The sequence below is a fragment of the Dromiciops gliroides genome, chromosome 6 (assembly GCF_019393635.1).
Source record: "Dromiciops gliroides isolate mDroGli1 chromosome 6, mDroGli1.pri, whole genome shotgun sequence".
Lineage (NCBI taxonomy): Eukaryota > Metazoa > Chordata > Mammalia > Microbiotheria > Microbiotheriidae > Dromiciops > Dromiciops gliroides.
In genome coordinates, this window is record NC_057866.1 from 11,812,871 (window position 1) to 11,884,959 (window position 72,089).

The 72,089-nt window shown below is 40.4% G+C and overlaps 1 protein-coding gene across 1 annotated transcript; it reads right to left on the reverse strand.

Annotated features, from left to right (window-relative positions):
* Nucleotides 1-7,942: 7,942 nt before the first annotated feature.
* Nucleotides 7,943-45,786, reverse strand: LOC122731798 (steroid transmembrane transporter SLC22A24-like). Its single transcript, XM_043972072.1, has 9 exons — nt 45,385-45,786; nt 44,471-44,574; nt 37,272-37,426; nt 37,007-37,175; nt 22,865-22,982; nt 20,111-20,226; nt 15,917-16,131; nt 12,970-13,072; nt 7,943-8,153 (listed from the first exon to the last, which is right to left on the reverse strand). Exons 1-9 carry the CDS (start codon nt 45,784-45,786, stop codon nt 7,943-7,945), a joined length of 1,593 nt encoding a protein of 530 aa, XP_043828007.1.
* Nucleotides 45,787-72,089: the final 26,303 nt, after the last annotated feature.

Below are 72,089 nucleotides of genomic sequence, written 5' to 3' on the forward strand. Positions count from 1 at the left end.
TTTCTCTTCACCTTCCCCCCACTCCCTTGTGTTGAAGCTGTATTCCATGGCTATCTTTGACAGTTTTTTTCATATGCTTTCTCAGTTTTTCTCGGTGCTATTTTAATTATTTATCAATACAAACATAAAACAAATGCATACTCTAATCAACTGTAAAAATGATTACCATGTACTAATAATAAGAGAAAGACAGATATCCTTATCTCTATCAGATCCAACTAAACTCTGGCTTGCTCAACTCTTGCCCCAGACCACTTAGAAACCAGTACAGACTTCTTGACTGCTCACATGGATTGGAAATTGGGAAAGGCTTCCTGTGTGATGAAAGATTTTAGCTAGGACTAGAAGGCACAGATAGGAGAAGGAGAACATTGGTAAAACAATAAAAACCACATCTCCTTGAACTCCCCAAACCCTAAATCTAAGAGTTAGAAACAAAGCTTGGCAGCTTCCAGTTAAGGCCCTTGGGTAAAGGGGTGCCCTTAGAATGTCCTCACTTAGTCATCATGGAACCTCTGTCTGACTTGGAAGAATCATGACTCAGTTTCATTTCAGTGTCCTTATCTTCCAAAGTGAGAGGTAGAAGGGGACATCTGAGCAGCCCAGAAAGGCCACAACCAAGCCAGCTTTAAGGATGGGCAAGGAGCTTCTCCTCAAAGATGACAACAATAATAAGAACAACAAAAATAATAATAATAAAGTTGATATTTAAATAGAGCCTACCATGTGCCAGGCACTGGGCTAAGCACATTACAAATATTACCTAACAAAAACCCTTGAGGTAGGTTCTATTATTATACCCATTTTACAGATGAGGAATTGGAGCCAGGTAGAGTTTAGGTGACCTGACCAGAGTCACCCAGGTGGGAAGTATCTGAGGCTGGACTTGAACTCAAGTCATCCTGACTCCAGGCTCAGCACTCTATCATTGGGCTACCTAGCTGCCTCTTCTCTATCTCTTAGGCTAAGTGGTTGCTTCTGATCCTATGCTACCCCTACTTTCCCTTTTCCCCTTGCCTCAAAGCCTACTCTCTTACCTTCAGGCAGAAATGCACTGGGAAGTATGAAGAATCCAGCAAAGGAGCTTAACAGCCTCTTCTCCACAAACAAATCAGGTTTTATTTAATGGAAATAAAATACATAGCAAATGTGAAATCAATGAAGTCAAGGACAAGGGAATAGGGAAAAAGGAAAATGGATAATCTCCCTGGCTCTAGCAAGGGCTGTCTCAAACCCAAACTTGCTTTCAGTTCAGCTAATTCAAAGGGCTGGATTTAACTCACCACCAGGGGTCCATAATTTCTATGGGAGTCAGCAGCCAGTCTCTAGGCCACTCCAAATGCTCTGAGAGAGGGGTGGGGAGAGGGGGGGAGAGAGAGGGAGAGGGAGAGAGAGGGAGAGGGAGAGGGAGAGAGAGAGAGAGAGAGAGAGGGAGGGAGAGAGAGAGAGGGAGAGAGAGAAAGGGAGAGAGAGAGGGAGAAAGAGAGAGAGAGAGAGAGAGAGAGAGAGAGAGAGAGAGAGAGAGAGAGAGAGAGAGAGAGAGAGAGTGCGAGAGTGCTACTTCCTGTTGGGGTCCCTTTTTCTGCCTTTTTCTCCCTCACCCAAAGGGGAGGTCCTTCAAATAGTGTGGCTGAGACTGGTTCCCTGTTGATGATGCAGTCCACTGCCTATGAGGACACACCTTCTCAGGGCTGGCCAAGTTTAAACTAGGTGGCTAACAGGGCAGGCCAGGTGTGGCTAAAATCTAATCACCTTTATGTGTGTACTTAGTTGTTTCTCATTCATACCCAGTTCAAACACTACTGAGTCGGGGGCAGCTAGATGGCGCAGTGGATAGAGCACCAGCCCTGGAGTCAGGAGTACCTGAGTTCAAATCTGGCTTCAGACACTTAACACTTACTAGCTGTGTGACCCTGGGCAAGTCACTTAGCCCCAATTGCCTCACTAAAAAAACAAAAAAACAAAAAACAAAAACAAACACTACTGAGTCAATCAAGTCAGACCCCTGGGCATCTGCCAAATTTCATTATTTTACCACAACATAAAATTACAAAACAAACCCCATTATTGTTATTACTGTATACAATGGTCTCTTGGTCCTGCTCATTTGACTCTTCCTTATGTTTTCCCCAAACCCTCTTAATTCTGATGGCATACTTCTTCTTCCCTGTATGTAGCTTGTTTGTATATATTTGTTTACATGTTGACTCTCCCCTTAGATTGTGAGCTCCTTAAAGTCAATGACTGTCTTTTGCCTCTTTTTGTATTCTTAGTATTTAACACCATAGCCTTGGAACATAGTAGGTGCTCAGAAGTATTTATTGACTTACTGACTAAAAAGAAAATTTTCAAACTTCCAAAAAGTAGAAAAGAAAAAAAGAACATTTCCACCAACATCGAAAGACAGAACAGAAAATTGAATCTCTATTATGTATAAAGCTTGCTTTTCTTTCTAAGCATTTAATACATCCAGCATGCAACTTTCAAGGGTGTCCTGTTTGTCTGATGCAGTCTGGCTTTCTTTCATTCTTGTCTCATTTTGGGAGGAGGAGGAGGAATTTGGAAATATTATCCCTAATCTCTCTGTACCTCACTGAACCTCTCCCCTCCATTGAAATAAAAAAGAAAGCAAACTCTAGTAACAGTTAGTTGAGCACAAAAGATTCCCCCATTGGCCATGTCCAAATATGTTGGATTTATTGGGTACCTTGAAAGGGTCACCTCTCCATCAGCAGGTGTTTCATCATGAGTTCTCTGGAACCATGTTTGATCATTACCCTGATCAGAGTACTTACGTCTTTCACAGTTGTTTATCCTGACAATGTCCCTGTTATTTTAAAAACTGTTTTTTAAAAATTGTTTCCCAGCTTTCTGCATACCTTCTAATTTTGGATGCATTGCTTCTGTTTGTACAAAACCTTTTTAATTTAATGTAATCAAAACCATCCATTTTGCATTTCATAATATTCTCTATCTCTTCTTTGGTCATAAACTGTTTTCCTTTCCAAAGATCTGAAAGTAGACTATTCCTTCCTCTCCTAATTTACCTATGGTATCACCTCTTATGTCTAAATCATGTACCCATTTTGACCTTATTTTAGTATAAGGTGTAAGATGTTGGTCTATGCCTAATTTCTGCCATACTATCTTTCAGTTTTCCCAGCAGTTTTTGTCAAATAATGATTTCCTATCCCAGAAGCTGGAGTCTTTGGGTTTATCAAACATTACATTACTAATGTCATTTACTACTGTGTCTCCTGTTCCTAACTTATTCCATTGATCCTCCACTCTATTTCTTAGCCAGTACCAGATAATTTTGATGACTGCTGCTTTATAATAAAGCTCCAGATTTGGTACAGCTAACCCACCTTCCTGTGTATTTCTTTTTCATTATTTCCCTTGATATTCTTGACTTTTTGTTTTTCCAGATGAATTTTGTTATTATTTTTTCTAGCTCTATAAAATAAATTTTAGGTAGTCTGATTGGTATGGTACTGAATAAGTAAATTAGTTTAGGTAGAATTGTCATTTTTACTATATTAGCTCTGCCTATCCATGAGCAATTGATATCTTTCCAATTATTTAGATCTTATTTGATTTGTGTGAAAAGTGTTTGGTAATTGTGTTCATAGAGTTCCTGGGTTTGTCTTGGCAAGTAGACTCCCAAGTATTTTATATTATCTACAGTTACTTTAAATGGAATTTCTCTTTCTCTCTCTTGCTGCTGAACTTTGTTGGTCATGTATAGAAATGCTGATGATTTATGTGGATTTATTTTATATCCTGCTACTTTGCTAAAGTTGTTAATTGTTTCAAGTAATTTTTGAGTTGATTCTCTAGGATTCTCTAAGTATACCATCATATCATCTGCAAAGAGTGATTGTTTTGTTTCCTTCTCGCCTATTCTAATTCCTTTAATACCCTTTTCTTCTCTGATTGCTAATGCTAACATTTCTAATACAATATTAAATAATAGAGGTGATAATGGACATCCCTGTTTCACCCCTGATCTTATTGGGAAGGCCTCTAACTTATCTCCATTGCATATAATGCTTGCTGATGGTTTTAGGTAAATACTGCTTATTATTTTAAGGAAAGCTCTACCTATTCCTAAGATCTCTAGTGGTTTTATTAGGAATGGGTTCTGTGTCTTGTCAAAAGCTTTCTCTGCATCTATTGAGATAATCATATGATTTTGGTTAGTTTTCTTATTGATGTGGTTGATTATGTTAATAGTTTTCCTAATGTTGAACCAGCCCTGCATTCCTGGTATAAATCCCACCTGGTCATAGTGTATTATCCTGGTGATCCCTTGCTGTAATCTCCTTGCTAATATCTTATTTAAGATTTTAGCATCAATATTCATTAGGGAAATTGGTCTATAATTTTCTTTCTCTGTTTTTGCTCTACCTGGTTTTGGTATCACCACCATATTTGTGTCATAAAACGAATTTGGTAGAACTCCTTCTTCACCTATTTTTCCAAATAACTTGTATAATATTGGAATTAATTGTTCTTTAAATGTTTGGTAGAATTCTCCTGGAAACCCATCTGACCCTGGGGATTTTTTCTTAGGGAGTTCATTCATGGCTTGTTCAACTTTTTTCTAATATGGGCTTATTTAAGGATTAAGCTATCTATTCCCATATGAAAAAATGCTCTAAATCACTATTGATTAGAGAAATGCAAATTAAAACAACTCTCAGGAACCACCTGACACCTGTCAGATTGGCTAATATGACAAAAAAGAAAAATAATAAATGTTGGAGAAGCTGTGGAAAAATTGGAACGCTAATGCATTGTTGGTGGAGCTGTGAACTGATTCCACCATTCTGGAGAGCAATTTGGAATTATGCCCAAAGGGCTATAAAGCTGTGTATACCCTTTGACCCAGAAATACCACTGTTGGGTCTTTTTCCCAAGGAGATCATAGAAAAGGGGAAAGGACCCACATGTTCAAAAATGTTTATAGCTGCTCTTTTTGTGGTGGCAAGGAATTGGAAATTGAGAAGTTGCCCATCAGTTGGGGAATGGCTGAACAAGTTGTGGTATATGAATGTAATGGAATTCTATTGTGCTGAGAGAAACAATGAGCAGGAGAAGTTCAGAGAAACCTGGAAGGACTTGCATGAACTGATGATTTGTGAGATGAGCAGAACCAGAAGAACATTATATACAGTATCATCAACACTGCATGTTGATCAACTGTGATGGACTGGATTCTTCTCACCAATACAATGGTACAGGAGAGTTCTGGGGGACTCATAATGGAAAGGGCTCTCCAAATCCATAGAAAAAAAAAGAATTATGGAATATGAATGCTGATTGAACCATACTATTTCTTTTGTTTTTGGTGTTGTTGTTTTTCTATTTTGAGGCTTTTCCTTATTGCTCTGATTCTTCTCTTGTAGCATGACTGATTCAGAAATATGTTTAATGTTGTTATGTATGTGTATGTATGTATATATACATACATACATACATATACATCTATACACACACACACACACACACACACATAACCTATATTGGATTGCCTGGTGTCTGGGGGAGGAGGGGAGGGAGAACAATTTGAAATTGGAAATCTTATGTAAACAAATGCTTATAGCTATCTCTACATGTAATTGGAAAAAGATAAAATACTTTTATTTTTAAAAAACTCCCTATTCATATTTTTGCCATTTATCAATTGAGAATGAGCCACCTGGCTTTCTCCTTTCTTGTTCCCAGATAATTCTATTATAAGTAATGAGTTTCATCGTAAGTAATGAGTCCTATACATGGAGATTTTATTTTATTTATTTGTTTTTTAAAAGTAATAGACATTTTTATTTATAGAATTTGGTTCCAATTTTTATCCCTCCTCCCCTCCCTCCCCTCTCCCAACCCTGAGGTGGTAAGCAATCAGATATAGGTTATACTCATATGATTATGTACCATATTACATAAATGACCATATTAGTCTAAATGGAGATTTTAAGTGAATTTAGTGATGTTTTCATAGTGAATTCCACCTGATTCTAAGTGGACTGCAATGTTTGATGATCTCTCATCAAGTTGATTTTTAGTAATTCAGTTTTAGTAATTCAGTTTGATTCAATTCAACAAATATTTCTTAACCACCTACTGGACCAAGCACCATTCTGGGTGATGAGGACACAGAGGGGAAAAAAAGAAAAAGACTAATCCCAGCCTTCCAGGAGTTTACATTCAATAGTGTGAATGGCAGATATAGTACATACAGAGGAATAAATATAGAAGGTAATTTGAGTAAGGAAAGATCACTGAAATTAGGTGAGTGAGGAATATTTTCCATTAGATTTGGTACTTAAGCATTGCTGGTAGGGCTATGAGGGTTAAGTGACTTGCCCAAGGTCACACAACTAGTGTCAAGTGTCTGAGGCCAGATTTGAACTCAGGTCCTCCTGAATCTAAGGCTGGTGCTCTATGCACTGTGCCACCTACCTGCCCTGGTACCTAACCATTGTCACAGGGAAAGATAAGTTGGGAAAACAACCCAGGCATGTGGCACAGCCTGGGCAAAGGCATGGAAGTGGGAGGTTGGAAGACAAGTTTGGTTAGAAGAGAGGTGTGATGAGGGGAATAATGAGAATGAATTTTGGTTAGTGCCAATTTGTGGAGGGCTTGAAATGCCTGGCAGAAGAGTTTGTCTTTGATCCAAAATGTAAGAGGAAACATTGGAGAGTTTTGAGGAAGCTAAGAAGGTAGAAACCAGAAATCATTGTTGAGTCCCCTGTCCAGACTGGAGGTGCTGAAACAGGGGCAGCTAAATTCCCTTGGAAATACAGATTCTGTTTAGGGCAGAACCTTTTGGGGCAGGTTCTGTCAAAGGCCACTGACTTCTGCATGGGCATACTCCTTGGACTAAGGGTTGTGTCAAGTACACAGAAACAGATTCTCTGGGGAGTATTGTCTGGGACTCTTTATTTTAAAGATATTGGATTTCTTTATCTGTGTTTGGGTGGTCTCCCCAGGTATAAGATAATCTCTTAGACAGCAAAGCTTGTTGAGTTTTCGTCATTGTATCTCCTAACACTCAGTAAGTATTTAACTAATGCTTCTTGACTGCTTCACACTACTGAACGTTCCAGGGATCCTGGATTCTAAGCAGGACCACTGGTGCTATAAATGCTGGATGCATTGCTTCCCCAACATGAGAAGAGAAAAGCCAGGTTGGACTGCAGTCATTTTCTTCTCAGTCAGATTGCTATAGCCATCCTAAAAGTGGCTTATTTTCACCAGGGTGTCACGTGGATAACTTGGTCTTGCTTCTTCTCTTGAATGTCTTCCCATTAATGAATGGAAAGAAAAGAAACAAATGTGAGCATGTGTAATAGAGGGAAGGGAAAGGGGATAGACATTTATGAAGCACCCACTGTGTGCCAGGCACCACCCTAAGTGCTTTTACAAATATTACCTCATGTGATTGATTGGGAGGAAACTTATCTGAGATGGGGGGCCCGGACAACCTTGATGGCTATTTGATGGGTCTCAAAGCCTTAGGTGCCCCCTGGTGGCAATCCCTACAACAACTTCCCCTCACCTCTGGAAGGGTAGCTCTGGAAAGGTACTGAAAGCCATATTGGCCTTGTTTCTGGGCAGATTTTGCCAGTTGCTTCCCCTGTGGATCCATTCACCCTCCCTGTGACTTTCCAGACCAAAACATTCCTCTAAGCCCATGATTCTCTAAGGCATGTTCTCTTTGCCTGGCAGAATGTAAGCTCCTTCAGGGGAAGGATATTTTGCTTATAAATTTGTTTTCCAAGTGCTTAGAACAAAGATGTATAAAGCACACAGTAAGTGTTAAATAAATCCCTGCTTGCATGTTTTCATTCATCCAATCCAATTTCCTCTTTTTACATATGAGGAAGATGAAGCTCCAATAAGTTAAGTGACTTTCCCAAGATGCCACAGGTGATACTCACCCACATTCTAGATCTTGGATGATGTCAGGCATTGGCTTGTTCCTGGTTTCAGGGAGGAAGAGGAAGACCACTAGGCTGGCAGTGATGGCAATGATTGCAAAGATGATCTGTGGCATGGCTCTAATGTATTGTTTGAGTATATTCATCAAAGGGGCCAGCACTGCCCCAATCCGATCTATTGTGACAATGAATCCTATGGACATGCCCCTGTCAGGACAAAGAAGATCTGATTGTCCTAGATACAACACCTGTTAATATTCCCTTCCTATAATCCCCTGTTAGTAAAGTCTACAGTGTGTACTCACGGAGTACTGAAATTCTTAAAAACTACAGGAAACTCAGGGGCTCCTAAGATTTATAGATTTGAGGAGAAAGAAACTGCTGCTGCTCATTTCCTAGATGATTTTTCAGCAAGAAATCAGATATGTTCATTTAAACTTGCTGAATTAGTTTTATTTTTCTTAGTTCCCTTTTGAATGTACAGTTGTATGGGTAAAGGATCAACTTCCTTCATCTCTAGTAAGGATGAAACTCCTCCATTGGTAGAACCTGAGAAGGGTGAAATCCTTTCCTCATATCTCTATTCCTAGAAGAGTAAGCTCCTTCAGGGTAGGGCCTGTCAACTAGAAAAACTAGTAAAAACTATGCACAATGAAGACAATAAAACAAATGGAAAGAATGATGCAAAGTAGAGTTATGAAAAGACATGCTCTCTCTCCAACTCCTTTGTGTTGAGATTTGAAAGATAAACAGGCATAAAATACTCTAGATTTTTTCTAGGCATCACTCAGTTTTACAGTTTTTTCTCTCCTTCCCCCCCCCCCTTTTTTGAGGGGCAATGGGGGTTAAGTGACCTGCCCAGGGTCACACAGCTAGTAAGTGTCAAGTGTCTGAGGCTGGATTTGAACTCAGGTCCTCCTGACTCCAGGGCCGGAGCTTTATCCACTGTGCCACCTAGTGGCCCCACTCTTTTTCTTTTAACAATGTTCTGTTATATGGGATGATTCTCCAGGAGGAGGAAAGGGCAAAAAATAAGGGGCGGGATTTAGCTGATATGAAAACAAAGTATATCACTACCTTTAAAAATGGACTAAGCTGGGGCAGCTAGGTGGCACAGTGTATAGAGCACTGGCCCTGGATTCAGGAGGACCTGAGTTCAAATCCAGCCTCAGACACTTAACAATTACTTTCTGTGTGACCCTGGGCAAGTCACTTAACCCCAATTGCCTCACAAAAAATAAAAACAAACAAAAATGGACTAAGCTTATCTTCATTTTCAGAGATCATAATGAAATCCTTTCTTCTTTTCTTCCTTCCCTTCTCTCTTCATTCCCATTGTGCTCACTCTCACTTGTCTCTTTCCCTCCATCCATTTCTTTCTCATTCCTTCCTTCTTTTTCTACGGGCAGCCTAACATAGGAGATAGTTTATTGGTTCTGGAGTCAGAAAGACTTGGCTTTGAATCCATGAACCCTGGCATGGACTTGTATAGACTAAGAGTTGATTAAAACCTCAGTGGCCATCTAATCCAACTCATGCATGCAGGAATCCCTGACATCTAGCATCTGTTGGAAGGCTTCCAAGAAGAAAGACCTCACCACCTCTTGAGGCAGCCCATCAGCAACCCAGGTGGGGAACATATGATGCTGGGAAGTATTTCCTGACATCAAGACTAAATGGGGGGGGGGGAGCTAGATGGCACAATGGATAAAGCACTGGCCTTGGATTCAGAAGGACCTGAGTTCAAATCCGGCTTCAGACACTTGACACTTACTAGCTGTGTGACCCTGGGCAAGTCACTTAACCCTCATTGCCCTGCCAAAAAAACAAAACACAAAAAACAACAAAAAACAAAAACACAAAGACTAAATGGGCATGGGTGGAGCCAAGATGGTAGAGGAAAGGCAGTGATTTGCCTGACCTCTCCCCAAGACCCCTCCAAATATCTTCAAATAATACCATCAGACAATTCCTGGAGCAGCAGAACCCACAAAAGGACAGGGAGAAATCATTTTTCAGCCAAAGACAACTTAAAAGGTTGGCAAGAAAGGTCTGTTGTACCAGGATGAGAGTGGAGTGCAGCCCAGCACAGGCCACACCAGCACAGCCTCAGCCCTAGCAAACCAGGAGCAGGCCTTGGGAGCCTCTGAATCAGTGGTAGAACTCAGCCCACATGTGGTAAGGGGGTCAAACAATTGACCAGAAGGACATTACAGGGGTCTCTTTGCTAGCACTGAGGCAGGACTCTGTTGCTTTGCCCATATTCATATCCAGTGGTGGTCCCAGATCGGGGAGGAGCACAAGTACCCTGGAGCCTCTGGCCACACTGGAGTGGGATACTGTTCATAGTTCCAAGACAGAAAAGCAGCACAAGAGCAGAGGCCAGGAGAGTAGTAATGCATCACAGCTGGAGCTGTGAACTAATCCAACCATTCTGGAGAGAAATTTGGAATTATGCCCAAAGGGCTATAAAGCTGTGCATACCCTTTGACCCAGCACTACCGCTTTTGGGTCTTTTCCCCAAAGAGATCATAAAAAAGGGAAAAGAACTGACATGAACAAAAATATTTATAGCTGCTCTTTTTGTGGTGGCAAGGAATTGGAAATTGAGTGGTTGCCCATCAATTGGGGAATGGCTGAACAAGATGTGGTATATGAATGTAATGGAATTCTATTGTGCTGTAAGAAACAATGAGCAGGAGGAGCTAAGAGACTAGATTCTTCTCACCAATACAACAGTACAAGAAAGTTCCAAAGGACAAATGATGGAAAAGGTTCTCCAAATCCATAAAAAAAAGGAACTGTGGAATATGGAAGCTTATTGCATCATACTATTTCTCTTGGTTTGGGTGCTGTTGTTTTTCTTTTTTGAGGTTTTTCCTTTTTTGTTTGATTCTTCTCGTATAACATGACTAATGCAGAAATGTGTTTGATGTTATTGTATATATATATATATATATATATATATATATATATATATATATATATATATAAAACCTATATCAGATCACCTGCTGTCTAGGGGAGGGGGGGGTGAGAAGGAGAGGGAGGGAGAAAAATTTGAAATTTGAAATCTTATATAAACAAACATTGAAAACTATCTCTACATGTAACTGGAAAATAATAAAATACTTTTATTTAAAAAAAACAACAACAACAACAACAGACTGAGCCAAATGGTAAAAGAGATACAAAAAGCTAAGAGGAAAAGAATGCCTTGAAAGGTCGATTTAGAGAATTGGAAAAGGAGGTACCAAAGCCTTCTGAAGAAAATAATTCCTAAAAACTTAGGATTGAACAAATGGAAGCTAATGATTTTATGAGAAATCAAGAAAAAATAAAGCAAAAACAAAAGAATGAAAAATAGAAGGCAATGTGAGATATCTCACATTGGGAAAACAACTGACTTGGAAAATATATTCAGGAGAGATCATTTGAAAATTATTTGACTACCTGAAAGCCATGATTAAAAAAAAAAAACCTAGAAATCATCTTCCAAGAAATTGTTAGGGAGAATTGTTCTGTTATCTTAGAACCAGAAGGTTAAATAGAAATTGAAAGAATCCACTGATCACCTTCTGAAAGAGCTCTCAAAATGTAAACATCCTGGAATATTATAGCCAAATTCCAGAGCTCTCAGGTTGAGGAGAAAATATTGCAAGCAGCCAGAAAGAAACAATTCAAGTATTGTGGAGTCACAGTCAGGGTAACACAAGATCTATCACCTTCTACATTAAAAGATCCAAGGGCTTAGAATATGATATTCTGGATGGCAAAGGAACTGGGATTATAACCCAGAATCACCTACCCAGCAAAACTCAGTATAATCCATCAGGGGGAAATGGGAATTCATTGAAAGAGAGGAGTTTCAGGCATTCTTGATGAAAAGACCTGAGCTCAATAGAAAATTTGACTTTCAATACAAGACCATAGAGAAGCATAAAAAGGTAAACAGGAGAAAGAAATCTTAAGGCATATTAAAAACTTATACTGTCCACATTCCTATGTGGGAAGTGGCACTTCTAACTCCTAAGAACTTTGTCATTATTAGGGAAGCCAGATGGAGTACAGTTGGACAGAGGAAACAGGTGTGAGTTGACTATGAAGGGATGATATCTTTAAAAAATAAAATTATGGGGTGAGAGCAATGCACTGGGAGAAAGGGAAAGGAGAGGTGGAATAAGGTAAAGTATCTCACATAAAAGAATCCAAAAAAAGCTTATACAGTGGAGGGGAAGATAGGAGAGGTGCTGGGGAGGGAGTGAATTGGCTCATCAGAATTGGCTGAAAGAGGTTACAACATATACATTCAATTGTGTATAATAATTTATCTTACCCTGCAGAAAATTAGGAGTGGAACGGGATAAGGTGGGGCGGGGGGGGGGGAGGGGAGGTTGTTAGAAGGGAAGGCAGATTGGGGGAGGAGGTAGTCAGAAGCAAAACAGTTTTGAGGAGGGACAGGTTGAAAGGAGATAGAAAATAGAATAAATGTCATGGCAAGGGAATAGGATGGAGAGAAATACAGTTATCAATAGGAACTGTGAAAAAAATTTGAAGCAAGTTTGTCCAACAGGCCTCATTTCTCAAACACATAGAGAACTGAGTCAAATTTATTAAAATAAGAGCCATTCCCCAATTGATAAATTTTCAAAAGACATGAAGTTTTCAAATGAAATAATCAAAGCTATCTATAGCCATATTAAAAAATGCTGCAACTCACTATTGATTGGAGAGATTCAGGTGAAAACAATTCTGGGGTATTACCTCATATTTATTGGATTGGATAATAGGACAGCAGAGAAAAATGACAAATGTAGGGGATGTGGGGAAAATGGGACATTAACACACTCTTGGTGAAGTGGATAACTGCTTCAAACATTCTGTAGAGCAATTTGGAACTATGGCCAAAAGGCTATAAAGCCATGTATAGCCTTTGACCTAGTGGTACCACTACTAGGGCAGTATTCAAAAAGAGATAAAAAACAAAAAGTTGAATTTTTTATCACCAGTTTCTCTGTCCTACCTGACTACTGTGGGTAGGAGCTCATGATAATAGACACCATTACAGGAAGAGGAAACCATAGCACAGTTGATTGTCAGCATTGCAAAAACCACACGCAAAATTCCTATAAAGCAAAAGAAAAAAAAGTCTGAATAAACCAGAGTTCAAAACATCTTGGAGCCATTCATTTATTTGTTAATTCATTCATTCACTCATTTATTCAACCTATTAATTCACATATTCATCCACGTAATCATCCCTCAATTTATTCCTCTCTTCACTCATTCCCTTCATCTACCTACCCATCCATCCATTTATCCTAGTAATATTTCTTATTAGAGGCAGCTACGTGCTATAGGGATGGAGACAGAAAGATCTGAGTTCAAATCCTGCCTTAAAATTTACTAATTGGATGCCTACAAGCAGGTCATTTAACTTCTGTCATCCTAGTTTCCTTACCTATAAAATGGGGGTCTGGACATCTATATCCCAGGGTTGTTGTGAGGAACGAATGACATAATACATGTGATTGGCAACCTCGAAGTGCTCTCTAAATGGTAAGTATTATTTGTTGGCTTCATTTAGCAAATAAATACTTATTGTGTCCTTACTCTGTGTAAGGCTCTGTGCTAAGTGATGAGGTGGTAACATAAGATAAATTCAATAATCCCTTCCTTAAAGGAACTCAGTAAATCCAAATTCAAACCAAACTCCAGCCATTTATTCATCATTTCTTCCATTCACTTGTTCATCCTATCCAACCATCTCTCTGTCTCTGGGTCTCTCTCCCTATCCATCCATCCATCCATGTTTCTATCTATCTACCTATCAATAAATCTATCTATCTATCTCTCTATCTATCTATCTGTGTATTGCTCTATTTCTCTATCTACCATTCCTCTCTATCTAATCATCTATCTTGGCCTGGCTTTGAATCCTGGTTCTGCCACTTATTAGCTCTGCTGATCTGGGCAAGTTGGTTCTCCTCTTTGAGCTTATTTCCTTTTCTTTAAAATAAGAAAATTCCAGATGGCACAATAGCTCAGTGGAAAAACTGATGCCTTTGGAGACAGAGGCCATGAGTTCAAATTCCATCTCTTAAGGACACTAATTGTGTGACCTTGAGCAAGTCATTCAATTCCCGAGATCTCAGTTGCTTCATCCAAAAAATGGGATTTGGATTAGATAACCTCTGAGGTTCCTTCTAGCTCTGGATCTATGGCACTATGACTCAGGGGTCTCAAACTTCTACTCTTAATTGTCACTGTCCTACAGACTGAACTTATGATTTCATCCTAATTTAGAGGTATAGGGAACACCCGGGTAAAAAAAAAAAACAAAAAAAACCCTCAGACTGGTCTTTTCTCAGTGATCTATGCATTGCCTAGTGCACTGAGAAAGCAAGTTAAGGGTACAAACAATTTAGTCATTTTTCTTGAATACCAATGCCATTTATTTCATTTTTTTCCCATCTTGTTATTGTTGTTCAGTCATTTTTTCAGTTGTGCCTGACTCTTTATGACTCCCCATTTGAGGTTTTATTGGAAAACATACTGGAGTGGTTTGCCAGTTCTTTCTCCAGCTTCTTTTACAAATGAGAAAACTGAGGAAAACAGGGTTAAGGGACTTACCAAGGGTCATGCAGCTAATAAGTGTCTGAAGCTAGATCTGAACTCACTTAACCACAATTGCCTTAAATATCCAGGGCCATCTCCAGTCATCCTGTTATACACATATTGCCACTGGACCCAGATGGCTCTAGAGGAGAAAGTGAGACTGGTGATTTTGCAAAGCCCTCCTTCATTTAAATCCAAGTCATTGCAAGTCATGACATGACCTCTTAAAGCCATAGTCCTCTTCAAGAATGAAGGTCAATGGGGCAGCTAGGTGGTGCAGTGGATAGAGCACCAGCCCTGGAGTCAGGAGTACCTAAGTTCAAATCCAGCCTCAGACACTTAACACTTACTAGCTGTGTGACCCTGGGCAAGTCACTTAACCCCAACTGCCTCACTAAAAACAAAAGCAAAACAACAACAACAAAAAAAAATCTAAGAATGAAGGTCAAATAACAGTATTGAGGAGTGGTCATTTTCCAGGATCATAAAGAAGTATAAGCATGAGAAGAGACTTGAACTCAGTCAGTCAATGAGCCTTCATTAAGCACTTACTCCATTTCAGGCAGTCTTCTCAGTGCTGGGGATTCAAAGAATGGCAAAAACAAAGTCCTTACCCACGAGGAGCTCACATTCTAGTGAGGGAAACAACCTGCAAACAACTAGGAGTGTCCAAGAGACAGACAGTGAGAATGGGAGGTCCTTACTGGCTAGGAGAGCAGATCTCCATCTCCTTTGCCTCTCAGGTACTAGCAGTCAAGGAGCCCATAGTACCATCCATTCCTGCTCCCAAGAGCTTCATGCTCTCAGATTTAGGTTACAATGGAGGCAACCAGAGGTACATCCTTTCCCCCCACAGTCCTTTGGAAGAATCAAGATTCAGTTTCATTTCAGTGTCCTTATCTTCCAAAGGTAGAGGTAGAGGGGGAGGTCTGAGCAGCCCAGGAAGGTCACAACCAAGCCAGCTTTAAGGATGGGCAAGGAGTTTCCCCTCAAAGATGACAACAACAATAATAAAGTTGATATTTATACAGAGCCTACCATGTGCCAGGCACTGGGCTAAGCACATTACAAATATTATCTAACAAAAACCCTTGAGGTAGGTTCTATTATTATGCCCATTTCACAGATGAGGAAATGGAGCCAGGCAGAGTTTAGATGACCTGACCAGGGTCACCCAGGTGGAAAGTATCTGAGGCTGGATTTGAACTCAAGTCATCTTGACTCCAGGCTCAGCACTCTATCATTGGGCTACCTAGCTGCCTCTTCTCTATCCCTTAGGCTACCTAGCTGTTGCTGATCCTATGCTACCCCTACTTTCCCTTTTCCCCTTGCCTCAAAGCCCACTCTCTTACCTTGAGGCAGAAATGCACTGGGAAGTATGAAGAGTCCAGCAAGGAGGAAGAAAGTCACTACTATTGTTCGACGGCCAAGGCAGTTCATGATAAGCAAGGCCCCAAACCTGCTGAGGAAGCTGGAAGCTCCCAAAAGAACCTGGAGCATTTGAATATTGTGCCCCAAGTTCTGAAGATCCAGAGAGAGTCCATAGAAAAGCATCCCTGTTGTGAAACTGCAGCAGACAGTGGGGAAGGGGAGAGAATTCACCATATTTGGAGCCCAGGGCTCACCCTTAAATGCAGTTTGGTTCAACAAGCCTTTGTGAAAGACCTGTTGGGTTTCAGGGTCTGTACTAGGTGCTAGGAACACAAACCCTTCAAGGAGTTGGTAGTCTGTTGGGGATGGCAATGCTCCATGAATGCTGCTAAGTGAATGCCAGATACATTCAGGAGAGCAAGAGGATCACTAAGTGGGGTGATTAGAACAGGATTCAGTGGGAGCTGGTGCCTGAGGCTGAGCCTTGAAGGTAGTCAGGGATCCCAGAAAACAAAGGTCAGGAGGGTGTGTGTTCTAGGCATAGAACAACTGCACATAAAGAAACACCAAGTAGGTGATGGAATCTCTAGTTCAGGAAACAGCAAGGACATCATTTAGGTTATAATGTACAGAGTGTGAAAGGCTGTGATTTTTTTCTTCAATAAGATTTAATTTTTGCCAATTACATTTTAAAACAATTTAAAAAATTAATTGGTTTTCTTAAAGGTTTGAACTCTAAATTCTATCACTTCCTCCATCTCCTCCCTCTCCCTGAAATGCTAAGCAATCTGATATGGGTTATACATGTTCAATTCTGTAAAACATTTCCATGATCATTTTGTGGAAGAAAGAAAGGGGGGAGAGAGAGAAAGAGAGAGGGGGGAGGGAGGAAGGAAGGAAGGTGGAAATGAAGAAGGAAGGAAGGATGGAAGTGAAAAGTAGAAAGCTTTGATTTCAAATCAATCTATTCAATCTGCCTTTTGAGGAGAGGTTGGGTAAGAAAGCCCTGACAAAGAGCAGAGTCAAGGATGAGTGTTTAAGATGACCTGTGCTACCATCACTATTGTCTTGAGAAGAGATATGGGATTTTTTGTTTGTTTGATTGTTCATTTTTTCATTTTTTTTTACTGGATCCACAGTTTCATAGAACCTGAAAAGAAACTGTAAATAAACAGATTCTCTATGGAAATTGCCATTTTCTATGCAACTGGTCTGAGAGACTTGTTTAGAATCCTTACAGGTCAAGGCATTACCCAGAGGCACAGGATGTTCCCAGGTTGTGGGAGAGGTGTGCCTTAATCTGAGATCAGCTCTATGTCCAGTACCCAACCCTTAAGGGGAAAATATCCTCTTCTTTTATTGAACAAGCTTCTATTCATGATCAAGACAAAGGTTTGTGGTTTAAAATTTTTTTTTCCAAAGCACTGTTCAACATCTTCATTGAGTTCAGAGAAATTATTTTTTCCCCAAGTAATCACCTTCTAAGGCTTTTACATAGTCAGTATGTTGGGATCCCAGTGGAGAGCATAACTTTCTGCCCTTATTGAGTTTTTCTTTCTTTTTCTTGTCTCTTCTTGCCCTAATGATAACAGAGGGGAATTTGTACTATTCATATCCCTTATCTTCTCTGAGTTGGACACCTGACACACTAAGAGATTCAGGCAGTGGCCCACACCACTCACAAGGTTTATATAATATCAATTCCCCCAAGTATGGTGTTTGCACAGTGAGCCCTTGGGCTCCATTGGCTTAGGTACAATTTATGGGAAATTTACCATCTCTACAGAAGAGACTTTATAACATGCTTGGCATTCAAATGTGTTTGTCTTGACAGTTGTAGATACTGTCACTTATCTAATTGTACATTGATGCAGATCTCCACCTGTCCTTACCTGCCCATTCTGTGGGACTCTTGTCTATGTCCTCCAATATGTTTGTCAGAACAGGGCATTTTCCTTGCCCTCACCTCATGGCCAGGCTATATTATCTTCCTCTCACAAATTCCTTAAGGACATCTTTAATTCCTGTTCTTCAGAGTTTCTCATTGGCTCTATTCTTCACACCCACCATGTGCCGCACCAGTTCTCTGAAGCCTGTTGTTCCACATCTCCCTACCACACACAATGTTGATAGTATATCAGGAGTAGGAAGAAGGGTCTCTGTTTTGGGGAGAGGCTTATACTCATTAAAGGAGCTTGGCAGTCTTTTGAAGGCAACTCAGTATGCTTCTCTCCTCCTATTGCTTTCTTGGCTCAACACATTGGTCATGTGTACTATCTCTTTCAGTGGGTTAGAGCATGCTAGGAAAATGGCAAAAAAGTTTTACCTAAGGGAAACATTCAAATATGAAAAAGAATAGGCATAGAGGCAGCCTGGAGAAAAAGGGAGACATTGTTGTGGATACAACAAGCTCTACAGGATGAATCTGAGTTTGGGTTTTTCTTTTTTTGCTTTTTCTTTTTGTTTTTGGTGAGGCAATTGGGGTTAAGTGACTTGCCCAGGGTCACACAGCTAGTGAGTGTTAAGTGTCTGAGGCCAGATTTGAATTCAGGTCCTCCTGACTGCAGGGCTGGTACTCTATCCACTGCACCACTAGCTGCCCCTGGGTTTTTCTTAAGTGACATGAAAGGCATCTTTGGAATGATACATGATTGCATTTGACATGTAAGGAGAGTGACAGATAAACAACTAGGCAGCCCAACTGCTGCACTGATACTTAGGAAATGTGAAGAGACCTAAAGGAAGATGAACACCTGGGTTGCCCGGTGGGTAGAGAGCATGACTCTAATTCAGGCAGCCCTGAGTTCAAAACAAATGTGAATCTCGGCAAGTCACTGATCTTCAGTCTGCCTCAGTTTCCTTTTCTGTAAAGTGGGACAATAATGGCAGCTATCAGGGGCAGCTAGATGGAGCAGTGGATAAAGCACTGGCCCTGGATTCAGAAGAACCTAAGTTTAAATCAGACCTTAATCACTTGACACTTACTAGCTGTGTGATCCTGGGCAAGTCACTTAACCCTAATTGCCCCACAAAAACAAAACAAAACACACAAAAAATAAGAGCACTTTTCTCAAAGAGTTGTTATGAGCACAAACAGGAAAATAGTTTTGAGTGCTTTGTGAAACTATTCCTCCACCACTCTGGATAGAACTTTCAAGGAAGACTCGTGGGCTGACAGGGATAAACAAGTCCAAGTGATGGGAAAGAAGGTGAGGATGATTTGAATATTCACAAGTGGAGGAAGAATGCATGTCCTGGAGGTGCTGAATCCGTGGAAGCATAATGATCATTGTCATATTCCTGGTGATGGATTTCCATAATCACTTAGGAAAGTGCTGGGGGCTCTTCTTGGCCTGGGTTTTCTCCTCTGAAATAGGCCTAGGATGAGTGCCCCGAGGAGGGGAGCCAGGATGCTGAAGGACATCCTGCTCTGGCACTTGAAGATCACCTGGAGGCAGTGGGGATGTTTCATTTGGAGAAGAGAAGACTTGGGGAGGAGAGACATGAGCGCTGCCTTCAAGGACCTGCAGGACTGACACATGGAAGAGAGCAAACATCTGCTCTGCACGGCTCCAGAGGCAGAACTAGGAACTATTATTGGTGGAAGTTGCAGAGAGGTAGATTGTAAAAGACCTCATGATACTTAGAGCTGTCTGAAGGCAGGATGGACCGTGCCAAGAGATAATGGATTCCCTCTCACTAGCAGTTCTTGGGCAGAAGCTGGATAAGAGTTAGTGGGGCTAAGGTGAAGAATACCAGTGAGTGACTTTTTTTAGGTTAAATTAAATGGCCTCCAATTCTGTTGTTGAGTTCTTTCAGTTGCATCTGACTCTTCATCATGCTGTTGGAGGTTTTCTTGGCAAAGATACCAGAGTGGTCTTCCATTTCCTTCTCCAGTTCATTTTATATGTGAGGAAACTGAGGTAAACAGGCTTAAGTGACTTAATCAGCGTCACACAGCTAGTATGTATCTGACATCACGTTTGAATTCAGGAAGAGGAATCTTTCTGTTCCCAGGGTTGGTGTTCTAGCCACTGTGCCACCTAGCTCTAAGATTCTACTCTTTTGTGAATCACATGTAAAATATTGCAGCTCAGCCTGTCCTTCTATACCTGAGGGATTCCTTTCAGCTGCCTGTAGTCTTCAAAATTCCTCATACGTTATAGGGAACCTACCTTGCCAAGGACAAACAGAGAATTCTTGTACGCAGGATGGGGAAGTGAAATAAATCCAACATGGTGTAATGCACCTGTCCTGCATCCAGCTCCTTCTCCATGGTGGAACTCAAAACCTTTTGGGAGAGAAGCCAAGGACAGAGTCAACATTCAGGTTAGAGTGTGGAAGAGCACAAGGAAGGAGAAGAAAGGATTGGGTCAGTAAGAGATTCTAGGCAGGGACTGGGACCAAATAAGGGTTCATTGGCTTTGACCCCAAAGCCTCATCAAGCCTTTCCTTACCTCAATGACATGCTCTATAACATGCCCAGGGCAGCCTCGCCCGTGTCCAGAGGACCAAGGGAGTACTACTGAGAAGCCTCAGGCAGTGCACGATCAGCAGAGACAGCAGGCTGTGCCCAGGTCTGTCACTACAGCATGAGGGGCACACCTTGTCCTCTTCTCTCCCCTGTGGGTGCACCTCCTTATCAATACTGACAGATATGAATAGAGCGCTCTGTGCACCATCAGTGCATTTTAAGCAAACTTTAAGGAAATGCATCATAGGCACTACCCGACTGAGATGGCTAAATGTTCTTCAGAACTTAGTCACCTCTAACATATACACAGCATAAAAGCTTAAAATCAACACAAGGGAAAATATCAGCTTTGGCACTGGCCTGGACACAGAAAATCTAGATTCAAACCTTGTCATTGATACTTGATACATCGATACTTCCTGTGTGCCCTAAGCCAGGCCCTTGTTCTCCCTGTGCCTCATTTGTAAAATGAGGGAGTTCCCCTAGAAAGCAGCTGAGGTCCCTTCTAGCTTCAACTCTATGATTGTATGGTCCATGAATATGTCCTGATCACACACATTCCCTCCTTGTGTGTGTGTGTGTGTGTGTGTGTGTGTGTGTGTGTGTGTGTGTGCCTCTCAATGCATATGGGGAAGAAAGAATGCTGACTCTGGAGCCAGAATACATGGGTTTGGATCCTTTCCCCATTTTATATTTTTGTGAACTGGTGTGAGCCACTAACATCCTCTATGAACCTCAGTTCCCTCATCCATAGCATGAGGGGTTTGGGCTATGTGACCTGGAGAGACCCCTATTCGGGATTTAATATTGTATGATCTCATATCTCCTTCACACGTCCACTCTGCATACTGATGCACTATAGTAAAGATGCTGAAAGTGTTCCCCAGGTTTATGGGGGGAAAGTTTTACTGATACTTTGTTGTTATGCTATTTCATTAAATGACTTTGCTTTGGTTCATGTTCTTTGGCGGGACAGTAAAATCAATCATATCAATGGGGGCTCATGAGCTTTGGTTCTGAGAGGATGTAGCTTAACAGAGAGAATACCTTGCTTCTGTAGTATGTTTCCCTCCCCCTTGCAGCAGGACAGAAGGCTGAGGCTTTAGCTTGGACAGAGGACACTTTTCTTTCAGTTGATGTGAGAATTTGATCCCATTGTAATTCAAGTTGTAGGACCCAGGGATGGTCCTGTTTGGTACCCCATATATGAGTTAGGGAAATTCCCCTTGGAGCTACATATAGATGAGGGACCGGAGGCCTGAGAGATGAAGTGGCTTGTCCATGATGACCCAGACAGGATATAGCTGAGGAAGATTTAAACGCATGTTTCTGACCAAGGAACATAGTCTTCTCTCCACATTGTCTGCAGGGGCTAGCTTCTGTACCTCCCTTGTGATCCTGTGATTTACTAGAGCACAACTCATCAAACTCATTTCATACAATTTCATTAGGACTCTTTTCCTAAGTTGGTCATGTGGGAGTAGGTGATCCTTGTTAGCCCAAGTCACAGTTTGGGACAGCTAGGTGGCACAGTGGATGGAGTACTGGCTCTGAAGTTGGGAGGATCTGAGTTCAAATCTCCATTGACTGTGTCAAGTCACTTAACACCCATTGCCTCAAACATACAGAGCCATCTTCAGTCATCCTGTTATGTATATGTATATATACACAGATATGTGTGTCATAATAAACATATATATGTATTTGTTTGTGTGTATAGCTTGCCATTGGTCCCAGATGGCTCTGGAGTAGACAGTGAAGCTATGACCTTGCACAGTCCTCCCTCACTTAATTCCAATTCACTCCAAGTCATGCATCACCCTGATGTCATGGTCCTCTTCAAGAAGGAAGGAAAACAACAAGCCTAAATCAAAGTTGCTATGGGGCCAGAGGGAGGCAGTGAATAAGCACTTTTTTTAACACCTATGATGTGGCAAGCAGTGTGCTAAGTGCTTTCCAAATACAATCTCATTTAATATTCATTATATAATAGTCTCCTTGTGGAATGTCAGGGCTAGGGTTAAACCACTGAGCAAGGAAGGCATGAGGGAAAAGAAAGCAGAAAGAGCCTACAGGAAGGACATAGAGAATGGGATTTAAGACAGGAGGGGAGAAGGGCAGAGGGCTGCAAGAACCCTCTTAAACCAGAGGAGAGAGATTCCATTCCCAGCCTCCACTAGGGCATTCTTATACCTTCCTGTAATTCAAGTACCTCTCCCCGAAAATAGGCCAGTTTACTGTGGCCTCCAGGGACTCTCAATCCCCCAGTCCCTCTACTGGCCCAGCATGCTTTAGGAAGCCAGCCCAATCCCTTACCTGTTCCCTTGTCCACCAAGACTTGGAGAAACATCATCAGAGATTGGAAGTTCCTCTTGGTAGGCCCCTGGCTACTGGACTTGACTTGAAAAGTCACCATTTCCCACTTCCCAGCCCTGGCTCCTCCTTCCCCTCTCACCTCCACAGTCAGGGTCTGCTCCTTTACTCCATTGATTTTTGCAACTTGTCTGAGCACCTTTAAGGCATCATCACATTTGTTGTGGACAATCAGCCATCTAGCAGACTCTGGCAACCACCTAATTAAATGGTTCATGACAGATATAGTTAATTCTTCATTCTCTGCACATTCTAAGAGCCAGTTTAATGTGTGTTTTTTTAGTTCTACAATTAGTTCTAATTACTTTACATTATTTAACATGCAAAAGAACATTCAAGGGTAAAAACTTTCATCCCCAATTTATCCTATGATAGAGACCCATGACAAAAAGGCCAGAGTTACCGATCAACTATAGCTCTTCTGGATTTTCTCTTTAAAAGAGTCAGGGCAGGTTTTTCTTTTGGCTCAAATCTGTTCTCCCCAATTCATGTTCAAATAGACATATTTGGAAAAACTTCTAAAATTGTCAAGAGGCTAGACACCATTTAAATCACCCCTTCCTTCCTTGAAGCTCAAGTGGGAGCAAATCTTCTCTGTCTCAGGGAAGTAATCATCTCAGGGGCACAATTGAGCAAGAATTCAAGTCTTCTATCATCAATGCAAATGCAGATAGAATCATTTGAATATGTCTTGAATCACTGAACAGGAAACAGACATCTCCCTCCATTCTAAGGGAAGCTTATCTGATCTTTTCTCTTAGAAATGTTTTGGGACTTCCGGGGTGGAGCCAAGATGGTGGAGGAAAGGCAGTGAACTCCCAAACTCATGACATGATCACTCCAAAAAACATCCAAATAACACCATAGGAAAATGCCCCTAGCAGCAAAACTCACAAAAAAATGTGCTGAAAACATCTTCTAACCAAGAACGGCCTGGAAGGTCAGAAGGAGGGAGCTGCTGTGCCGATACAGCAGTCGAGCCCAACCCCACAATCACCCTCACACAGATCCAGTCCCAGGAAGGCCTCACCAGAGAAGGAGACCCCCAGAGCCTCTGAATCAGCTGAAGCACCAGTGTTGTCTGGAACTAAGCTCACAGTCTGGTGAGTGGGCTGAGCCCTGGGAAGGGGGAAGACTACAAGGGTCTATGCTGGTGCTAAGGCAGAACTTGGATTTTTCACCCCTGCTGAGAACCAAGAGGTAGGCTTGAGTAGCAGTGGCCCAGGTGGGGGAGGGGCACAAGCTCCTCAGAGCTAACAAACACAACACACAAAGCTGGTTGATTAGCAAGTTGGTCTGGGGTCATCTAAGGACCAGTGAACAGGCCAGGCAAGTGAAGAACCTGATTCTCCTTAAATCATACCACCTGGGACTTCTGAAGCTTGGGATACTGCAGCCTGGAAACAGTGCCCCACTTTAAGGAGATAAAAGTCTAGTAAAAGAAAGGCAAGATGAGCTGACAGAGAAAGGTGAGGACCATAGAAAGTTTCTTCAGTAACAAGAAAGACCAATGGGAACCCTCAGAGAAAGATGTCAACATCAGGGCCCCTATATCTAAAGCTTCCAAGAAAAATAAGAATTGGTCTCAGGCCATAGAGGTGCTCAAAAAGGACTTTGAAGATAAAATTAGAGAGGTAAAGGAAAAAATGGAAAGAGAAATTAGGGTGATGCAGGAAAGACATGAGAAAAAAGTCAACACCTTGAAAAGTCAAATTGGCCAAATGGAAAAGGAGGTACAAAAGCTCTCTGATGAAAATAATTGCCTAAGAATGAGGATTGAACAAATGGAAGCCAGTGACTTTATGAGAAACCAAGACACAATAAAGCAAATCCAAATGAATAAAAAAATAGAGGGCAATGTGAAATATCTTCTGGGAAAAACTGCTGACCTGGAAAATAGGTCCAGGAGAGATCATTTGAAAATTATTGATCTACCTGAAAACCATGATCAAGGAAAGAGCTTAGACACCATCTTCCAAGATATTCTCAGGGAAAATTGCCCTGAAATTCTAGAAGAAAAAGCTAAAATAGAAATTGAAAGAATCCATTTATCACCTCCAGAAGTAGATCCCCAAAGGAAAACTCCTAGGAATATTATAGCCAAATTCCAGAGCTCTTAGGTCAAAGAGAAAATATTGCAAGCTGTCAAAAAGAAAGAATTCAAGTACTGTGGAACCCCAGTCAGGATAGCACAAGATTTAGCAACTTCTACTTTAAAGGACCGGAGGGCATGGAATATGATATTCCAAAGTGCAAAGGAAATGGGATTACAACCAAGAATAATCTACCCAGCAAAACTCAGCATTATCTTTCAGTGGAAAAAATGGGACTTTAATGGAAAAGAAGACTTTCAGATATTTGTGATGAAAAGACCTAAACTGAATGGCAAACTTGACTTTCAAATACAAGACCCTAGAGAACCATAAAAAAATTGGACCTGGAGGACACACCTTGGGTTGTACAGTGGGTGACTGTATTGTGTCTGAGGCCAGGTTTTGGCTGGGATCCCCCTGGGTCCAGGGGTGATACTTTGTCCACTGTGTCACCTAGCTAGGTGATGACATCTTTAGGGTTAAACTGAGGGGTGAAGGGAATTCACTGGGGGAGGGGGAAGGGCAGAAGAGAAATCCTACATGAAAGTAACAGGAAAAGTCTTATGGAGTAGGGGAAGAGATGGGAGAGGAGCAGGGCAGTAAATGAATTTTACACTCATCAGAAAAGGCTCGAAGACCTTAAACTCATCAGAGCTGCCTCAAGGAGGGACTCACAGACATACCCAACTGGGTGGAGTAATCTGTTTAATCTGGGCAGTAAATGAGCCTAACACTCATCAGAATTGGCTCAAAGACCTCAATCTCATTGGAATTGGCTGAAGGAGGGAATAATGTACACACTCAATTGGGTGGAGTAATCTCTCTAACCCTGCAGGAAAATAGATGGGGAAGGGGATAAAGAGAGTGTGGCAGGGGCAGCTAGATGGCGCAGTGGATAGAGCACCGGCCCTGGAGTCAGGACCTGTACCTGAGTTCAAATCCAGCCTCAGACACTTAATACTTACTAGCTGTGTGACCCTAGGCAAGTCACTTAACCCCAATTGCCTCACTAAAAAAAAAAAAAAAAGAGAGAGAGAGAGAGAGTGGCAAAAGAAGGAAGGGAAGAGTGGGGGAGGGGACAGACAGAAGCAAATCCCTTTTGAAGAGTGATAGGATGAAAGAAGATAGGTAATAAAATAGATATCATGGGGAAGGGAATAGGATGGAAGGGAAACAGTTAACAATAGTAATCATGAAAAAGAGAAAAGGGGGAAAATTGTACAAAAAATATTTATAGCAACTCTTGGTGGAGGCTAAGAATTGAGAATCAAGGGAATGTCCATTAATTGAGGATTGTAGTGGAATGGTCTTGTGCTACATGAAATGACAAACAGGATGATCCCCGAAAAACCTGGAAAGACTAATGAACATCGATGTATAGTGAAGTGAGCAGAGCTGGGAGGACATTGTGCATAGTGACAGCAGTATTGTTCAATGAGCAATTGTGAATGACTTAACTACTCTCAGCAATGCAATGATCCAAGATAATCCCAAGGAACTAATGAGGAAGCTTACTATGCACCCCTATAGAAAGAACTGATAAAAAGAACACTTGTGGATTGTACATGTATAACCTGATTGTGATCTTGTAGAGGGGGGAGGAAAGGGAGGGAGGGAGAAAATGTTTTAAAAATTTTAAAAAGAAGAAATGTTTTGGGGGGCAGCTAGTTAGCACAGTGGATGAAGCACTGGCCCTGGAGTCAGGAGGACCTGAGTTCAAATCCAGCCTCAGACATTTACTATCTGGGCAAATCTTACCCTGGGCAAATCCATTAACCCTCATTACCCTGCAAAAAAGCAAAAAAAACCCCGTTTTCTTTCCTTGATTTTCAGGCTTTGCTCCAAAGCCTCTCCATTCCCTAATCATGTTAGTAAAAGAGAAAATAAATTAATATGGCAGGTCTAGCATCTTCTTGGCACCATTTCAAGGTTACAACAAATGTTTCCTTAATTTTTCTAATGTTTCATCTCTTCAGTCTTTATTAGAAAGATTAAATGTGTCTTTCATAAGCCCCATGAGCATTATAAATACAAATTTCTTTCTGGTTCATCCATCAGGAACATCAAAAGACTGTACTCTTCATGGGATCATCAAAGTCATTAGTGTAGAGGAAGAACCATTTGAAGAATCCTATAACAAACTTTTATACCTTGCTGAGTTAGAAGTCTCCTTGGAAGTAAGCGATGGATTCAAAGAAACTTAGAAATAAAACTATTCTATTTTGAACAATGTTGACAGTGGATCATGAAATTCATTTCATATAAATTTCACTGGGACTGGTTTCCTAAATGATCACTCATATTCCTGAAGTCATGAACAGTATTATAATCATGTAATAAAACTTTCTTAATCTTGCTTCACGGAAAGCTGTGTTACATTGGCTTAACATCTATTAATAGATCTGCTCAGGTACTAGCTCTTCCTCAGTTGACAGGAAGTCCTCCTGACAAGTAGATTGCACCTCAAGGCTCCAACCCTAGGACTAAAGTCAGTCTTGGGTTCTGACATTTAATGATTTTCAGAGTGGAAAATCAAGTCAAAGTTTCAGCCTTCATTCTCATACACAAGCAGAGAAATAAATGAGAGCCTGTGATAAGTAAACTATTTTCAGGGCTTCAGTGCTGCTGTTTGCAGGATCTGTCAACCAGCCAAAGTTTTCTTTTTTAAGTAATGGGCTTTCATCACTCATGGTATTGCCATTTCTCCATAGCCTTTTCTCCCAGCATCATAATCCTTTCAATCCTCATCTTGTATCTGGTTTCCAGTCTTCCCTGTCTGTGCTGTCTACCCACTTTGGTACCTGTACCCCATCTGTGCAGATGATTCCATTCTCCCAGTGAGTTCCATGAAAGTACTCCATGGGATTTGGGGCATCTGTTTGGAGGAGTATTCAAGACACCAAAATTCCAATGTTGTTGTCATCACTTTATTCACACTCATGATGATTTCCTATATATCACCATTCTTGCCAAAGAGTTCATAGACCTGTTCTTCAGCTGTGTATAAGGAAAGGTTCCCAACATGCAAGGTGTAGGATTTATTCAAGAACTTCTCTTGGTCTCCTCATCTTAGAAGTGAAGAATGAAGTACTGGCCCAGCTGCATGTAGGAGTTGCTGTCCAGCAGGCTCAGGAACTCTTGTGACACAAAGTGGGCAGGACATGCCGGGGTGCCAGGAGGCCTTCTAGGGACCCATAGTTAAGGGTATAAACTAGATCTTCTGACTCCAAGAATGCTCCCTTTCTGTATTTCAGTCTGTCAAAGATAGAGATAAGGACTGGACCTATGATTTCACTGGAATAGGAAATTCCCAGGAGATGAAAATCCCTTTCGCATGGTAATTTTGTCTTGGTGGATTGCCTAGAGTATTGAAAAGTATAGTGACTTGCCCAGGGTCACACAGACAATATTAGTTGGAGGTAGGACCACCTTTTGGTTAGAGGCAGAAATTCCTTTTAAATATATTTATATTTTATATTTTTATATGTACCTACATAAGTTTCTTGTGATGATTAAAAAGTTTAGAAACAGTTTCTGGTAATTTGATTATTTTATTAAAAGAGCCAGCACATTCTTAATAAAAGGATGGTCATTTGGCTATCTCTGTCAGACTAAAGACAATCATAGTGGCAGGGCTCACAGATGATATACCCTTGAAACAGTAGGTGGTCAATAGAGCAGAGAATTGACCCCTGCACAGAGAGATTATGTCTACTCAGTTCACCCCCAGCCTTGGGCTATCAATTCAAAGGATGTATCCCCTCTTCAATGGGTCCCCCACCCATCCAGTGACTTCCCCCCATGGAGGATTCTTCCACTATATAGACAGAAGGATCTGTCTCCACCCAAGCTTGAGAACACAATGAGTTTTCCCATCCTAGATTAAATTTGTTTGTCTGATCAAGATGAGGACAGGTAATTCAATCTCCTTCAGTTATGTCCTCCATGAAAAAGGGACTTTTTAAGAAAATGAATTTAGAACAAGGGGAGACTCTCTGAATCTCCCCAAGATAATGGTTATTAATCATCATTTCTTACAACCTGTTATGATTGATGATGATGTCTCATTGATGATAATTAGGATTGATTGATGAAGTTGAGGATTATCAATCAATCCTCATCTTCGTCCAATGATCAATCTATCCACCATCCACCAATCATCATCATCATCTTACATTATTCTTGCCTCTGCTTCAAAATTTTTTCACAGTTACTATTGCTAACTGCTTTCCTCCATTCAATCCCCTCCACATGATATTTACTCTATTTTCTAGCTTCTTTTACCCCTCCCTTCTTTCACCCATCCCTTCTTATCCCCTTCCCATCCTACCTTCCTGCAAGGTTAGATAGATTACTCCACCCAACTGAGTGTGTATGTTATTCTCTCCTTGAGCCAACTCTGATGAGAGTAAGGTCTTTGAACCTATTCTGATGAGTGTAAGGCTCATTCTTTGCCCCGATCCTCCCCCATGTCTTCCCCCACTCTATAAGCCCTTTGCTGCTTCTTTCATGTGAGATTTTACCCAATTCTATCTCTCCCCTTCCCCCTCCCCCAGTACGATCCTCTCCCCCCTCAATTTTACCCTAAAGATGTCATCATGGAGCAGCTAGGTGACACAGTGGATAAAGTACCTGCCCTGGACCCAGGAGGACCAGAGCCCAAATGTGGCCTCAGACACAAGACACTCATCAATTCCGTGACCCCAGCCATGACCACCTCACAAAAAATGAGCAAAAAAAAATGCTTTACAGATATCAATCTTCATAATCAATTCCCACCTGTGCCTTCTGTCTACATTTATTATTGTCATCTGCCCTAAAACCGAGAAAGTTCTTATGAGTTAGACAGATCATCTCTTCATGTAGAAATGTAAACAATTTAACCTTTTAACATCCCTCATGATTTCTTTTTCCTGTTTACCTTTTTATGCTTCTTTAGGGTCTTGTATTTGAAATTCAAATTTTCTTTTCAGTTCAGGTTGTTTTTTGTTTTTGTTTGTTTTGTTTTGGTTTTGGTTTTGCATGGGGAAATGAGGGTTAAGTGACTTGCCCAGGGTCACACAGCTAGTAAGTGTCAGGTGTCTGAGTGCACTCAGGTCCTCCTGAATCCAGGGCCAGTGCTTTATCCACTGGGCCACCTAGCTTCCCCCTTTTGTTCAGGTCTTTTCATCATGAATACCAGAAAGTCCTCTTTTTCATTGAAGTCCCATTTTTCCTCCTGAAAGATTATGATCAGTTTTGCTGGATAGGTGATTCTTGGTTGTAATCCCAGTTCCTTTGCCCTCTGGAATATCATATTCCATATCCTCTAGTCCTTTAATATAGAAGCTGCTAGATCTTGTGCTGACTGGGGCTCCACAGTACTTGAATTGATTCTTTCTGGTTGCTTTCAATTTTTATCCTTGACCTGGGAGCTCTGGAATTTGGCTATAATATTCCTGGAAGTTTTCCTTTTGGGATCTCTTTCTGGAGATGATCAGTGGATTCTTTCAATTTCTATTTTACCTTTTGCTTCTAAAATATCAGGGCAATTTTCCCTGACAATCTCTTGGAAGATGATGTCTAAGCTCTTTTTCTGATCATGGTTTTCAGGTAGTCCAGTGATTTTCAAATGATCTCTCCTGGATCTGTTTTCCAGATCAGCTCTTTTTCCAAGGAGATATTTTACATTGCCCTCTATTCTTTTATTCATTTGGATTTGCTTTATTGTGTCTTGATTTCTCATAAAGTCGCTATCTTCCATTTGTTCAATCCTACTTCTTAGGCAATTATTTTCTTTAGAGAGCTTTAACATTTGGCTTTTTTTCCTGTGGGGTGATGAGGGTTAAGGGACTTAGCCAGGATCACACAGCTAGTAAGTGTCAAGTGTCTGAGGTCAGATTTGAACTCAAGTCCTCCTGAATCCAGAGCTGGTGCTTTATCTACTGTGCCACCTAGCTGCCCCCTCCATTTGGCTTTTCAAGCTGTTGACTTTTTTCTCATGACTTTCCTACTTGACTCTCATTTTTCCTCTACCACTCTTATTTTATCTTCAAAGTCCTTTTTGAGTGCCTCTATGGCTTGTAACCAATTCATATTTTTCTTGGAAGCTTTGGATGTAGGATCCCTGATGTTTCTGTCCTCTTCAGAGGGTGTACCTTGAATTTCATTTTCACTAAAGAAACTTTCTATGAGTCACATCTTTCTCTGTCTGCTCATTTTGCAGACCTATTTTGCCCACCTATTTCTTGACTTTTAACTCCTCCTTAAAGTGGAGCACTGCTTCTGCGATGTACTGTTTCAAGCTTCAGGGCATCCAAGGTGGTATGATTTAAGGAGAGGCAGGTTCTTTACTTGACTGGCCTGTGCTCTGGTCTGTAAATAACACCAAGCCTACTTGCTATTCAACCAGGAAACAAAATTTTGTTTGGGGTGGTTGATAGCTCAGGCAAGTCCATGACCTCCCTAACCTGGGCTGCCACTCAAGATTTCTTCCTGGTTCTCAGCTGGGGAAGAACAACTGAATTCTGCCTCAGCTCCATCAGAGAACTCTGTAATTTCTCCCCGGCCAACCGCTCGACCCTCTCACCAAGCTGTGAGCTTAGTTCCAGAAGAAGCTGGTGCTGCAGCTGATTAAGAGGATCTGGGGATAAATTTCTCTGCTGCAGCCTGCCTGGGGCTGGATCTGTGTCAGTGCAACCATGAGATTGAGCTCTACTCCCACCTTGGTACAGCAGACCCCTCTTGCCAAACTTCTAAGCTTTCTTTGGCTGGAAAATCCATAATTTCTTATAGTACAATTGTATTCCATTACATTCATATGTAACAACATGTTTAGCCCATCCCCAATAGATGAACATCCCCAGTTTTCAATTCTTTGCTATCAGAAAAAGTTGCTATAATTTTGTCCATTTTTTTCTTCATTTTTCTTTTATCTCTTTGGAATGCAGACCTAGTAGTAGCATTGTTGGATCAAAGGTAGTTCAAAATTGCTCTCCAGAATGGTTCGATTAGTTGACTATTCCACCAACCATGAATTAGTGTCCCACTTTTCTCACATCCCCTACAAAATTTGTCATTTTATTTTTATGTCATATTAGCCAATCTAATAGATGGAGGTGATACTTCAGTGTTATTTTAATGTGCATTTCTCTAATCCATAATGATTTAGAGCATTTTCATATGACTATACATAGTTTTGTTTTCTTCATCTGAAAACTTACTGTTCATATCCTTTGCCCATTTATCATTTGGGGAATGACTTGTATTCTTATAAATTTGACCCAGTTCTTTACATATTTCTGAAAGGAGGCCTTTATCAGAGACAATTGCTATAAAAATTGTTTCCCAGCTTTCTGCTTTCCTTGTAATCTTGTTTGCATTGGTCTTGTTTGTGCAAAACCTTTTAAATTTTATATAATTATGCAGTGGATAAAGCACCAGCCTGGGATTCAGGAGAACCTGAGTTTAAATCTGACCTCAGACACTTGACACTTACTAGCTGTGTGACCCTGGGCAAGTCACTTAACCCTCATTGCCCCACAAAAAACACACACAACAAAAACAAAAACAAAAAAACAGTGGAAGGCAAAGATATACAGAGAGAAAAGAGAAAAATAGAGGAGGCACAGAATAATGGAAAGAAATGAGAATAACTTTAAAAAATAAATTGTATATAATTTAAACCATCTATTTTACATCCTGTAATGCTGTATTTCTATTGTTTGGTCATAAATTCTTCCCTTCTCCATGAATCTGACAGGTAAACTATTCCTTGCTCCTCTAATTTGTTTATGGTATTGCTCTTTATATTTAAATCATGTGCCCATTTTGACCTTATTTTGATATACAGTATAGGAGGTTCATCTATACCTAGTTTACACCACACATTTTTTTGTTGTTTTTGTCAAATGAGTTCTTATCCCAGAAAATGGGGTCTGTGGATTTATCAACCACTCAATTACTAGGGTATTTTACTTCTGTGTCTTGTGTATCTAATCTATTGCACTAATTCACCATTCTTTCTTAGTACCAGATAGTTTTGATGATTACCGCTTCATAATATGGTTTGTGATCTGGTATGGTTTCTTTGCATGTTTTTATTAATTCCTTTGGTATTCTTGACTTTTGTTCTTCCAGATGACTTTTGCTATAATTTTTCTAACTGTATAAAATAAATATTTGGTATTTTGATTATGATGGCACTGAATAAGTTGATTACTTTTTGTAGAATTATCATCTTTATTATATTGGCTCTGCTCCCCCATGAACAATTAATAATTCTCCAATTATTTAAATCTGATTTGATTTTTATTAAAATGTTTTATAATTATGTTCATGTACTTCCTGGGTTTGTTTTGGCAGGTATTCTCTCAATTATTTTATAATGTCTATTTTATTTTTTTTAATTTAATATTTTATTTTTCCTCCATTACATGTCAAAGCAATTTTAACATTATTTTTTTTTTAATTTTGACTTCTTAATTCTCTCTCTTTGCTCTCCTTCCCTTCCTTCCCCCTTTCATTGAGAAGTAATTTGACATAGGTTATACTTATTGTAAAGAATTAATTGTGGGGGCAGCTAGGTGGCGCAGTGGACAGAGCACCAGCCCTGGATTCAGGAGGACCTGAGTTCAAATCTGGCCTCAGACGCTTAACACTTACTAGCTGTGTGACCCTGGGCAAGTCACTTAACCCCAATTGCCTCACCAAATAAAAAAGAAAAAAGAATTGTTATTTGAGGTTTTTATGACCCCATCTTTTGGCCAGAATTTAAAAAAAACCAGCATGCTCACTGGCCTGGGGCTAAGATGCAGTACCTCTGCAAGCACACAGTACAGTGCTCCACCCACTGGTTGTAGTTGTTGCCATGGCACTGGCACCTCATGTCATCACCACTCTCCAACGCCTACATGGGCCTGGCAAAATTATAATGACTGGAAGCCCAGTGAGGACAGTCATGTGACTGTCAGAGCAGCCAGCCAATTGGCTTGGGGCTGTGTGTGGTCAACCTGGGGTCTGCTGGGAAGAAGGGAGGTTTTTTGCCATTCTAGCTTGAAGCTGGAAGGCAACAGGATGCTGCTATGTGTTCTCAGCTGATTCCTGGGCAGTGGTGTGATTCAAGTTGTATTATTTCCCTTTCCCCATTTTATTTCCTTTCCCTTAATCCTACTGATCCTGTTTGTGTGTGTGTGTGTGTGTGTGTGTGTTTAAGTTTGTTCTTGTTAAATAAATCCTGTTCTGTCTTGAGGGAGACTGTCAGTTTCCTTCCTTGCCCCAATATTGCAGCAAGCCACCTAGCTAACACTCCCCAATTAAAAATTGGTCCCTACAATGTGCAGTCATGCAAAACATATTTCCATGCAAATCATGCTGTGAAAGAAGACACAGTTGAAAAACACCAAAAAAATAAAGTAAAGAAAAAGTATGCTTTGATCTTCATTGAGACTTCTATGGTCATTTAAAAAGGCAGCATCTTTTACCATCTCTTCTTGCTGGGTTTTCTAGATTTGCTGATGATATAAGTGGGTTTATTTTTTATCCTTCTACTTTGCTAAAATTATTGTTTCAACTAATCTTTTAGCTGAATCTCTAATATTTTTTCTTTTTTTTGCATGGAGCAATAAGGGTTAAGTGATTTGCCCAGGGTCACACAGCTAGTGAGTGTCAAGTGTCTGAGGCCAGATTTGAACTCAGGTCCTCCTGAATCCAGGGCCAGTGCTTTATCCACTATGCCACCTAGCTGCCCAAATCTCTAGTATTTTCAAATTGTGTCATCATATTGTTTGCAAAAAGAGATAATTTTATGACTTCATTGCCCATTCTGATTCTTTCAACTTACTTTCTTCTTTTATCGTCATTGCTATCATTTCTGATACAATATTGAATGATATTGGTGATAATGAGTATCCTTATTTTACCCCTGATCTTATTGAGAAGGATTGTAGCTTATCTCCATTACAAATAATGCTTGTTGGTGGTTTTAGGCAGATGCTTCTTATCATTTTAAGTAAAAATCCACTTATACCTATGATTTCATGTGTTTTAAAAAAATAGAAATGAGTGTGGTTTTTTTTCAAAAGCCTTTCTGTATCTGTTTATGTAATTATAAGATTTTAATTGCTTTTTTATTGATGTAATCAATTATTTTAATAGTTTTCCATATGTTAAACCATCCGTGTATTTCTGGCTTGAATCCTACTTGGTCATAGTGTACAGGATAAAAATAATGAATATTTAATAACTTAATTTAATATTTAATATTTGGTCCTGATGGGGTTTGGGGTTTTTTTTATGAAGCTCATTTATGGCCTGTTCAATTTATTTATCTAAAATAGGTCTATTTAGATATTATATTTCCTCTTCTCTTACCTAATTTCTTTAACACTGATTTCTTCACATGATGCTATATGGAATATGGACTGCCACAGCATCTTAAGAATTGAAATTGTGAGTCCCCAGAGAGCTATGGAGAAATTCATGGTGGGTACAAAGCTGGTCCCAAAGGTGTCTCTAGGAAAGTTATACAGCTTACTTGAAGGGTAACCTGTGGGTAGCCTGCATCATGCATGGGTACCCACATCATGCCCAAGATGTTGCCAGAGAGGAAGTCCACCTGTGCTATTTATTGCCAGACTGCAAAGGATTCATGGGAAGTCATTTCGAAAGCCTCTCCTATGTAAATTATGGAAACTGTTACTTTCTCTTTAACAACAGAGAAGGTAATACATAGTAACAGTTATAATTGTCATCCTATGAGATATTTATCTCTATGGAATCAGGGAGAGCACAAGATATATGAGTTCAACTTGGATCTATGAAGACCTGTGAGAGAAACTATGGAGAAGACAGACATAAGCCAAGGAGAAACTACTTTCTTGTTGAACTGTTATTTTATAAAGAAGCTTTATAAAATTGGATGAGGAATGAGTCTAGAGAAAGACTATTAAGAGGAAGGACTTGAGAGAAATTGAAGAGATTGTTTTCCCATTGTAGTTGGAGAGAAGCTGGAGAAAGCAGAAAGATGGTGGAGAGGTTATTTTTTTTTTTGGTGGAATTCTTCTACCTTTATCTTCTATAAATCAATAAGCATTTATTGTATGCTTACTATGGGCTAAGTCCTGTGCTAATGCTGGATATACAAGGAAAACTTAAAAGAGTGTGCACTTTCAAGAAGCTAACATTCTATTGGGGAGACAACATATAAACACAAACATATAAATTTACATGTACACCTGCATGTGTGTATATGTGTACACATACACATGCATGTATGGATACACACATACATACACGTGCACACATGCATGTGTGTATATAGCTACATATTTATACGCATACACACATATAAAATACATATGCATCTGTTTCTACTCAGCTATGGTCTTTCCATAAGAAATGCTTGAAACTCTGCTATTAAAAATTCTTTTTTTCTCCAATAGGATGTTGTTGTTCAGTCACTTCTGACTCTTCAGGACCCCATTTGGGATTTTCTTGCCATTTCCTTCTCTACATTGTTTTATAGATAAGGAACTGAGGTAAACAGGGTGAAGTGACTTGCCCAAAGTCACATATCTTGTCAGTGTCTGCAGCCTGATTTGAACTCATAAAGATGAATCTTCCTGATTCCAGGCTGGGCATACTGTCCACTGTTCCATTTAGCTGCCCATAGAGCTAAAAGGGATCCTAAAGGTCACTTAATGTGACCCATTCACTTTACAGAGAAAGAAACTGGGATATGGGGAGGGTCTTTGTCCAAGGTTACTCATCTAATAAGGGGGAAGGGTAGCATTTGAACTCATGATTTCTGATGTCTAATTTAATGATTTTTCTTTCTTACCTCTTGTGTCTTAGCATATTCTTCTTAGTACTTTGGGAAAAGTCTGCTTGTGACCAATAAGTTTCATTTTATTTTCTTTACTTCTTATAACCTTGACATAGTTTGATCAAGGTATCTGGCTTCAAGTCTATCTCATTTATGCATGGGTTTTAACTCCTGCCTGGCCCCCAAGTCCATGATGGGAAATATTCTCATGCTCTTACTAAATCTGAAACTTCCTGAAGTGAGCTTTCCCATATATAGAAGTGTGGGATTCTTCACCCTCCATCAGTAGCCTCTCAGAGAAAGATCAAGAGCCCCAGGGGGCACTTACCAAGTGATCAGGAAGAAGGCAAATAAGGGAACAGACACTACCAGCTGGAGTTTGCGCCAGTCCTTGATGCCATAAGTCAGAAACCCAAGAAACAGATGCCCCAGGCTTATGGACATAGTTATCATGATAGCTACCAGGTGCCGGTGTTGGGTCATGCTCCATTCCATAACTGAAAGGAAACCCCAGCACAGGATGAATTTTAGACACAGGTGGGATCTCAAAGAACATATAAAAATGTTGAAGAAGCTCCACAGAGAATACTTACTCAGTGGCCCACCACCAAGTAGGACTCCTGATATCGAAAATCCAAGCAGGAAGCGACAACAACAGTAAACCTGGAATGATGGGGCAAAGGCAACCCCAGTGCCGGAGACAGCCAACGTGAAGAAGCTTGGAGACAGCGTGCGTTTTCGCCCAAACCTACATCGTGGGAAACCCAATGGCTGTGACTTCAGGGCAGAAGCATAATGTCATCTTTCTACCCAGCACCGCCCTGGGGTCCTTCTGGACTTCAGGCATGGTCATTCATCCTTTTCCCCTGTGCCTTCCTTTGCCAGGACTCAGGGCACAAATGGCAGCAGTGACTGGGCTCAGCTTAGCTTTCCATTTGACCAAATCCAGTTAAATAATACACAAGTGATTGTTTAGCTCCTACTAAGTGAAGGGTTCATAGGATCATTCATCTGGGCCTGCAAGGAGCCTTCCAGGCCATCTAATCCAACCTCCTCATTTGGGGGGGGGGGGAGGTTTTGGTAAGGCAATTGGAGTTAAGTGATTTGCCCAGGGTCACACAGCTAGTGAGTGTTAAGTGTCTGAGGCCGGATTTGAACTCAGGTCCTCCTGACTCCAGGGCCAGTGCTCTATCCACTGCACCACCTAGCTGCCCTCCAACCTCCTCATTTTACAGAAGAGGAAACTGAGGCCAGGGAGTTAAATGACTTCAAGGCCATGCAGGCAGTGTCAGATACAGTATCTAAACCCAGATCCTCTGACCCCAGGTGCAGGGCTCTTTCCTTCTTGACAATATCCTTGTTCTTGAAGGCCATGTGTAATAGCCACCAAGAATGGCCAGCTGATCCATCTCATAGGTGCAAGACACCCCAAGATAGGAAGCACCAAACAAAAAGCCCTGAGTGACAATTAACCTATTTATTATTCCTGTGACATGGCAGGGGGCTGGCTCTGGAGAGCTAGAAGTTGGAGGTAGGGTGGGGGTGGGGATGGGATGGGACCAAACATTTATTAAATACCTTCTACATCCAGATGTTGTGCTAAGAGCTTTACAAATATTATTTCACTTGATCCTCACAATAACACTGTGGGAGTAGGCACTATCATTATCCCTATTTTTCAATTGAGGAAAATGGGGGAGACAAATATTAAGTGACATGCCCAAAATCACACATCTACTAATATCTAAGGCAGGATTTGAACTCAGGTTCTCTTGACTCTAGGCCCAGCACTCTATCCACTGTAGTCACATAGTTGCCTCTACAGCATAATCTCATTCCACCTAATGGCTTCTATTTGTTCCAAACTGATTTTGAACTATTTCACATGCAGGTTGTACCTTTGATTGATTTGTGGTAAAAAAAATATGAAAGTTTTTTTAACAGTCGGTTAGGATAACTGAAAGACGCCAGTTTTTTTAAGGACCACCCTTTCGGGGAGGAGACCAACGGCATGAGCTACGCACGCCAGTCTGCCTGCTTCGCACATCAGACTGCCTGTTAGCACTCCACTTCTGGGGTGCAAGCTTAAAAGGCAAGGAGAGAAGGGAAGTGGGACTTTTTTCCTGCTCTGCTGGTCTCCTGACTGCACTGCAGAGGCTGATGCTGATGAGAGTTCGACTGGCCCGGTTCGCGGTTAGCAGCAGCACTCGCTTGACACAGTCTCTCTCTCCCCAAAGGTGGCCTTCGGTTTTGGTGAGTTTTATACGGAATATAGACTAAGCTTAGACTTAAGACAATTTGTATTGTGTTTCTACTTTCCTATCCTTCTAATCAACATCACCTTGTGACTACCATACAATAAAAGCTCTAACTAGAAAACCAGAAGCTTCTTCCATTTACTAGTCTGGGAGATAAATTAAGGGAAAGGTTAAAGAGGGGAGATTTATGATCTAATATCCAATTTTAAATCTCACAGATTGATTACTCAGGTGTTTTCACTTGATGAGGATATGAAGGTATTAGAACCGTGTTGGGGCATATCAGGGTGACCATTGAATTTTCCCTCCCCTTACAAATTTATATTAAAGAAGTGATGATGCCAACCAAACGAAAAATCACAGATGATATTATCACCTAGTGTCTAGTACACTACATTCCACACAGTAGGCACTTCATCAATGCTTATTTGCAAAGCAAAGTTCTTTGAATGATCCCAAGCTTTTCCCAGGGGCAAAAAAGAACCATCAATATAGTCTAATGGAAAGAATTTTGGAGTCAGACCTGGGTTCAAAATCTGGTTCTACTGTCCATTATCTGCTACCTTCTGTAGATCCAGGGGGATAAAATGAGGGGGTTGTACTGGATTCCCTTCAGGAGATCGATTCCTTCCCTCCCCCACTTATTTTTACCTCTCCTTATCTACTGACTGCTTCTTGTTACCTACATACAAGCCTTAACCCTCGGTATCATCCTCAAAAAGTCCTCCCTTGATCCCTCTACCCCTTATACTTGACAACCCGATCTCTCTTCCTTCCCTGAGAAGGCCAAATCTACAACCAATGGATTCTTCCATTTCCTTTCCTCTCACTCTTCTCTTAACTCGACAGTCTGGCTTCTGACTTTATCATTTCAATGAAACACTGCTCTGTCCAATGAAGCACTGCTCCCAGTGGTCTCTTCTCTTTGGCCAGTCCCATGGCCTTTTCTTCAGTCCTCCTTCTCCTTGACCTTTCTGCAGGCTTTGGCACTGTTGATCACTCTTCCTTGATACTCTTTCCTCTCCAGGTTTTAAAGATACTATCTTTCTGGTTCTCCTCCTACCTTTCTGACTGCTCCTCCCCAGTCTTCTTGCCTGGATCTTCATCTAGGTGACAGCTATTAACCATTGTACCCCTTTTCCCCCACGGCTGTGCCCTTTCCCTCTATACTATTGCACTTGGTGATCTCATCAGCTCCCATTAAGTATCATTTCTATGCAAATAATTCTCAGTTCCATTACCTAGGCCTACCCTCTCTCCTGACTTCTAGTATGCTATCTCAAACTGGGTGTATTATAGATGTCTGAAACTCAACATATTAAAAACTGAACTAATTATCATTAACCCCCCCGCCAAGCTTTCCCTCTTCCAAATTTCCTTATCATTGCTTTTTAGAAAAAAAACAAACTTGTTTTATTTAGCCTCTTTCTCACCCTCCTTTCTCACACCCTCCCCAATCCCTGAATTAAGATCACAAGAAAAATAAAACCCATTTTAAACATGTATAGTTAATTAAAGGGAATTTTCACATAAGTGATGTTGGAAAAAAATGGTCCATGTGAGTCCTTCACTCCTCCCTCAGGAGGTAGGTAGCATGTTTGATTACTAGTCCTCCAGAATCCTGGTTGGTCATTAGACTAAGGAAGTACTCCATCACAGTATTCTATCACATTTATATTCCTTAACTTGTTTATACCTTCCCAAATTTATGGACCCCCCTCCTAGATTCTCATTCTTTGACACCTCAAAAAGAGCTATAATTATTTTTGTACACAGTCCCTTAGTTTACCTTCTCTCTCATTCCTCCTCTCCTGTTAATCCAGAATGTTAACTGCCATCCCAATTCTTTCTTTCATTGCTCTCATTTCTTTTTCATTTTTTTCCCTCAAGTACTCTCATCTCATTTATAAAAATATTTTTACACCCTTTAAAAAATCTCTTGCTTTATCTCTTCCAGGAATTCTAATAGAGTTTTACTCTGAAGCTTTATTTACAGACGTTTTGGAATCTTTCTCTTCTCTGCGTTTGTGTCTTCAGTGTCCCTATCACCATAGAAGTTCATTATGATTTTGTTCTTTTTTTGTTTGCCCATTTTCCAGGCTACTTCCTGACTTCTGATCTGATGTTAGAGCTGGTTACTCTATACTTTCAAAGGAAAGGTCTAGGCTGGTCTTCTTATTGCTTTTCTAGGGTATTGAGTGTTGTGTTCTTCCTGGATCTGAGGGACAGCTAAGGATGGAAACCAGCAAGCTTTCAGTGCTTCCAAAGATAAATCAGGGCAAAGTCTGATTGCTGCCCACGTTTTCCCCTCAGTCTAAGTTTTGCATGTTCCTGACCTGAGTTTGGGTCTGAGCAAGGGTATGCTGCTGCTGGACTCTGTCCCTCAGAGCACCAGAACTCTAGGTTACCGTTTGGTCCAGGATTACTTCCTTGGGTATTCCTTTGAAGCCTAGACTGCATTCTGAAAGGGAGACCCTGCTTTGAGCTTGGAATCTGAGCTGCACCACTGCTGCTCAGAACACTCTTTCTCTGTACACCACCCAGAGTCTCTCTAAATTGGGAATGACAATTTCATCATTGCACCTAGACATTTCCAGGTCCCCTTCTTACTCTAATCTGGATTTGTGACTCAGGATTGGGTAGTAGATAACAAAGCTGCTGGTTGGTACCTGTCCCTGTTTCAGTGCTCCAACGTGGGTCTTGAGTAACCCCAGTGTGGGTCTAGGACCTCCTTTTGTACTGATGCATAGCATCTCCCTGGGTGCTGGAATGTTCCCTGTGCACTGAGCTCCTGCCTTGACCCTGTCTCCAGTGTCTACAATGTCTCTTATGTCTTCCTGTGCCAACCTGGACTGGACAAAGAACCCACTGTGAATTTTTCTGTATTTCTCCATGCTGTATTTGATGGATCTGTTTGGAGGAGTTTTAGAGAGGAGCTCAGCTGCATTGCCTCCTTTGATTCTACCATCATGTCTCTGCTCCTGCTAATTCTCCTCCATATGATTGTTGGAGGCATCACTATCCCCTCAATCACTCAGGCTTGCTACCTGGGGATCATTGTAGGCTTCCTCTTCAATCACCCTGCATATCTAATCTGTTACCAAGTCCTACCACTTCTCCTCTCTTGTATATATCCTTTTCTCCCCTAAAGCAGCTTCCACCTGAGTACAGACCCTCATCACCTCGCACTTGGACTATTAACAGACCTTTCTGGTTGGTCTCACTGGCTCACCCCCACCCCCCACTACAATCCATCCTTCAATCAACTGCCAAAGGGATCTCGATAGGTAGCGGGCAGTGCCTTCGTAAAGCACAGGTCTCATCCTGTCCCTCACTATTCAACAAACACCAGTGGTTTCCTATTCCTTTATTCTATTCTACTAGAAAATCATCAGTTTGGCTTTTAAAGCCCTTCATGATCTGGCATCTCCCCAACCTTTCTATGCTTCTCCCTCTTTCTTTGCCTCCATGGACTCTATGATCCAGAGACACTAACCTTCATTGTGTTCCTTATATAAGCAGTCTTGACTCTGCATTCTTCTCTTTTTTTTGGCAGGGCAATGAGGCTTAAGTGACTTGCCTAGGGTCACACAGCTAGTAAGTGTCAAGTGTCTGAGGACGGGTTTGAACTCAGGACCTCCTGAATCCTGGGTCAGTACTTTATCCACAGCACCACCTAGCTACCCCCTGCATGATTTTCATTGCTACTTCCTCCCTCCCTGGAATGCCTTCCCCACTCAGTTCCTCTGTCCATTTTCCCTGTCTTTTTTAAGTTTGTTAAGGGCTAAAATTCTAGCTACTCTGTCTAAAATATCTAATGAGTGGTCGCCAATAAATTATAAGCTTTAGCAAGAGTTAGACTTTTAAGCATTTATTAAGGAGAATAAGAATTTGGTAAATAGAGAGGAAAAGGCCTAGATTCCTATCTATTAAAGGGAGAGCACATTTCTAGCTCCGCTCTCCACCAGCGTCCCTAGGAAAAAGCCCCAGTCAGAGTGCCAGGTTCCAGTTTTTCCAGACCAGAATCCAGCTTCCTCCTGATGACATCTTACCACTTCAAGAAGACAAGAGAACTCAGAGACTCTATATGAACAGTTTTGTTTTGTTAGTTTTTACTATCTCCTTTCTGTTATTATATGCCATCTGTAACTTGTACTCTCTGCAGAGGCCCTCCCTTTGCAAGACCAATGTCAAAGCGTCAGTTCATGAGGACAAAAAATTGCCCCTCTGGACAAAACTTTCCTCTCTTCCTTTTCTATATTGTTATTAACATATTGTTAGTTAGCATTGGTTATTATATTCTGTTATTTTTGACTGTTTCATCAAGGAAATTTCCCGTTTCTTGAGGAAGCAAAGGGGGGAAATGTGGTAAAAAATGAAAGCTTTTAACTAACATTTAAGAGTTGGCTAAACAATAACTGAAGGACGCCAGTTTTTGAAGGACCACCCTTTCAGGGAGGAGACCGTGACAAACAGCTGTGCTCCTGCTGGTACTTGGGAGAGGGTGACCAAGCACTCTACTTCCGGGGTGCGAGCTTAAAAACAAGGAGAGAATGGAAGTGGTCTCTCTCTCTCTCTCTCTCTCTCACTCGCTCGCTCTGCATACACACGCTGACTCAGATTTGATGGCATGTTCTGGTGATCGGCCCTGGTCCTTGGTAGCAGCACGTGCTTGACACAGTTCTCAACCTCAGAGGTGGTTTTGGGATTCGGTGAGTTTTATAAGGAATATAGACTAAGCTTAGATCTAAGACTATTTATTTGTATTTCTACTTTCCTATTTCACTAATCAGCATCATCTTGTTTGTTGGCTAATTAATTCCCAAACAATAAAAGCTAAGTAATCCATCTCTAATTAAATCTCAGAGGCTTCTTTCTCTTACTGGTCTGGGAGACATATAAGGGAAAGGTTAAAGAGGAGTTTAATGCTCTTATATCCAATTTTAAATCTCACAGTTTCAACTAAAATTCCACCCTCAGTGAGAAGCTTTCCTAACTCCATGTTATGGCCTTCCTTCTGAGACTACCTTCAATTGATCATTTATGTTTCTTGAATGTCTCCCCAACAAAATGTGAATTCATTCAAGGCAGGGGCTGTTTTTCTAATTCTTTCTATCCCCCAGCTCTTAGCACAGTTCCTGGCACATAGTAAGTGTTTGCATGATTGTTGACTGACTGACATTTGCCCCATATTCAACTCTTCATGCATCTGCCTATCTTACTGGGTTCTTTCCCGGACTTAGACTGATCTCCACCCAGAGCTTCAAATCTAGCCCAGGTTCTTCTTTCTGTTTTTCTGGACTGTTGGCATAGTATAGAAAGAATGCTATACTTAAAAACAGAATCCTTGGTTTGAATTCTGCTTTTGACTCTAGGTGTGTGTCCTTGGACAACTCTCTTCCCTGGGCCTTGGTTTCCTTCTTTGTCAATGATTCGGCTGGACCAAATGATCTATTGTATTATCTTCCATCTATAAACTCTATGGCCTTTGGCTCCCTGAGTTTTGGAAACATCTGTGTCCAGGTGAAACTCACCTGTCTGAGAGATAGCCTCCTATGAGATATCCCATCAGAATTCCAGCAAGGAATAGTGACTGTGACAAGGACTTCAGTGTCCAGGAGTCACACACCAGGTCCCACTGAAAGAGAAGATGAGAGCATCAGATCTTAAAGTGTGCCAAGAGAATTTGGGGCTCAGGACTCTTGCTGTCATTGTGATAAAGAGAAACTGTGATGAGAAAGAAAGTCTAGCTCAGCCTTCCTGCCCCACTATGATAAGAAGGGGACACTGCCTCCATCACATAATGGTACATCGTGCAGTCAAGTTTGGGAAATCATTTTCAACCTCATTTTCACTCTGACCTTCCTGATGTAGATACCCTTAGCTTCTTGTGTATACATCCTCATCTTCCCCTCCTGCCTTCTGTAAAATTCCATTGTACCCACACTGCTTATGTATTTCATTTTTTTTTTAAGGTTGCTGAAGCTCTGAGCTCTCTGACTTGTTTTTCCCATACAGATGAGCCTGTGCTTTGAGCATAAAGAAAATCTGCACAATAACTCTCTTAGCATTGCTGATTTGATACATGGCAGCCATCCAATCAATGAATGGATCCCTCACCAATTTTACTTTATTTATTTTTTGATGAAGCAATTGGAGTTAAGTGACTTTCCCAGGGTCACACAGCTAGTAAGTGTCATGTGTCTGAGGCTGAATTTGAACTCAGGTCTTCCTGAATCCAGGGCTGGTGCCTTATCCACTGTGCCACCTAGCTGCCCCCCTCACCAATTTTTATCAGAAAGGGAGATGGGAGCTGGATGGTGGCAGAAGAGAAGAATCTCATTCTGCCATTCACCAAGGGAATCAAACACCCAATCAGTGTCACCTTTTAAAAAAGAAAACAAAATCTCCCTTTTGTGACAATGGGACAGAAGGAAGGACCTCTTACCTCAGTCACAATGGAAGAAGTGATGGTGCTTTGGTCATAGGTCCAGCCATCCACACATGGCTCCGTCTCCAGCTGGCTCAGGTTCTGTCCTGTGACATTTGGGGGCAAGAGCTGCCCCTGTGGCCAGAAGAATCGGCGACACTTCTCTAGTTTCCCATTGGAGTCCAGGGGGATGGAAAACGTTAGTAGGGAGCTAAAATTAAGGTTCCCACTGACATTGAGCAAAGCCGAGGTATTGTCAAGCAAGGGAGTCCAGCACCTGTGCTCAGGGACAAAGGCAGTGATGTTCTCTATCAGAAAATGGGTACCTAAAAATATTAGAGCAATAGCCAAAGAAAGAGCTTGAAGTATCTGGAATCTTCCCTTATGTCCTACTAAAGGTAGGAGATCCTCAAAGGCCATGGGGATTTGGATGCGAGCCCCAAGAAGGGAATTTCTGCAGAGAGCCACTGAGAGAAGAAGGCAGTTATGTGACTGCAGCAAGACACAGGATGTATTTTTAGAGCGATGAGAGAGAAGACCTCCCCTAGAACCTTCCTCCTCACTTTGCTGGCACAGTGAAGGCAGGCTGTGTTCTCTGGTCTGTGTGCAGTTGAGGATGTGAAAATTCAGGCCATTCATGAATAAATCCTGGCACAGGGTGAGTATCTAGCTGGAAGGATACATCAGCTCCTTCGGCACTTAAATACCTATTTTGTGGGCGCACCTATGTTGAGAAGATCCCTAGTAGAGCTCTGCCCTGCATATGAAGTCCAAGTTAATGGCAAGGGGGCCTTTAAAAAGAGGTGCAGGAATTTCCAGGAATGAGAAGTGCATCTACATCACTGAATGAGGAGGGCCAGTTTTCTAGGTTAAGTATGACAAAGATGAATTATTAAAATCCACTGGTTAAAAATCAACTTCATGGGGCACCCACTAGCTGCACACTAGGATGCCTCCTTCTCATGAGAAGAAAATAAAGCCTTTGTCACCTCGCTGCTGAGTTCCTGAGAATTATTGAGAAGAGGATGGATTTTTCCCTCACAATTGGAGGTCCCACCGAGATATAAGGAGCAGCCGGGCCCTCTGGGTTCCAGCACTCCCAGCGCCCTTCACCAGCGATGGTCGGAGCCGGAGCCCAGAGGGGGCCACCCCCAACTCCTGAGTTCAAGGAACTCAGCAGAGACATAGCAAACGCAGGGTGGAGCAGGCTCGCCAAGGGGGTAAGAATTTATCAAAACAGGGATTGCCGTGGGGAGGAAGGAAAAGCCAGCCCTCTGGTTTGTTAGGCTCATGGTCGGGAGTCACTGCTATAGGTCTTTTGCAGGGGTATTGGGTGAATTTATGAATGAAAGTTTACCTCCCAGGATTGTGAGGATAGAGCAAAATGTTATTGGGATTTAGTATAATGTTTTCTTTGGGCGGGAAAGCCAGGAGAGAGGTCCCTGAATTTCATCTCATGAGAAGAGAGCATGGTACAGAGGCATGGCTTGGTCTGATGGGGTCATCATCTGACTGTAGGGGTATCTTGTTGGGGGAGGGCCATCCCCCACTGGTGGTGGCTGAGGGAATTTGGGTGAGGGGCAGCTCCAGATCCCTCAGGTCATCTCACTCTCCCTCTCACACCACATGGACAGCAGCCACACCTAATCTTGTCTTCCCTGGGGGTGGAGGAGACTGGAGTGAAGGGTGGTGGTCCTGGAGTTGCTCTGTATCTCTTTGAGAGTGTCTGTCCTTTGGTTTGGTTTTGTGGGGAGGGGGTTCTTTTTAATTTGCTCCAGGAAACTTCTCTGGTAAACTAGGCCCATTAGAAAAACAAAAGGATTTGCTTGGGAAAGGTGAGGGAGGCCTATGGGTCCTTCAAGAGTCTGGGATTAACAAAGACAGGTTAGCCCCAGGCAATTCATTTGCTTGGGAAAGGGGAGTGTGAATTCAGTGCCTTTTCTTAGAAAAGAAAAAGTTAAAAAAAAATGTTTGAGAATTCTACTTTAATATCCTGAGAAAACTGATTCCATATTTTAATTGGTAAACTGTTGACAGATGGAAATTATGGTAATATTTAGCAGTTGTTGCATGCTATTGTAAATTGGTTTTGTGATTTTGCTATGGGTTAAATACTGTTTGAGTTTATTGACATTAATTGCCTTTCTTCTGAGTTATCATATCTGAGCAAACAAGGTGCCAACTTTCCACAGGGAGAGAGGACTCGGTTTCTCCTGCACTGTATTAAATGAGGCTTGGCAACTTTGGTTCTTTTATGGTAACCCCCAATGATCATCCCAGGTGGCATGATAAACACAATGTTGAATTTGGCCATGGCATCTGGTATCAATGGTATTAGATTCTTTATGAAACAAAGATGAAAATTCTATTCTTAATCATAGTATATTTAATTAGAAGGGTATAGGAGTATAACTTTATGTACCCTTTTGCAGGTGGCTTGGGAAAGGTTTTAACATCTCAAGTTTGTTTCAAGAGAAGTAGAGGAGGTTGACTTATAGAATGTTTTGTTATGTTAAGTAATTTGTTAGATAAAGTTTTGAACAGCATGGGGCATTCTTGGCATCTCTCACTGGAATAGCTTTTCACTCCTGATGCAGGATTTTGGAGTTCCTGGATTCTCTTTCTTGGTTTTGGGTGTGCCAAGGTGCCAGGCAGTTAAAGTCCATAGGTTCCAGGCATGCCAACTACCAGGGTGCCAGGCGGTTAGAGTCTGTAGGTGCCAGGGGTGCCAAGGTGCCAGGCCTGCCAACCTGGAAGCCAATGAGTTGTGTCCAAACATTTTTCTTCCCTGATCCTCCTCTGAGCTGACCTATGGTGGTATTGTAGTAGAAGACCAACCTTACTCCCTAACTGGGCTGGGACTCATAGGTTGGTGTGGCTGGTCACCCCCTTTACCATGGCATCTGAGCATTTCTCCAAATCTGAGTCTGAATCAAGAAAGGGTCATCTGATGCTGTAATCTGCCTAGATAGCATAGGATTCACAGATTTAGACCAAAAGGCAGAAGAAATATTCAATAAATGGAATGAGAGGAGCCAAATAGTCAAAAATAAAGAGGAGGGATTGTGAGAAATGGGTAGTTGTCTCCTCTCAATGTGGATATAACAGTCAGTCAGACTCCACTGACCTGCTTGTAGGACAAAGGTCTCAGATCCCCTCCTCCCCCTCAGGTTAGCAAGGTCACATGGTTCAAGGAGCCCTGGTCTCAATTAGGTCCTCTCCAGAGTTCTGTCCATATAAGGAAGTATAAGGTCCACCCCTGAGTTATGCCCATACAAGGAAGAGGGGTGGGAATACTGCGTTCCGATTAGCTAGTTTTTGCATGTAGATTGTAACCCCGACCAGTGATGAAAAAGGGGAAGGTCCATTCGCATTAGGGACTAGGGTATAAAACAGGGCCTGCGAGCCCCCTTTCTGGGCACCCACTAGCTGCACACTAGGGTGCCTCCTTCTCATGAGAAGAAAATAAAGCCTTTGTCACCTCAAAAACATAAATCAACTTCACTTTGAAGAGAGTTGGTTTTGACATGGCTGAGTTAGTTCAGATCCAGGTGGAAAGTACTGGAGAATGACTGATGCATGGAGTTCAGCTCCAGGGGAATGACAAGCAATGTGGTGGGAAGAATGCTGGGTGGGAGATCAGGGTAGATTGTGTTTGAGCCCTGCATTCCTGGTATAAATCCCACCTGGTCATAGTGTATGATTTTTGTGAGATATTGTTATACTCTCCTTGCTAGAATTTTATTTAAGATTTTTGTATCAATATTAATTTGGGGACAGCTAGGAGGCACAGTGGATAGAGCACCGGCCCTGGATTCAGGAGGACCTGAGTTCAAATCCAGCCTCAGACATTTGACACTTACTAGCTGTGTGACCCTGGGCAAGTCACTTAACCCCAATTGCCTCACCAAAAAAACCCAAAAATTAGATTTAAAAAATATTCATTTGGGGAATTGGTCTCTAGGTTTCTTTCTCTATTTTTGCTCTTCCTGGTTTAGGTATCAGCTGTATAAAAGGAATTTGGAAAGACTCATTCTTTGTCTATTTTTCCAAATAGTTCTTCTAGTATTGGAATTAATTATTCTTTAAATGTTTGGTAGAATTGACTTGTGAATCCATTTGGTCCTGGCATTTTTTTTTCTAGGGAGAACATTGGTGGTTTGTTCAATTTCTTTTTCTAAGCTAGGGTTATTCAAGTATTCTAGTTCATCTTCTCTTAATCTGAGCAATTTATATTTTTGTAAATATTCATCCATTTTACTCAGATTGTTAGATTTGTGAGCATATAATTGGGCAAAATAGCTCCTGATAATTACTTCAATTTCATCTTCATTTGTGATGAATTTATCCTTTTCATTTTTGAGACTGGCAATTTTCTTTTTTTCTTTCTTTAAAATCAAATTAAGCAATGGTTTATCTATTTTATTTTTTTCATAAAACCAGTTTCTAGTTTTATTGATTAATTCAATGGTTTTCTTACTTTCAATTTTAAAAACTCTCCTTTGATTTTTCTGGATTTCCTATTTGTGGTTTAATTGAAGATTTAAAATTTTATTTTTCTAGTTATTTCAAAATTGCATCTTCAATGTAGTCTCTCTCTTTTTTCTCCTATTTTATTGATGTCAGCTTTTAGAGATAAACATTTTCCCCTAAGTATTTCTTTGGATGCATCTCATACATTTTGGTATATTGTCTCATTGTGGTCACTCTCAAGAAATTACTGATTATTTCTATTATTTCTTCTTTGACCCACTCATTCTTTGGATTACTGATTTAGTTCTTATTTAATTTTTAATCTATTTCTCCCATGGCCATTTATTGGATATAATTTTATTGCATTATGGTCTGAAAAGGATGCATTTACTATTTCTACTTTTTTGCATTTGGTTCTGATATTTTTATGTCCCATGATCAGTTTTTATGTAGGTGTCATGTACCACTGAGAAAAATGTATATTACTTGCTATTCCCATTTAGTTTCTTCTGAGGTCTAACATCTCTACTTTTCTAAAATCCTAACAATTCCCTTAACTTCTTCCTTGTTTACTTTTCATCAAATTTATTTAGTTCTGAAAGAGACAAATTGAAGTCCTCCACCAGTATGCTTTTACTGTCTATTTCCTCATGTAACTCATTTAACTTTTCCTTTAATAATTTGTATGCTAGAGGGCAGTTAGGTGGTGCACTGGATAAAGCGCTGGCCCTGGATTCAGGAGGACCTGAGTTCAAATCCGGCTTCAGACACTTGACACTTATTAGCTGTGTGACCTTGGACAAGTCACTTAACCCTCATTGCCCTGCCCCACCCCCCAAAAAATAGAATTTGTATGCTGTACCATTTGGTTCATATATGTGTAGTATTGATATTCTGTCATTGTCTTTCTTTGTTTCTTCCTTCCTTTCTTTTTTTTTTTTTGCAGGGCAATGAGAGTTAAGTGACTTGCCCAGGGTCACACAGCTACTGTCAAATGTCTGAGGCTGGATTTGAACTCAAGTCCTCCTGAATCCAGGGCTGGTGGTTTATCCACTGCACCAACTAGCTGCCACTCTTTCATTGTCTATGGTACCTTTTAGCAAAATGTAGTTTCCCAGCTTATCTCTTTTAATTAGATCTATTTTTGCTTTTCCTTTGTCTGAGATAATGATTGCTACTCCTGATTTTTTTACTTAACCTGAAGTATAATAGATTCTCCTCCAACACTTTACTTTTACTCTGTGTGTTTCTTTCATAAACAATACATTGTGGGCAGTTAGGTGGCACAATGGATAAGGCACTAGCCTTGGATTCAGGAAGACCTGAGTTCAAACCCAGCCTCAGACACTTACTAGCTGTGTGACCCTGGGCAAGTCACTTAAACCCCATTGCCCTGCAAAAAAATAAAAATACATTGTAGGATTCTGGTATTTAATCCATTATATCATCTGCTTTATTTCACACCATTCACACCCACAGATATGATTACTATTCCACTCATCTTGCTTTTCTCCCATTTATTTTTCTCTCTTTTACCCTGTTCCTCCTCAAAGTTGTTTTCTTTCTGACCACTGCCTTCCCCAATGTGCTTTCCCTTCTACTAGCCAATCCTTCTGTTATGCCCCTCCCCTCCTACTTTCCTGTAGGGTGAAATAGATTTTTATATCCAACTGAGTGTGGATGCTATGCCCTCTTTGAGCCAATTCTGATGAGAGTAAGGTTCAAGCATTACCTACCACACTCCCATCTACCCTTTAACTGTAAAACTTCTTTCATGTCTGTTTTATGTGAGATAATTTATCCCAGTGTACTTCTCCTTTCCCCATTCTCCCAGTGCATTCCTCTTTCTCATCACTTAATTATATTTTTTTAAGATATCATCCCATAATAATCAACCTACACCCATGCTCTCTATGTACATTCCTTTTAACTGCCCTAAGAAAGAAAACTTTATTGAGAGTTACATATATCATCTTTCCATGTAATACATGAACAGTTTAACTTTTTCAATCCCTTATGATTTCTCTTTCTTGCTTACTTTTTTATGTTTCTCTTGATTCTTTTGTTTGAATGCCAAATTTTCTATTAAGCAGTCTTCCCCCCATCAGTAATGTTTGAAAGTCCTTTGTTTCATTGAATATGCATTTTCCCCTGAAGAATTATATTCAGTTTTGCTGGGTAGGTGATTCTTGGTTGTAATCCTACCTCCTTTGCCCTCCAGGATACCATATTCCAAGTTCTCTGATCCTTTAATGTAGAAGCTGCTAAATCATGTGTAATCCTGACAGTGGCTCCATGATATTTGAATTCTTTATTTCTGGCTGCTTGCAATATTTTTTCATTGACCTGGGAGCTCTGGAATTTAATATTCCTGGGAGTTTTCATTTGGGGAATCTCTTTCAGGAGATGAATGGAGGATAGGGCTATCAGGGTAGTTTCTTTGATAATTTCTTGAAATATGACAGCTAGGCTCCTTTTTTGGTCATGGTGTTCTAGGACAATCATTATTTTTTCAATAAACATTTTTATTTAGAGTTTTGAGTCTCAAATTCTATCCCTCCCTCCCCTCCCTCCTACCTGAGGCAATAAGAAATTAGATATAGATTATGCACATGCAATTATGTAAAACATTACCACATTAGTCATTTCATATAAGAAAACTTGAATAAAAGAAAAAAATGAAAGAAACAAAATGAAAAATAGCATGCTTTTATCTGTGTGCAAGCAATACCAGCTCTTTCTTTGGAGGTGGATAGTATGTTTTATCAATAGTGCTTTGCGATTGTCTTAGATCATTGAATTGAATAGTTGTCATTCACAGTTCTGCATCAAACAATAATCCTGTCACTGTGCATAATGTTCTCTTGATTTTGCTCACTTCACTGTACATCATTCCACATAAGTCTTTCCAGATCTTTCTGAAACCATCCTGCTTGTCATTTATTGTAGCACAATAATATTCCATCACAATCATATACCGTGGCTTGTTTAGCCATTCTCCAATTGATGGCCATTACTTTGATTTCCAATTCTTAGCCACAACAAAAAGAGCCATTATAAACAGTTTTGTACAAATATGTATTTTTCTGGGTTTTTTGGGGGGGTGTTTCTGGGATATAAACCTAGCAGTGGTATTGCAGGATCAAGGGGTATGCAATTTTATTGCCCTATTTATATCTATTTTTCATTTGTCTAATTCTGCTTTTTAATTCTTTTCTTCAGAGGATTTTTGTGTTTCTTTACTATTTAGCCTATTCTGTTTTTATGGGGGGTTTTGTTACTTTTTGTGCCTCCTTTACAAAGCTGTTGACTCTTAATTGCATCATTTTCGTTTCTTTCTCCCATTTTTACTTTGTTTCTCTTATTTTATTTTAAAAAATTTTAGCTCTTCCAGAACACACCAATCCAATTCACATTTTTACTTTGAGGGTTTTCATGTAGCTGCTTGGATTTCATTGTCTTCTTCGGAGTTTGTATTTTGATATTCCATGTCACCATAGTAACTTTCTATAGTCAGATTCTTTTTTTGGACATTCACTTGTTTTCCTAGCCTTTTTCTTGACTTTTAACTTTTTTGTTAAAGTTGGGCTTTGCTCCTGGGGTATGAGAAGGCTCTCTTCCAAACTTTAGGTTTTTAATGCTGTTGTGTTGAAAACTAGCTCCAGGTATCTCTAGGTTTAAGTTCTTGCAAGGTGATATAATATAAGAAGAGGTATGATGTTCTTTTGGCCAATGCTCTGGTATGTGCGAGACCACAAGCACTTTTTTCCAACCTGCAACTGTAACCAAGGTCTCTGATCCTGCTCGTTCTCCTTGCTCTGGTACTCTGATCCAGATCCACTTATGGGAAATGTAACTAAGTCCTGCACCTGGTGCCAGCAAAGGATTTCCTATAATTTCCTTCTGACCAGCTGTCCAACCCTCTTTTTGACTGTGTGCTGAAAGTTTAAAAGCCACTGGTGCTGAGTCAGTCACTCCTAAGTCTGCTGTTGGTTTGTGGGATTAGGGGAATCTCTCCTGGCTTGTTAGGGGCAGCCTGTACTGGACTGTGTTCCACTCTTCCCCCACTGAGACAAAACTTTCCTGCCAACATCACGAGTTGTCCCGGGCTGGATAATTATTTCACCTTGGATTTTGTAGGTTATGTGGTTCCATAATTTGTTTTGAAACATTATGTTAATGTTGTTTGGAGGAGAATTTGGGTGAACTCAGGTGATTCCCTACCTCTACTCTACCATCTACTCTGCTCCTCCATTTTCAGACATCACCCTCTTAGCTGGTTGTTCACTTCCCAAATCTATTTTTTTGTTGTTGTTTTTTTTGTGAGGCAGTTGGGGCTAAGTGACTTGCCTAGGGTCACACAGCTAGTAAGTGTTAAGTGTCTGAGGCCAGATTTTAACTCAGGTCCTCCTGAATTCAGGACCGGTGCTCTATCCACTGCACCACCTAGCTGCCCCCCCCCAATCTATTTTTATCTTCTGCATGCCCTCCTTTTACAAAATAGATAGATCAGAGGAAGATCCTAAAGAAATTGGGGAGTTTTCCTAAAGAAGCTATTAACTATAGTTTGAAAAAGTTTCCTAAATAATCTGAGAGCATTAAAGCATGTAGTCCATGATTAATCCCTGGTCAAATTGAAGAAGCATTAGTCAATAGGGTATAAGACACTGGAGGAGAATAATAGATGGATCCCAGTAAATGTTGAATAATTGGCTGAGAGAAGCAATCCTACCTCTTGTTGGCTAAATAAAAAGCAAGTTAATGCCTCTCTGAGATGGGCAACTTAACAGTGAGCTCAAGAACCCCCCTTGCCCTTGGGACTCTTCCAGTGGCAACTTGTATAGAGTCAAAGTATATACTTATTGGAGAGGTATGCTTGTATGCAGCCTCAAAGGGGAACTATAGAATATTGTTTCCTGAACCTCAACCTTTCCATGGAGAGAGTTGAGAAGAGAGAGCTTGGCACCAGGAGCTGGCATCATGCTGCTCAGGAAATAGGAAGCCTCAGAGCCAAGGCTCCAAAAGAACAGACATGGGAAGACTTTTCCCTGGTCCTAGGATAAAGGCTCTGGATCTCTCTTAAAGAAAGAGTGGGGGGCAGCTAGGTGGCGCAGTGGATAGAGCACCGGCCCTGGATTCAGGAGGACCTGAGTTCAAGTCCGGCCTCAGACATTTGACACTTACTGGCTGTGTGACCCTGGGCAAGTCACTTAACCCCCATTGCCCTGCAAAAAAAAAAAAAGAGTGAAGCTCCTTCCAAGGTCCTCCAGACCTGGAGGCTATAGAGACTATAAGGGAGTGGGAGTCATTTGCATTGATGAGTGTTGGGAAATTCTCTATGTTTTTGTTATATCCTCCAGGAAGACAGTAGATTTCTCTATTGCTATTATCACTCCACCTCTCTGAGCCTCAGTTTCCTCATCAATAAAATGAAGACAATAATACCTCCAGTGATTGTCTCACAGGTAAGTGCAATTATCCCCATTTCACAGATGAAGAAATTGAGATAGAGGTGAAGTGGCTTGCAGAGGGTCACACAGTAAGTGTCTGAAGCTAGATTTGAACTCAGAAATTACCTCAGTTCTGGAGTGTCTGGTGAAGCTAGTTTTCCTCTCTGTTGTCTTTAAGGACCTTGAGGTAATCTATTCAAGTATTAAAGCAGATGCTGAGTTACCAAAAGTCAACATTTTAACAAGCATATTCTCCTATTTTTAAAATAGTCATCTTTTAACTCTCTTTAATCTGAAGTTCAGGGTTAATCTCTTTACTAAATTGGTTAATCTTTATTATATTTAACTGAGGAAACCAATCATATTCTTATTGTCATTCCAGAAGAATCAGGAAGGTGTTTGCATTTGGGTCCAAGAAATTAGAAAAAAAGTGAAAAGACTCAATCGATTCTTACAGATGTTAAAATTTAGTTTAAAGTGTCACCCTATTTAACCCTGTAATATAATCTCCAAATCATTTCCCCTTTACCTTTCCTCCTTTCCCTTGTGTTGGAGCCGTATTTCATGACTACCTTTGGCCATTTTCTTCCTATGCTTTCTCAGTTTTTCTATATGCTATTTCAAATTTTTAATAATACAATCAAAAAGGAAATGCATACTATACGCAATTGTAGAAATTGTTCACATGTCTTAATAATAAAAGAATGGCAGATATCCTCAACTCTCTCAGATCCAACTGAACTCTGGCTTGCTCAACTTTTACCCCAGACTACTTAAAAAATCAATGCAGATTGCTTGACTGCCCGCAAGACCTGGGTTTATGGGAGACGCCAACCTTTCCCTTAGGTAAGATGGAATGTAAAACAAGCCTTGTCATCTCCTCTGACACTGCTTTCTAAGGACTTCTTGGCTTCACTACTTGCCCTGCTTGTATGCTCTACCATTTCCCATTATCATCTGACCTACTGACAATCTAAAGATGCCTCCCTGGGCATCTTTTTGAGATCTGCCCCTCTGGTGCATTCTTATGACTTTTAGGACTCGGAACTTTAACAAGTCTTTGCATTTACCCAGCAGCTGAATTCTCAAAGCATTCTCTTCCCCCACTGTGTGAACTTGACCATAGACTGTCTTTCTCTAGTTGTTATCCCTGGTGCTGAGCATAGCATTTGGAATTTAGTAGGAATAGAAGTTTCATAAATGCTTTTTCATTGAAAAAAAGCTAATAGGAAAGAAACCCATCTTTGCACTTCATAGACAATAAATATATACCTTGTTTCCTCTGTTACCTGCCCATGATCTTCTATGATTATATCACCTGGGATCAGTAGGTAGAGCAGGGAGAGGAATCAACTCTATCCCCCCATACCCAACATGTTTAAATTTAACACAGGTCCTCAATGCCAGCCAAAGGGGAAAAAATCCCCAAACTAGATGACCTATAACTTATCAGATGAGATCATATTTGAAAAGTGATTAGAACTATTCCTGGCACAGAGTAGATGCTCAATGCCTGTTCCATTCTCCCTGGAAAGTATCCTACCCAGCTGCTTCTCTCTTCTAGATAAAATGAACTCCTCAGCCTTATTACTCATCCCAAGTTGGCTCTAGGCTGGAAAAGAGTTGGCAGTCTGCAATCAAGGATTCTAATTTAATTTGGCATTGTGTGACTTTCTCTCCCCTCAGCCTCGTATCAAGAAGGAGTCTGAGTGTCAGTCAGGTCTCAGGTTGGAGGCTTCGTTCCTGACACAATTCTCCATCAGGAGTTTCTGACACCCCATATCTCCCAGGCCCCTGATGGGTAATGTTGCTTCTTCATCCTCAGGTATACAGAATAGAAATTGAGCACTATGATTTCTCTCCTTCACTTGACTCAGGTTGGAGGATGGGTTGGGGCAATGATACAGATATTGGTTGGCTCTGGGTAGTGAGATCAAACTGATTTCATATCATTTTATCTTTTCTTTTTTATATCATTTTTTCTTAATCCTATTGACAATGAATTGTTTTTGTTCTGTAACTGCCTAAATCATGGTTCTTTGCCTCTGCACATAGTGCAAAGGTTCACCTGGCCTGATCTGGGTTAAGTTAAAAGTCGTGTTCTCCTACTAATCACTTCTGTTCCTTTCTCACCGAAATCTGCTATCTGGGTTTTCGTCACGGGCGGAATGGAGGAGACTGTTGCTAGAACCACATTCCCAACTTCCAACCAATTGTATCAGCCCCCATGCTTCAGCTATGTAGCCAATCAGGTTTCTTCAACACCATGATGTCACCTCAATTGTTCTGTTCTAACCTTATAAAAACATTTTAGCTTTATAAAAATAAGCTAAGTCTTTACTTCAGGGTCTAAACTGAGGCAAAGCTTGGACCCATTTTATTGTCAGTTAGGGCCCTTGTTATCTTGTGCAGGGAAAACATGCCTCAGTCTACTTCATTGAATTTCACTCACAACAGTAGGAAGGTCCTTTTATCACTTGAGGCAACTTTCAAAGATGCCCTGCTTGTCTGGGAGGAAGAATTTGGGAAAGTAACCCCTAGTCTCTCCACCTCACTCACCCTCTCTTCTCCATTGAAATAAAAGAAAAGCAAACCCTTGTAACAAATAAAAAAGCTAAACATAAGTGATTTTTCCATTGTGGAATGTGTGTGTGTGTGTGTGTGTGTGTGTGTGTGTGTGTGTGTGTGTGTGTGTGTGAGATTCTGTATCTTGAGTGCATCACTTCTCTGCCAGGAGATGCTTCATCATCAGTGCTTTGGAATCATGATTGGTCAATACACTGACCAGAGGTGTTAAGTGTTTCAAAGTTGTTTGTCCCTAAAATGTTGTTTTTATTGTAAAATCTGTTCTTTTGGATCTACTCCCTTCACTCTGTCAGTTCACAATGGTCTGGCAAACCTTTCTCTGAAACTATACTTTTCATCATTTCTTTACTTTCTCTTTTTTTTAATTTACACGAAAACTTGATTTTTGTGGGGTTTTTGGCAACATGATAACTTTATTATATATTTAATAGGAATAGCAAGTTGTACATAATAGATTTGCAGTTTCCTGTGCAATCATCTTTTTTTCCTACTATGCTCTTTCATAATTTCTTAATGGTGAAATAATAATAAACCAAATTCATATACCATAATTTCTTTAGCCATGCTCCATTTGTCAAATACCTGCTTATTTTCCAGTTCTTTGCCATCGTAAAAAGAGCTGTTATAAATATTTGAACATGTTGTTTTTTCCATTGTCTTTTAATGCTTTTTAAACTTTTTTCACTTAATAGTATTTTATTTTCTCCTAATTACATGTAAAGATAGTTTTCAACATTGATTTTTATAAGATTTTGAGTTTCAAATTTTTCTCCCTCTTTTCCTCCCCCATTCTTAAGTGTAATGATTGGAATGACGCCACCTGCTGGAGACTTAACTGTAGAAGAGTTCTGCCCATGAAGCGAAGGTCTTTGAGGGCAAGACCAGGAGTCAGGAAGTGACGCGGGCTAGTGGGAGGAGGAAGGAAGAGACTGGCGCTCGCTCTCGGGCTCTTTCCTTTGGACGCTGGCGGAGAAGGGAGCTAGAAATGTGCTCTCCCTTTAATAGATAGGAATCTAGGCCTTTCTCTCTCTCTTTACCAAATTCTTATTCTCCTTAATAAATGCTTAAAAGTCTAACTCTTGCTAAAGCTTGTAATTGATTGGCGACCACTCATTAGATATTTTAGACAGTTTAGCTAGAATTTTAACCCTTAACAGATGGCTGACCACGAAGAGGAAAGCTAACCCTCAGTCTTCTGATCTTCTGGTTGGGTAAGAAATTTCCCCTCCCTCTCCCTTTAACTGCTAAGTACTGGCGTACTGGCTGTGTTTTCCTTTAAATTTTTTCGAATGGACCTTTTAAACTCCCTAATTACCCTATTTTTGATTTTAGTCTGTTTAACCAGACAAATGGGAGATAAGATCATGTTAATGCTTTGTTTTTGTGGACTTTCTTTTTTTCTTTTTATTTTTGTTAAAAGAGCCAGCAACTTACTCACACAAGGAAATATCTCTCCCTCTCCCAACCATGCTTTTTCAGAGAAGCCTGAAGAGATTCCCGCAGCTTTTCCCAGTTCTAACAGTAATTGTTGCTTTAATTTTGCATGCCTGGAGGCAATGACCCACCCTCTAGAAGCTTTTAATCCCCTAGCACCTGGAGGCAAAGTGGGGGAAGAGGAATCCAGGCCTGAGTTCAAAATCAAGTCTGATTCAAATTGCTCTGGTCCCTCCCCTCCTCTCCAGACCCCACCCTCTACTCCTCACATGGCCAAGCCCATTGCTTCCCCTGCCTGGGAAGTCCAGAGATCTGATGCGCATGCTCAACTTTTTCTACCTGCATTTGCAGCTTCAGGCTCAGCCCTTCCCCATCCTGGCTGTGCTTTTGAGACAATCTTAGAAAACTCTTTAAATTCCAGATATGCTTGTTTTGTTCATAATTTTGCTAACCTGCTTTTGTCTTTAATTAGTAATCTTATAAAGCATTTGTATGGTGAAAAGACTGACAGACAATATAAAGGGGTTAAAGAAGAAAAACTTAAGCTGAATAAGAATGACAATCATCACCATAGTTCAAGACTCCGCTTCTTTTGCCATGGAAGGGTACATATTTTACAGAAATGTAGAAGTAAGCAGCAAGGTATTGATATGAGTATTGGGGATTTTAGATATCGGAATCAAAAGTGTTCTGAATTCACTCAGAGTAATAGTATCAGTTCAGAGGTTACATAGGATTTCTATGCTATTATATATACATTTTGAAATTAATGGTATGGGTTTATTTTCGTAGAGATTTTCATGCATTTGAGATTGTGTTTTATACTTAGTTTCTAAAACAAGGAGAATATTTGTAAAAGCTTTTTATAGTCATGTGATCAAGTTTATATTTTATAATAGTCTTATTAATATTAAGTTCATATTCATTTAGATTTCCTTAGTTTGAATTTCATTGTCTTTTATTGTTCCATGTGTATTTTCTTCTATTCATTTGTCTATCTAATTTTGAAACATTGCAAGATGGTTTTGATTTCATAATACAATGTTAATTCTAGGAGTATTGTGCTCCCATATTCTGAGTTGTTTGTTTTTGTTATTTTTTCTCAACTGATTATTTGATCAAACTCTTTGAAGCATTTCCCTGGCAAATTGGTTGCCATGGCAAGTGTAAAGAAGTATTATTTTTGATAAGCATATTCAAAAAAAAAAAAGAGGGGAACATTTGTAAAAGTTTTCTTTTTTCAAAAAAAAAAAGTTTTCTTTGAGATTCTGTTGTGCTTTAACTTGTATTTAAATATGTTCAGATTTTTCACAAAAGTAATTGTATACTAAGTTTTTAAAAAAGGGGTATTATTTGAAATTGTTGCATAATTATATATTGTGTTCTGAGTCAAGATGTATTCACATTTTTTGCAATCATTTATTATCCTCAATTTTTAAATCCATATGAGACTTGGATTATGGGAACTTATCATTTAAGACATTAATTGCCTTTATTCTGAGTTATCAGATGCCAGTTGGCCAAGATGCCATCCAATCACAAGAGGAATACATGCAAAGAGCAGACATTGAACTGTTACATGAGGGGAGACATGCACGAAGTTAAGGTATGGCTGAGGGAACGGCTTTTGACAAATGTTGAGGTTGGATTCTCTTGGTTTAATATTTTATTTTATTTTTCCCCACAATATTGTACAGATGGCTGGAAGCATTGATCCCACCCATCTCACTTTTACACCTGGCTTCTATGCTCCCTCCTATATGCCTGATGCCATGGACATCTCAATCCCATGCATCTGATTAAGTCTGACTCAGTTTCTTCCAATATGTTCGGTGGCATGGACATATATTCCATCCACCTATTTTAAGCCTGGCATACTGTATGGGCAGTACATATTGCTCAAGTGTGGGAATGCTCATATCCCATCATTTCTCTGTTCTTTTATGGTAACCCCCATAATTATCTCAGGTGTCATGATAAATACAGTGTTGAATTTGGCCTTGACATCTATTACCAATTATATTAGATTTTAAAATTTCTCATAATGGCATGAGGATAATTAGGCAGATGATGCAAAAAGTGATGAAACAGATAAAAATTATTTTTAATAATTAATATTGCAGCACTTGTCTTCTCAATTACCCTCCATAAGGGGGGGACTATAGTAATATTATAATTTTAAAGAATGTTTCAATTTTTGTTTTATTATATGTTTCATGTGTAACAACTAAGATTCTGTATTCCCTTAGACATGTTTTTGAGAACTTTCATTGTTTGATTTGATTATTGATAAAGCTATTTTAAAGTTGTGTTAAGCTCAATTTTGTAGGAAATTTTCCTGGCTGATTACCAGCATCCACACATCAACCCCTGAAGAGACTTCCATTCTACGACTACACCTAGAGGACATCTGAGAAAAGACTTTCAGAGACTTTAAATGAACAGTTTTGATTTGTTGTTTTTGTTGTTTTTTTTTCTCTTTCTGTTATAATATACACCATCTGTAACATGTATTCTCTGCAGAGGCCCTCCCTTTGCAAGACTAATGTCAAAGCGTCGGTTCATGAGGACAAAAAAAATCGCCCCTCTGGACAAAACTTTCCTCTCTTCCTTTTCTATATTGTTGTTCACATATTATTAGTTAGCAATAGTTATTATATTGTTTTTACTGTTCCGTCAAGGAAACATTTTGTTTCTTGAGGAACAACAGGGGGGACTGTAATGATTGGAATGACGCCACCTGCTGGAGACTTAACTGTAGAAGAGTTCTGCCCATGAAGCGAAGGTCTTTGAGGGCAAGACCAGGAGTCAGGAAGTGACGCGGGCTAGTGGGAGGAGGAAGGAAGAGACTGGCGCTCGCTCTCGGGCTCTTTCCTTTGGACGCTGGCGGAGAAGGGAGCTAGAAATGTGCTCTCCCTTTAATAGATAGGAATCTAGGCCTTTCTCTCTCTCTTTACCAAATTCTTATTCTCCTTAATAAATGCTTAAAAGTCTAACTCTTGCTAAAGCTTGTAATTGATTGGCGACCACTCATTAGATATTTTAGACAGTTTAGCTAGAATTTTAACCCTTAACATAAGACAGCAAGCAATCTGATATACTTTATACAGTACAATCACGTTAAACATATTTCCACATTAGTTGTGTTGGGAAGGAAAAATCAGAACAAATGTGGAAATTATGAGAAAGAAAAAACAAGTGAAAGTAGTATGCTTCAATCTGCCTTCAGACTCCATAGTTCTTTCTCTGGCTGTAGAGAGCATTTTCCATCATGAGTCATTTGGAATGGGCTTGGATCATTGTATTGCTGAGAAGAGCTAAGTCTATCACAGTTGGTCATTACACAATATTGCTGGGGCACTAACCCAGAGTCACAGGATGTTCCCAGGATGTGAGAGGGGCATGCCTTAGTCTGAAGCCAGCTTTACTGAACCAACTTCTGTTCATCAAGACCAAGGTTTGTGGTTAAAAAAAAAAATTTCCAAACCACTGTTCAGCATCTCCAATGAGTTCAAAGAAATTCTTCCCCCCACCCCAAGTAATCACCTAATACTTTAACATAGTGAATATGTTATGAATCCAGTGGAGCTTATAATTTTCTGCCCTTATTGGGTTTGTCATTCTTTTTAATGTCTCTTTTTGACCTAATGATAACAGAGGGGAATTAATACTATTCATCTTCCCCATTTTCTCTGACTGAATACCTGAGACACTAAGAGATTCAGGCAGTGGCCATGCATACTTGGCATTCAAATGTGTTTGTCTTGACAGCTGTAGATACTGTCACTTATGTATAATGTGCATTGATGCAGATCTCCACCTGTCCTTACCTTCCCACTCTGTGGTACTCTTGTCTATGTCCTCTCATAAGTTTAGCACATTGGGGCATTTTCCTTGCCCTCACCTCATGGCCAGGCCATATTATCTTCCTCTCACAAGTTCCCTAAGGACATCTTTAATTCCTGTTCTTCAGAATTTCTCATTGGCTTTATTGTTCACACCTACCATGTGCCTCCCCATTTCTTTGAAGCCTGGTGTTCCACATCTCCCTGCCATACACAATGTTGGTAGAATATCAGCATTAGAAAGAAGGGTCGGGGCAGCCAGGTGGCACAGTGGATAGAGCACCAGCCCTGGATTCAGGAGGACCTGAGTTCAAATCTGGCCTCAGACACTTGACACTTACTAGCTGTGTAACCCTGGGCAAGTCACTTAACCCCAATTGCCTCACCAAAAACAAAACAGAAAGAAGGGTCTCTGTTTGGAGGAGAGGCTTATACTCATTAAAGGAGCTTTGCAGTCTTCTGAAGGCAACCCAGTATGCTTCTCTCCTCCTATTGATTTCTTAGTTCAACACATTGGTCCACTGGAGTAGATCCCACTAGCAAAATAGCAAAAACATTTCACCAAAGGGAAACATTCAAATATGAAAAAGAACAGGCATAGGGGTGAAGCCTGGGACTCCTGGAGAAAAAAGGAGAGATTTTTGTTTATTAAAGAAGGGAAAGATATACTCCAGCCTTCACATTGGACAAGCTCTACAGCATGAATCTGAGTTTTTCTTAGTAAGTGGCATGAAAGGTATCTTTAGAATGATGCATGATCAGACCTGGCACATAGGGGACTGAGGGATAAACAGCTGGGCTGCCCAAATGCTGAATTGATGCTTAGGAAATGTGAAGAAACCTAGAGATAGATTGACAATTGGGTTCCACGGTGGGTAGAGTGCAAGACCCAGAGTCAGAAAACCCTGAGTTCAAATCCAGCCTGAAATACTTACTAGTTGTATGACTCTGGGCAGTCATTTATCCTCAGCCTGCCTCAGTCTCCTCCTCTGTAAAATGGGATAATAATAGCACCTATCTCAAAGGCTTATTGTGAAGAGCAAATGGGAAAATATTGTTAAGTGCCTTGCAAACCTTAAGGCATCATTTAAATGCTAGATACCAGCATTACCTTTATCCCTCCAACACATTTGATAGTACCTTCAAGGAAGCTTTATGGATTGACATGGATAAACAAATACACAAGATGAGAAAGATGGTGACCATGGCTTTCAATATTCATCAGTTGAGGTAGAATACATGTCCCTGAGGGCTTGAATCCATGAAAGCATAATGATAATTTTAGGATTCCTGGAGATAGATTTTTGTTCTTTTTTGTTCTTTTTTTTTTTCAGGGCAATGAGGGTTAAGTGACTTACCCAGGGTGACACAACTAGTAAGTGTCAAGTGTCTAAGGACAAATTTGAACTCAGGTACTCCTGAATCCAAGGTCAGTGCTTTATCCACTGCACCACCTAGTTGCCCTCTGGAGATAGACTTTCATTATCACTTAAGAAATTTTGGGCCCTATTCTTGGCCTGAGATTTCTTATCTGAAGTATGACTAAGATGAGTGCCCATGTTTTCAATTCCTAGAATATATTTATGCCTTTTTTCCTCTGTTATGTCTCCCTTACTTTCTAAGATTACATCATCTGAGGTTGAGGAGCTGGGGTAGGGGCTTTGTTGGACAAGACTGAAAAGACTAAACAACAAACAATGTACCAGGCACTGTGTTAAGTGCTGAGGGTACAAACAAAAGCAAATGTGAATCCCTGCTCCCAAGGAGCTCCCAGTGAAATAGAGAGAGACACCATGCAAACAACTACGTGTGAACAAATGGCACAGGACAAATTGGAGATGATTGACAGGAGGTGGGCACTAGAATAGAGAGGTATTGGGAAAGGCTTCTTGTATCATGAAAGATTTTAACTGGGACTAGAACAAAGCTCAGGAAGAAAGGGAAAAGAAGAGGTAGAATGGGGTAAATTTTCTCATATAAAAGAGTCAAGAAGAAGCTTTTACAGGGAGGGGAAGATGAGGGAGGTGAAGGGAAGTCAGTGAACCTTACTCTCATCAGTATTGGCTCAAAGAGGGAATAACATACACATGCAATTTAGTATAGAAATCTATCTTGCCCTGAAGGAAACTAGAAGAGAAAGGGATGGGGAGGGTAATAGAAGGGAGAGCAGATTGGGGAAGGGTAGTCAGAAGCAAAACATTTTTGAGGAGGGACAGAGTAAAAGTAGATAATAGAATAAATGGCACAGGGGGGAAAGATTGAGGGAAGTACAGTTAGCAATAGTAACTGTGAAAAAATTTGAAGCAACTTTCTGAATACAAGTCATTTCCCAACTGATAAATGCTCAAAAGATATGAAGTTTTCAAATGAAGTAATTAGAGCTATTTATAGCTATATGATAAAATACTCTAACTCACTATTGATTGGAGAGATGCAGGTCAAAACAATTCTGAGATACTACCTCATAACTATTAGATTAGCTAATGGTAAAGCAGAGGAAAATGACAGGTATTGGAGGGAATGTGGGAAAAATGAGACATTAATGCACTATAGGTGGAGTTGTAAACTGATTCAAACATTCTGTAGATCAACTTGGAACTGTGCCGAAAGGGTATAGAACCATACATATTCTTTAATCTAGCAATACCACAACTAGGTCTGCATTCAACAAAAAAAATTTTTAAGGGGGAAAAACGACCTGTGTGTATGAAAATATTTACATCAGCTCTATTCTGGTGACAAAGAATTAGAAATTGAGGGGATAACCATCAATTGGGGAATGGCTTAACAAACTGTAGTATGTAATTATGATGGAAATACTATTGTGATATAAGAAATGATGAGCAAGATGCTTTGAAAAAACCTGGAAAGACTTACATGAGCTGATGCAAAGCGAAATACACTGTATATAGAATAACAGCAATATTGTAAGATGTTTAGCTGTGAATAACTTGGCTGTTCTTAGCAATGATCCAAGAGAACTCTGAAAGACTTATGATGAAAAATGCTATCCATCCCCAAAGAAAGAACTGATGTTATCTAATTATAGACTGAAGCATATGTTTTTTAACTTTCTTAGGGGCAACTAGGTGGTGCAGTTAATAGAGCATTAGCCCTGGAGTTGGGAGGATCTGAGTTCAAATCTCACTTCAGACACTTATTAGCTGTGTCACTCTGGGCAAGTCACTTAACCCCAATTACCTTAAGGGGGCATTGAGGTGGCACAGTGGATAAAGCACCTGCCCTGGATTCAGGAGGACCTGAGTTCAAGTCCAGCCTCAGACACTTGACACTTACTAGCTCTGTGACCTTGGGTAAGTCACATAGCCCACATTGCCCAACAAAACAAAAACAATAACATTCTTTATTTTTCTTAAGTTGTTTTTTTTTTTGAGGGGTCTGTGTTTTCTTTTACAACATTAGTAATGTGGAAATGTTTTGCATGACTGCACACGTATAACCTGTATTGAATTGCATCCCTTCTCAATGGGGGGGGGGGGCGGAGTCTGAAGGAGGCAGGTGGGAAGGGAGGAAGAGAAAGATTTTGGAGCTCAAAGTTTTAAAAAATGAATGTTTAAAATTGTTTGTATATGTAATTGGGGAAAATAAAATACTACATAAAATAAAAAACAACATTATTGTTCTTACTGTATACAATGTTCTCTTGGTTCTGTTTATTTGATTCTTTCTTATGTTTTCCCCAAACCCTCTTAATTCTGATGACACACTTCTTCTTTCCTGTATGTAGCTTTTTTGTATATATTTGTTTACACATTGACTCTCCCCTTAGATTGTGAGCTCCTTAAAGTCAATGACTGTCTTTTGCCTCTTTTTTTATTCCTAGTATTTAACACAGTAGCCTTGGAACATAGTAGGTGCTCAGAAGTATTTATTGACTTACTGACTAAAAAGAAAATTTTCAAACTTCCAAAAAGTAGAAAAGAAAAAAAGAACATTTCCACCAACATCGAAAGACAGAACAGAAAATTGAATCTCTATTATGTATAAAGCTTGCTTTTCTTTCTAAGCATTTAATACATCCAGCATGCAACTTTCAAGGGTGTCCTGTTTGTCTGATGCATTCTGGCTTTCTTTCATTCTTGTCTCATTTTGGGAGGAGGAGGAGGAATTTGGAAATATTATCCCTAATCTCTCTGCATCTCACTGAACCTCTCCCCTCCATTGAAATAAAAAAGAAAGCAAACTCTAGTAACAATTAGTTAAGGGTGGCTAGGTGGCGCAGTGGATAAAGCACCGGTCCTGGATTCAGGAGTCCCTGAGTTCAAATCCGGCCTCAGACACTTAACACTTACTAGTTGTGTGACCCTGGGCAAGTCACTTAACTCCCATTGCCCCGCCCCCCCCCAAAATAGTTAAGCACAAAAGACTCCCACCATTGGCCATGTCCATATATGTTGGTTTAATTAGGTACCTTGAAAAGGTCACCTCTCCATCTGGAGGTGTTTCATCATCAGTTCTCTGGAACCATGTTTGATCATTACCCTGATCAGAGTCCTTAAGTCTTTCACAGTTGTTTGTCTTGACAATGTCCCTGTTATTGTAAAAACTGTTCTCCTTTTTCTACTCACTTCACTCTGTATCAGTTCACAAAGGTCTGCCAGATATTTCTCTAAAATCATGTATTTTATCATTTCTTAATGGTGAAATATTATAACCAATTTATATACCATAATTTATTTAACCATTCCCATTTTGCCAGGCACCTGCTTTATTTTCAATTCTTTGATACCATAAAGAGCTGTTATAAATATTTTTAATACATATGGCTTCTTTTCCATTGTCTTTTAATTCTCTGGGGTATAGGACTCCTAGTGATATTGATGAGTCAAAGGACATGCATAGGATACTGGCTTTGGGGGCATGACTACAAGTTGCTCTCTCAAATGGCTAGACTAATTCCCAGATCCATCAGAGTGCATTAATATGCCTCTTTTCTCCCAGCTCTTCCAAAATTGGCATTTTTCCTTTTTGTCATCTATGCTCATCTGATGGATGTCACCTGGAATTTCAGAGTTGCTTTAATTCACATTTTTCTAATTATTAGGGATTTGGGAAATTTTTTTCACATGTTGGCCACTTGGAATGTTAGTGACTAGGATAATACAAATGGAGTCAGGAAAATGAGTTAAAATCCTGAGTTCAAATTTCAGACACTAGATATGGGATCCTAGACACAGAATTGTTATGAGAAGACGATGGGATAATATTTGCAAAGCAGCCCTTTGTGGTCTTTACTTCTCTACAAAAATATGAGTTTACTATCATCACCATCATTTTGATAATTCATCTTTGGAAGCTTTTTCTTTTCTTTTGAAAACTCACTATTCACGTTTTTGCCATTTATCGATTTAGAATGAGCCACCTGTCTTTCTCCTTTCTTGTTCCCAGATAATTCTATTATAAATAATGAGTCTCATCATAAGTAATAAGCCCTGTAAATGGAGATTTGATTTTGTTTGTTTTAAAGTAACAGACATTTTTATTTATAGTTTTTTATTCCAATTTTTATCCCTCCTCCCCTCCCTCCCTTCTCCCATCCCTGAGGCAGTAAGCAATCAGATATAGGTTATACTCATACGATTATGTACCATATTACCTAATATGACCATATTAGTCCAAAAGGAGATTTTACAAAGTTAATTAATTTAGTGATGTTTTCATAGTGAATTCCACCTGATTCCAAGTGGAGTGCAATGTTTGATGATCTCTCATCAAGTTGATTTTTAGCAATTCAATTTGATTCAATTCAACAAATGTTTCTTAACCACCTACGGGACCAAGCACCATTCTGGGTGGTGAGGACATGGAGAAGAAAAAAAGAGAAAAAAATTAATCCCAGCCTTCCAGGAGTTTACATTCTATAGTGTGAATGGCAGATATAGTACATACAGAGGAATAAATATAGAAGGTAATTTGAGTAAGGAAAGATTACTATCATTAGGAGAATGAGGAATATTTTCCATTGGATTTGGTACCTAAGCATTGTCACAGGGAAATATAAGTTGGGAAAACAACCCAGGCATGTGGAACAGCCTGGGCAAAGGCATGGAAGTGGGAGGTTGGAAGACAAGTTTGGTTAGAAGAGAGGTGTGATGAGGGGAATAATGAGAATGAATTTTGGTTAGTGCCAATTTGTGGAGGGCTTGAAATGCCTGGCAGAAGAGTTTGTCTTTGATCCAAAATGTAAGAGGAAACATTGGAGAGTTTTGAGGAAGCTAAGAAGGTAGAAACCAGAAATCTTTATTGAATCCCCTGTCCAGACTGGAGGTCCTGAAACAGGGGCAGCTAAATTCCCTTGGAAATACAGATTCTGTTTAGGGGGGAAACTTTGGGGGCAGGTACTGTCAAAGACCAGATCTTCAGGCCACTGACTTCTGCATGGGCAGACTCCTTGGACTGAGGGTTGTGTCAAATATGCAGAAACATGTTCTTTGGGGAATGTTCTCTGGGACTCCTTATTTTAAGGATATTGTATTTCTTAATCTGTGTTTCAGCGGTCTCCCCAGATATAAGATAATCTTTTAGAGAGCAAAGCTTGCTGGATTTTTGTCATTGTATCTTCTAACACTCAGTAAGTATTTAACTAATAATGCTTCTTGACTGCATCACACTACTGAACCCTCGAGGAAGCCTAGAGTCTAAGCAGGACCACTGGTGCTGTAAATGCTGGATGCATTGCCTCCCCAACATGAGAAGAGAAAAGCCAGGTTGGACTATAGTCATTTTCATCTGAGTCAGACTGCTGGAGCCATCCTAAAAGTGGCTTATTTTCACCAGGGTGTCACGCAGATATCTTGGTCTTGCTTCTTCTCTTGAATGTCTTCCCATGAATGAATGGAAAGAAAAGAAACAAATGTGAGTGTGTGTAATAGAGAGAAGGGAAAGGGGATAGACATTTATGAAGCACCCACTGTATGCCAGGCACCACCCTAAGTGCTTTTACAAATATTACCTCATGTGATTGATTGGGAGGAAACTTATCTGAGATGGGAGGCCCGGACAACCTTGATGGCTATTTGATGGGTCTCAAAGCCTTAGTTTCCCCCTGGTGGCAATCCCTACAACAACTTCCCCTCACTCTCTGGAAGGGTAGCTCTGGAAAGGTATTGAAAGCCATATTGGTCTTGCTCCTAGAAAGACCTTGTCAGTTGATTCCCCTGTGCATCCATTCACCCTCCCTGTAACTTTCCAGACCAAAACATTTCCTCTAAGCCCATGATTCTCTAAGGCATGTTCTCTTTGCCTAGCAGAATGAGCTCCTTCAGGGGAAGGACATTTTGCTTATATATTTGTTTTCCAAGTGCTTAGAACAAAGCCGTATGAAGCACACAGTGAGTGTTACATAAATCCCTGCTTGCATGATTTCATTCATCCAATCCAATTTCCTCTTTTTACTGTTCCGTCAAGGAAACATTTTGTTTCTTGAGGAACAACAGGGGGGGGACTGTAACGATTGGAATGACGCCACCTGCTGGAGACTTACTGTAGAAGAGTTTCACCCATGAAGTGAAGGTCTTTGAGGGCAAGACCAGGAGTCTTTTCTTTGGCGTCACTTCCTGACGCGGGCTAGTGGGAGGAGGAAGGAAGAGACTGGCGCTGAGTCTCGCGCTCTTTCCTTTGGACTCTGGTGGAGAGCAGAGCTAGAAATGTGCTCTCCCTTTAATAGATAGGAATCTAGGCCTTTCTCTCTCTTTACCAAAATTCTTATTCTCCTTAATAAATGCTTAAAAGTCTAACTCTTGCTAAAGCTTATAATTTATTGGCGACCACTCATTAGATATTTTAGACAGTTTAGCTAGAATTTTAGCCCTTAACATTACATATGAGGAAGATGAAGCTCCGATAAGTTAAGTGACTTTCCCAAGATGACACGGGTGGTACTTACCCACATTCTAGATCTTGGATGGTGTCAGGCATTGGCTTGTTCCTGGTTTCAGGGAGAAAGAGGAAGACCACTGGGCTGGCAGCGATGGCCATGATTGCAAAGATGATCTGTGGCATGGCTCTAATGTATTGTTTGAGTATATTCATCAAAGGGGCCAGCACTGCCCCAATCCGATCTATTGTGACAATGAATCCTATGGACATGCTCCTGTCAGGACAAAGATCTGATTGTCCTGGATACAACACCTGTTAATATTTCCATCCTATAATCCCTTCTTAGTAGAGACAGTGTGAATTCTTGGAGTACTGAAATTCTTAAAAACTACAGGAACCTCAGGAGCTCCTAAGATTTATAGATTTGAGGAGAAAGAAACTGCTGCTGCTCATTCCCTAGATGATTTTTCAGCAAGAAATCAGATATGTTCATTTAAACTTGCTGCATTAGTTTTGTTTTTCTTAGTTCCCTTTTGAATGTACAGTTGTATGGGTAAAGGATCAACCTCCTTCATCTCTAGTAAGGATGGAACTCCTCTATTGGTAGAACCTGAGAAGGGTGCAATCCTTTCCTCATATCTCTATTCCTAGAAGATTAAGCTCCTTCAGGGTAAGGTCTGTCAACTAGAAAAACTAGTAAAAACTACACACAATGAAGACAGCAAAACAAATGGAAATAACGATGTAGAGTTATGAAAAGACACCCCCTCCCTCCAACTCCTTTGTGTTGAGATTTGAAAGATAAACAGGCATGAAATACTCTAGACATTTTCAGACTTTTTGTAGGCATCAATCAGTTTGACAGATTTTTTCTCTCCTTCCTCTTTTTCTTTTAAAAATGTTCTGTTATATGGAATGATTCTCTAGGAGAAGGAAAGGTAGAAAAATAAGGGGAGGGAATTAGCTGATATGAAAACAATATATATCACTACATTTAAAAATGGACTAAGCTCATCTTCATTTTCAGAGATCATAATGAAATCCTTTCTTCTTTTCTTCCTTCCCTTCTCTCTTCATTCCCATTGTGATCAATCTC

What these genes read in the sequence shown, in the direction of transcription:
- LOC122731798 (XM_043972072.1), bottom strand. Translation starts at nt 45,786, where the DNA reads ATGGCCTTTGAGGATCTCCTACCTTTAGTAGGACATAAGGGAAGATTC. An exon ending in CTCTGTTTGTCCTTGGCAAG is followed by an intron (nt 16,132 to 20,110) that starts GTAGGTTCCCTA and finishes TGTCTGCTGCAG; the next exon opens with TTTCACAACAGGGATGCTTT. An exon ending in CAGTGCATTTCTGCCTCAAG is followed by an intron (nt 13,073 to 15,916) that starts GTAAGAGAGTGG and finishes TTTGCTTTATAG; the next exon opens with GAATTTTGCGTGTGGTTTTT.